Below are 71,816 nucleotides of genomic sequence, written 5' to 3' on the forward strand. Positions count from 1 at the left end.
GTTGAACTTTCACCGCCACCCGAGCCCTATGATCCCGAAGACGATCCAGCCATGAAGGTGGCGCTAGAAACCATAAGAATAGCCGAAGAAGCTGTTGATGAGGTTGTTAACAAACTTTTGAATGAAGCTGCGGAGAAAATTCTGAAGGAAGACTAGATTTTCATGTAGTTGAGAATTGCAACATTTGGGAAATGTAATATTCGTGCACAAGTTAAACACTGCATATCTGTATGTGTATTAATGTAATATATTTCTTTGCGATGCATGAAATTTGCGTACATACCATTTTTGAGCCTTCGGCGAAAAAACACCTTCCCTTCTTTTCATGCTTCATAAAGAAAAAACCCTTTTATAGTACAGTTGTATGATATTGTTGTCAACCAAAATTTTCCTGGTCGTGTAAGATTAATATTGCCGAAGATGTGGTTTGTGCTTCAGCACACTATTTCATTCATCATATATTTGGAAAGAAACAACTTTCCTTCTGCACAATCTTGCTGTTGATGCGACATGATGTATGATGTAATGCTATGCGGAATGATGCGATGTTATGATGCAGCATGATGTTTATGCCGAAGACATATACCCACACGAAAACATTCCCAGACTCTGCATCCCCTTAGGGACGTCTTTTGAGTCTCTTCACCTTATATTTTGGTGGCATTTAAGCTCTGCATCCCCTTAGGAATGACTTTGGAGCTTCTTCACCTTCTTTTCGGTGGCATTTAAGCTATGCATCCCCTTAGGAACGACTTTGGAGCTTCTTCACCTTATATTTCGGTGGTATTTTTGCTCTGCATTCCCTTAGGAATGACTTTTGAGCTTCGGGACTTACTCTACACTCTCTTAGGAACGACTTTTGTGGATTCGGCACTTACTCTGCGCTCTCTTAGGAACGACTTTTGTGGCTTCGGCACTTACTCTGCGCTCCCATAGGAAGGACTTTTGTAACTTCAGAATCGTGTTAAGGGGATGCATCCCACTCGATGATGTGACGACGATATTATTACATGAAATTGGAATTTAATCCTTCGTGAATTGTTTTTCTTACAAAAAAGAAAAAACGATGGAAAAAACAAAGATGCGCTAATGTAGGATATTCTTCAATAAATGTGCTTGGACTCGGGCACAGTGCTATTGACTGTGCGAGCTTCGGACTCCTCCCGAAAATCTTGCTGCTGCTAAGCGCGTTGATGCCCTTCTAGCCGCTGGCTCCGGCCCAGAGTAGGTGCTAGCGGTGGTGGTGGTGGGAGTTGTGCCTAGGAAGCTTGAGAATGGCTTGCCGAAGCAACGGAGGTCGTAGGCTGCTGATTGCCTACGTACTCTGGGACGTAGGGAGAATAGCATGAAGCAGTGTGCAGAACCTGCTTCAGTTGATTCTGTCGTGCTTCAGCTTCGGCAATCTCTTTCTACTTCTGAATCGTGACTTGGCACGTTCTTGTGGTGTGGCCTTTATCTTCACCGCAGAACAAGCAAAACAGTCTCCTGGGCTGATCTCCATATCTTCCTCCGAAGCTTCTGCCTCTTGGAGCTGATGGCATGAAGGAACTTTGTTGCGCCCCGGATGATTGGGAGGTATGTTGTTGCCTTTGTGTTTGGCTTCCCCTGTCATCACTTAGGTTGGTATTATGGATTGACCTGACATGCCTAGGGTGAAATCTTCCTCCGAAGCCCCTAGCCATTTCATAGTATATGTAAGCCTCTTCCCTTCTTTGCCGAAAATCATTGTCAGCTCTGATATATTCATCCATTTCCTGGAGAAGCTTCTCCAAGGTTTGCGGTGGCTTTCTTGCAAAATGTTGCGTCGTTGGTCCTGGTCTGAGCCCCTTGATCATGGTCTTAATGACAATCTCTTAGGCACTGTAGGTTCCTGGGCTCTCAATCGCAGGAACCTTCGGACATATGCCTGGAGGTACTCTTCCTGGTCCTGTGTGCACTGGAACAAAGCTTGGGCAGTGACTGGCTTCGTTTGGAAACCCTAGAAGCTAGTGACCAACATGACTTTTAGCTTCTGCCATGACGTAATTGTCCCTGGCCGAAGAGAAGAGTACCAAGTTTGAGCTACACTTTTGACTGCCATGACGAAAGATTTTGCCATGACTGCAGTATTGCCCCCATATGAAGATATGGTTGCTTCGTAGCTCATCAGGAATTGCTTCGGGTCTGAATGCCCATCATACATAGGAAGCTGAGGTGGCTTGTATGACGGTGGCCACGGGGTAGCCTGCAATTCTGCTGCCAAGGGAGAAGCATCATCAAAAGCAAAATTGCTATGATGAAAGTCACCATATCATTCATCATTATTGTATGGATTTTCCTAGCGAAGCTCCCTGTGCTGAGGCCTTCGGTCTTGGTCATCCTGAGTGAGGTGACACATTTCTTCGGTGGCTTCATCGATCTTCCTATGGAAATCGGCGAGCGGAAGCATCTTTTCTCTCTTCTTTTGCACTTGTTGATGGATAGCTTCCAGGTCCCTAATCTCTTGATCGAGTTCCTCCTCTTGAGGTGTTGGGCTGGTAGCCTTCCTCTTCTGGCTCCTAGCTTCGCGTAGCATTTCCTGATTAGTATCCAGTGGCTGCAGTGCAGCCCCGGCGCTGCTGTCTTCTTCGACGGCATGACGAAGGTTGATGCTTGCGGAAAGTGGTCAAATGAGTTCACCGGAGGTGGACGCCAATGTTGGTCCTTGTTCTCAGATGCTATACACCAAGAACAAAGCTACACAATGGTTAATGATTAGGGACCTACATCCTTAGGAACATTATATCCTTTCGAATATAATGGCCCTCGGACGAAGGTTATGAAGGACATACATTCATTACCTTAATAAACAAGTATAAATGAGGACGCATGAAACACAAAAGAATGTAAACAGTGAAGTTATATAAATAATGGCGATATAGAAATAGATTATTTACATTCTCATCTCATTTTATAAACATGAATAAATGCTCATCATATTTATATTTCATTGATACCTTCGGCTTGGCAGAAGGCAAAAGTGTGAGAGACGCGGGAACAATTACAACGCAACGCAAACAGTACGGTGTTACTGTTCATTTATTTATAGGCACGGGACGCAGCCCAGGCAAAATTACATTCGTGTCCCTGACGTTTTCTATTAACTATAAGGCAAGCTGTCGAGGACTAAGCAGTCTTTTCTTCTTTAGGTCGGTTCCATTTTTCACCATCGTCATCGTGCTAAGCCGAAGCTCCTTCAGCCGCAGCTTCGGAACTCGTTTGTCCTTCCTTCAGACCGCACCTTTATATCACACATTCATTCATCTCAAAGCCGAAGCTTCCTGTAACAGTCTGTGTTATAAAAAAAACATGTTAGTTAAGTTTTTGAGGACCTTCGGAAGAGTAAGACCCCCAACAGCATCAGTAAATTAACATCTTGATACAACCAAACAAAAATTGAACTTGCATGTTCACCGAGAAGTAAACATCTACTCTTCCAGACTGAAGACACCTTGTTCGCGACCAAAACCGAAAGCACAATATTGTAACTCATACTCGAACAGTGCAAATAATTCCCTGGTGAGTGAAAACAAAGAGTATCTAATTTTGCATTGAACCTCCTTGAAGATTGAGAAACATTAATTAATCAATAAATTTATCATGACATTCGATGGCAGAGAGAAGAACCAAAAAATAAAAGCAAGCGAGCGAGCAATCATCACCTTCATCTACGGTTTGCCTGGGTGCCTAGAGGGCATGCTTGAGAATTTGCATGTTCATCCCCTTGCTATAGCTCCCTGCGTGTGGTACCTCTATGATGCTATTCGTGATGGAGAATCTGCTTATGGAAGGCTCCTATCGCCACCTGAGATGGCCCCTACACATCATTTTAGATTATTACTAAGATGCACACCGTTTTAAATTATTACTAAAGTGTGATGGAAATGAAATAAACAACCAAAATTGCAGTTAAAGGCACCACTGAGAAGAGACAAAATCCATTAAGTATACTAATATAGCTATCAATATAGACTATAATTTGGCAAAATATGTCGCCAAATCACACGATTGCAGATGCTGCCAACATATTTCGCCACCAAATCACACGATTGCAGATGCTGCCAACATAAAGGAGTAAATATCGACGAATATAAGATTATATATTGATTTTAAAAACTTGATTCAATAGGCTAAAAGAGGAACTAAAATTCCTACATGCCATCGGCTTCGCACAACAGGAAAGGGGAGGAGGTGTGCATAGTCGTTGGTTGTTCTTCGGCTACAGACCCGACGAAGACCTAAGTACTTCGCGTTGAGCAGCGGGGCGACGACGAACAGCTTAAGCTAGGGTTTGATCCTCGGCTTCGCACAACAAGAAGGGAAGAGGAGGGCTACGCACACCTGTTGGCTGTCTTTCAGCGAAAGGTCCGATGAAGACCTGAGCACCTAGCATGGAGTAGAAGCGGTGAGGCGACCGCCCAGCCGGACCTAAGTAGCTGGCGTGGAGCAGCAACGGCGAGACGTCTGGCACATCATCGCCCCCGCTCCACATCCAGCCTCCAGACTCGCCTGGCATTCGCATGTTAGCACATCAGCGGCCTCGTGGCGTCGCCCGACTCTCTCATTCGTCCGCGCCCGGCCAGTCGCCACCCAGCAACGGCGCAGACACACAAAGGTCGTCCCATAGACCGCAGTTCGCCGCAGCGCTTCCACGCACGTCGGCGTCGAACTGCGAAGAGAGGGATCAGGGGGGCGTCTAGCCAGAGCTCCTGGAGGGCAGCGTTGAAGAGGGGGTTGGGGGCCTCCTTGACCGAGGATGGTGCCCGCGATGTTTGACGGAGACGACAAGAAGCTCCTAGACAGGCTTCGCTGGCGCGGTAGAAAGCTTGGATTTGTCGTGGCCCTTGAGGCGCGATCCGACGACTGAAATAAAAAGAATGACGTGACACTCTGTACGCGCGACTTTCCGTTCGGCTTTAATAATAAGGAAAGGAATGCACGAGTTTCCCGTCAAACACTTGAGCGCGAGTTGCAAAATGTTGCGGCCCAACTTTCGATTCGTGTGATGGCATCGGGCCCCGTCGTTTTCTTCCCTTTAATCTACTAGTAACTTACTCGCGCCTTGCGCGAGTCGTTGACGAATAAATTTACACATTTAAAAGGGTATTGTTTTAGAAATATAAAAGTTGCAATATATACATAGAAGTGATATATAATTGTTTGCAGTAGTAGAAAAATTCAGTTTGTAAACGTAGCATTGTGAGCAGTTTAGATGTGATATTACAATGGTAATGCGTTCTGAGAGATGGGTGGACCGAGCTTATTTTGGTATCTCCAATTCTATATTAGTAAACCTAAGGAACTGAGTAATCTTACAGCTGGAGTGCATCTATCATCTAAGGATGCCATGTTTTTTCAAACTTAAAAAACATACAGATTAACACATATATAAAGTTGCAATCGATGAGTTTGGAGTCCAATTTAAAAGGATTCACGTCTTAAAAAGAACATGCACCTCATAATTTAAGTCTAAACAACACCGCAATGGCAGACATAGGTAGTGGTGTACTCAATCAGGAGCGCATGGAATTGAAACAACAAATGGGAGACGTGTACATAGTAATCTGATTGGTCATGTAACATCAAGTCCATTGAATTTCTTAAACCTAAGGAACTAAGTGATCCTGCTGCTGAAGTGTATCTAACATCTAAGGAAGCCATGTTTTTTAAATCATATAAAACAAACATGCAAACTAACATCTCAGATTATCAATTGAGTTACAAAATATCTCATGATAAAATAAAATGAAAAATTGCTTGCAGCATTATGATGTTAAAGCTATTATAATGTTCTGTATAAATGTATTAACGATCTAAGGTATGGTATGAGAAGGTAGTACCTTACAACTTTAATATTCAGTAGCACATGGTGTGGAAACCGGAACTATGAACTATAAAAGAACATAATTATTTCCATGGTAACTACTAGGTTTGGTGTGAAAACTGGGTTTGGTCTTTGGTGCAGACTGCTCGTAGTATCACTGTTAGCATGCCACATCTTTATTTCCATGGAAACTACTTATTTCTATATATGGGTTCCAACATTTTTTTCCAATGCTTGTGAATGCCAAACTACCAACGATTGGTTATGAGCACTGGTGCAATGATGCCATATTTATGGTCTGTAAAAAAAGAAGTGGGATGAACACTAATACAGACATGCTACTATTGTTTAAACTTGGTTATGTCCGTCAGAAGTGGATCTTATGTTTGCTATTTCAAATAACAAAAGTGCGTCAGTACTAAATGTCCATGTCATAATCGTAATTAGGCTAAACTTTTCGCTGGGTAAAGATCGACTATAGCTAGCTCCACTGGTAGCAGCAACATGGCCACCACTGCCGCAAACTCGCAACACTTACCAGAGAGCCGCAGCCACCGGTATCACCAACCACACAACCTCTCATTCCTTCGAGACCTGAGAAGCCGGTAGTTGCAGGTCAATCCATCGATGGGTTGATGAAAATCAGAAGTGTGGGCGATCTGTGAGTGAGAGAGAAAAAAAAGGAGTGGGAGCAAATTGGCAAGCAGTCATCATACCTTGATCTTTGCGGGAGGTGACGAGAACGGTGCCGATGCTGTCTCCGATGAGGCGCGACGCGGGTGCATTTGAGGTGCGTGGACGACTTGTCAAGGACGGCCTGGGCAGAGATGACATAAGCGACGAGGGTGTGAAGCGTCCCGATCCTTTGGGACTCAAATGTGATACAATTACTAGTCCCAGGAGGCTAGTAAACACATTCCTTACTTCAAATAGTGCAGAGTTTAGATAAATTTATTACAATACCGGGGTACAAGCTCGAGAGAGCCAAAATAGAGAAGCGTAGAAGGAAAATACACTAGCCCAGGCCACAGGCAGAACTGGGTGCAGACACAGCCCCCTTTAATCAAGCATAGCAGAAAAGAAGTCCTCGGCTGCTGAAAAACAATAATAAATCTGGGTGAATACACTAGGTATTCCGCAAGCCCACCCCGCTCCCGTATAGAGAAAGAGACCTATGATGTACATGCTCAATTTGGTGGAGTTGTAGTCACTCATCATTTTCTTAGAGAGAGGCAGTTGCTTGAAGGTTTTTCCCATGATATTATAAGTAACCAAAAACTCAACCATCACTGAGCTTCCCGCTCCAGTGACTTTGTTTCTTCCTCAAAACCCATTTAAACACACCATTTTACCTTGTTAAGAAATTTAGAGAGAAAGTTCTAATTGCCATACCATACCAGACCCATCCATACCAGTGGACACGGACTATTCGAATAGGTTTAAACTCTGCGCAGAGGGGTACACTTTACCCACTAGCCCGGTTTCTGCGATCTCACCGTCGCGAGACCCGAATGCCGGATCTCTTTCCTTACTCGTGCATCCTAACCTTAACGGTTATCCGGAAGGAGTCAGACCACCACCATGCCCAAACCGGACAAAACTTTCCCCCTCCTTATCCTCCCGGTGCTCCCCAGCCTTCTTAACCCTGGGGTCGGACCACACGAGTTCGGATTGAGTGACTGCCCACACAGTCTCGAGTGGTTGTACGACAAAGGAGTGCAGGTAGTGAAAATGACAAACCGGTCCTTATATGAGGGGACAATCCTTCTGCTCACACCTAAACCAGCTGAGCCAACACCTTAGGCCCTCCCCTAAACCAGGGAGTCCCTGATCATCCCACTCCAGGGTGATGAGGGTGAGTACCCTTCATCGCAAAACTTTTCAAGAGGAGACTTTATTTGAAGAAAACACATTTCCTTTCTACCCGAACCACATTTCGTATCCAGAAGGTATATGTTAATGCGGGCTATCTCTTACTCACAATGCAATATTCCCCCATGATTCCCGGCCTAGGCAGTGGTAGAGAGAATAGGTAATTTATGCATCAAGGGAAGGATGGACTTGCCTTCGTCGAAGCTTTCCTGGCACAGAAGACCTACTTCCGGAAGTTCGGGTTCTGGTCCCTCTTCCGGGGCTACGGGTTCTGGATCAACGATCCCCGCTTCTTCTAGGAAAACAGGCAATAAACAACACATCAACAGGGAATTACCAATTATAGTGTGTCATTTTCTAGCATCATTGCTATATGAGTTCTTTAGAAATTATTTGGATAATTTTTGGTGCATAAAATATTGAAGAATACTAATTAAAGGAGGAAAATGCTGAAAAAGAAGAAAAAGAAAAAGGGTTTCAGCTCTGGTGGGCCGGGGGAAGGGAATCTGGCCCAGCCAGGCGCGAGTGCGCGCGGGCGCGAAGGCGCCGGCCCAGTTGCGGCCCAGGGCAAGGGAGGGCGCGGGCGCGCGAGGGTGACGGCGTCGCCGCGGGCCCTACGTGCCAGAGAGAGCGGGAAGGGGGAAGGGAACGGCGTCAGGGTGACGGGGGGGGGGGGGAATGAACCGGCCGTCCGCGGCGAGGACCCGGTCGCCGGTGGGCTCGGCGGTGATTCACCGCCGGTGGCCCGGTTCTTGGGCAACGGGTGGGTGCCTTAGCTTGGGGAGGGGCTGGCGAACCTAGGGGTGGGCTCAATTTGGCCAGCGGGGCAGGGAGGGGGGGCTGTCCGCGGGGAGGTGGCGGAGCTTCACGGCGGGGTCGCCGTCGGTGAGCTCTGGGCGAGGAATTGGGGTGGAGGAGTGGTGTCCCGAGTTCGTGGTGGTGTGGCGAAGCTGAGAGGCTTGAGCAATTTCTTGATGGTCCAACGGAGGGGAAGGGAGAAGGGAGGGAAGGGCTCACCGGGGAGGAAGACGACGACGGCTCCTCTGCGAAATTGGACTCTGGCGAGGGAGGAGGATGGTGGCTGAGGCCGGTGCGAGGGAGAAAGGAGCTCGGGCGAGCTTTTTATAGGCGCTCGGGGGCGAAGGGAGCGGTGGAACTCCCTGACTCCGGCGAGCTTCCCGGTGTCGCCATAAATGGCGCACAGCTCCGCCGAGGGGACGCTACGGCGGGGGCGGTACCGGCGAGGATGATGGTCAAGGGGAGGAGGACGGAGCGGTGCCTAACTTTCCTGTGTGGCAGGATGGCAGAGGGGAGGACGGAGGCGACGGCCGGAGGTGACCGCGGCGAAGAGACGGCGGAAGGACGACGAAGCAGCTGACAAGCGGGGCTACTCTGCCAGAGGAAACGAGCGTGCGCGAGAGAGAGAGCAGCTGCCGGGTGGGGTCGCTTTGCCAGAGAGAGAGAGGCGGGGTGCGAAGCGGGCTGGCGCGCGCGCGGAGGCAGGCCGGAGATGGGCCGCGGGAGGAGGAGCGCGGGCGCGAGAGAGAGGGGAGGCCGCGGGTTTGGGCCGGGAGTCGGCCCAGCCGAGAGAGGGGAGAGGGATTTCCTTTTTCTTTCCTACTTTTGTGTCATTTTGTTTCTTTTTCTCTTAACAAAAATTCTCTAAATGAACTTGGTGATAAATGTGGTCTATGTGAGGTGCTTCAAATCAGTTTAAGTATATGCAAATGATTGGGTGACCTAGGGGTAGGGTTAGGGAGAAGAATAAAACCAAAGGGGGGGGGAATTAGGGGGGGGTTAGGGTTTCAAACCTGGGTTGGGATTTTGGGATGTTACAAACCTACCCCACTTAAAGGAATCTCGCCCTCGAGATTCAGACGGGGTTTGAGAAAAGGTAAGGGTATTCCTTCCTCAGAGAGTCCTCACTTTCCCAGGTGGCTTCCTCTTCCCCATCTCTGCTCCACTGAACCTTACAGAGCTTCACTTCTGAATTGCGGGTCCTTCTGACTGCTGAGTCGAGAATCTTCACTGGCTTTTCCCGGTACTGGAGATCTTTTTGAATCTGAATTGCTTCTGCCTCGATACGGGTTTCTGGTACTTTTAGACATTTGCGGAGTTGAGACACATGGAACACATTGTGAATATCTGACATGGATTCTGGTAGCTCAAGACGGTATGCCACAGGTCCTATTCGGGAAATGACAGGGTAAGGACCGACGAAACGGGGTGCTAGCTTTTCTTTCATTTGGAACCTTTTGACACCACGCATCGGGGAAACCTTGAGATAAACAAAATCTCCTACCTCAAATCTGAGCTCCCTTCGCCTATTGTCTGCGTAACTCTTCTGTCGACTCTGAGCTTCAAGTAACCTTCTGCGGATCAAGGCAACTTTTTCTTCGGCTTCCTTAACAAAGTCGGGTCCTTCTAGTGTTCTTTCCCCTACATTGGACCACATTAGGGGAGTCTGGCATTTTCTTCCATACAGTGCTTCGAAGGGTGACATTTTGATGCTGGCCTGATGGCTGTTGTTGTATGAGAACTCGGCGTATGGTAAACTAGACTCCCAATCTCTGTTGAAGGCTAAAACGCAGGCTCTGAGTAAATCTTCAAGGACCTTGTTGACTCTTTCCGTTTGACCATCTGACTGGGGGTGATAAGCAGTGCTGAAATCCAGCTTGGTGCCCAATGCTTGCTGAAGGCCCTTCCAAAATTTTGAAGTGAACTGCGTTCCTCTATCTGATACTATCTTCCGTGGAATGCCATGCAGCCTGACTATCTCCTTAAGGTATAACCGGGCGAGGGCTGCTCCTCCAAAAGTGGTCTTTACTGGAATGAAATGGGCCACCTTGGTGAGACGGTCGATGATTACCCATATGGAGTCATTTCCTCTTTGTGATCTGGGCAGTCCGGTGACGAAATCCATGCCTATTTCTTCCCACTTCCATTCGGGTATTGGGAGGGGTTGAAGCAGGCCTGCAGGCTTCTGATGTTCGGTCTTTGTTCGCTGGCAGGTGTCACATCGGGCCACATACTGTGCTATCTCCCTTTTCATCCCTTTCCACCAGTACCTGGTCTTAAGGTCTAAGTACATCTTGGTGGTCCCTGGGTGGATAGAGTAAGCTGAGTTGTGGGCTTCATCGAGCAGGGTTTCTCGTGTTTCTCCCACTGGTACGCACAGGCGATCCTTGAACCAGAGGGTTCCTTGATTATCTGTCCTGAGGTCCGGGAGTTGCTCCTTTCGTGCTCTTTCCATAAGCTTGGTTGTTTCTGCGTCCAGGCGTTGGGCCTTGCATATGAGGTCTTCTAGATTTGGCTTGACTTCCAGGCTACCGTTGTCTCCCAGACATGCATTTAGCTGAGCTGATTCTTTCTTCCAATCTTCCAAAAAGTTTGCTCCTTTAACCCCGAAAGGTTTTCTGCTGAGGGCGTCTGCTACCACGTTGGCCTTTCCGGGGTGATAGTGGATTTCGAGGTCATAGTCTTTGATCAATTCGAGCCACCTTCTTTGACGGAGGTTGAGGTCCGGCTGCGTGAAGATGTACTTTAGACTCTTGTGATCAGTGAAGATGTGGCATTTGTTCCCAATCAGATAATGCCTCCAAATTTTTAGGGCGTGCACTATGGCTGCCAATTCCAGGTCGTGGGTAGGATAGTTCTGTTCGTGCGGCTTGAGCAAACGGGATGCATAAGCAATGACTTTCTCATTTTGCATTAAGACACACCCTAAGCCTTGCTTGGAAGCATCACAAAAGATGACGAAATCCTGGTGTATGTCTGGTAGGGTCAGGACTGGTGCAGTTGTAAGTTTCTCCTTGATGATTTGGAAACTTTCTTCACATTTGGGAGTCCATACAAACTTATTGTCCTTTTTGAGAAGTTCCGTCATGGGCTTTGCTATGCTGGAGAATCCCTTGATGAAGCGGCGATAATACCCTGCCATTCCCAGAAAGCTTCGAACTTCACTGACATTGGATGGTTGCTTCCAGTTTGAAACAGCTTCTACCTTAGACGGGTCCACTTCTATCCCTTCAGCAGTCAAGATATGCCCTAGGAAGGCTATCTTTTCTAACCAGAACTCACATTTGTTGAGCTTAGCATAAAGTTGATGTGCTCTGAGTCTTCCGAGGACGGTTCGAAGGTGCTGCTCATGGTCCTTGCGACTCTTGGAATAGATGAGGATGTCGTCGATAAAAACCACGACAAACTTATCCAATTCTTCCATAAATACCTTATTCATGAGGTTCATGAAAAAGGCGGGTGCGTTGGTAAGCCCAAAAGGCATTACTGTGAATTCATATTGCCCGTATCTGGTGACAAATGCAGTTTTCTGAATGTCTGCTTCCTTTATCCTGAGTTGGTGATATCCTGACCTGAGATCTATCTTGGAAAAGTACTTGGCTCCTTGCAGTTGGTCGAATAGGTCATCGATCCGGGGAAGAGGGTACTTATTCTTGATTGTAACCTCGTTCAAGGATCGATAATCAATACACATCCTCATACTCCCATCCTTTTTGGTAACGAAAAGAACGGGTGCTCCCTAGGGAGATGAACTGGGACGGATGTACCCTTTTTGTTGTAGTTCTGAAATCTGAAGCTTCAATTCTGCCAACTCAGTGGGGGCCATGCGGTATGGTCTCTTTGCGATGGGTGCGGTGCCGGGAATGAGATCTATATAGAACTCTACTTCTCTTTCTGGTGGCATCCCGGGTAACTCTTCTGGGAATACATCTTCAAACTCCTTGATTACAGACATGCTTTCTACTGCCAGATTAAATATCATTAGATCATTTGCGGGCGGTTGGGCTTGACAGGAAACTGCCTTTCCTTGGTGATCTATGAGAAGAATAGTCTTGCTTGCGCAGCTGATAACACCCTTGTGCCTAGCTAGCCAATCCATTCCTAGGATTACATCAATTCCTTGGGATGGCAAGATGGTTAAGTCTGCCAGGAACACTACCCCACTTAAAAGAATTCTGACTTGGGAACACCTGAGTTTGCACAGGAGGTCTGATCCCGGGGTTCGGGTGACCAAAGGGATAGCTAGAGGTGTAGAGGGTATGCCATGCTCTTCCACAAACTTAGCGGCTATAAATGAATGGGATGCTCCCGAATCAAAAAGCACAGAAGCGGGAGTAAATTCAACGAGGAACTCACCGAGCACTACTCCCGGGGCTTGCTGGGCTTCCTGAGCGTCGACGTGGTTGACCCGGGCCCTGCCCTGGTACTGAGCCCTGCTCTGCTGGCTGCTGGAAGGAAACGCCTTGGGGGTGGGTGCTGATGGAACCTTGGGGCCATTCACCGAGTTGGAGTAAGTTGGTCCTGGTGCCTTCAACTGGGGGCAGTTGTTCTTGAAGTGAGTAGGGTCCCCGCAGTGCCAACAGGCATTTGCAGGCGGCTGGTTGCTTGCAACGGAGGGTGCCTGATGGGAGCTCTGACTCTGCTGACTGAAGCGTGATGGAGAGGGTCCAGATTGTTTATGAAAACTCGGGCCCCTGGGTGGGAGCCCAAAGGGTCGAGTTCTCTGGTGACGTTCTTGCTGTTGTGCTCGGAGGACCTGGAACTTTCTTTTGATGTGCCCTTTTTCTTCCTCTTTTGCTCTCTCCACTTGAATAGCTTTGTTGGAAAGGTGAGAGAAGCTGTGGAAGTCCTGGCTGGCGAGGATGGTCTTAAGCTCGGGTCTTAACCCTCTCAGAAAACGAGCCATCTTTCTGGCCTCGGTGCTGACATCCTCGGGCGCGTAGCGGGCCAACTCTGTGAACTTGTGCACATATTCACTGACTGTTCTTCCGCCTTGGGTTAGCTCCCGGAATTCATCCTCCTTGAGTTGAACTATCCCCTGGGGTACGTGGTGCTCACGGAAGGCTGCTTCAAATTCTGCCCACGTAGCGTCTCTGATGGCCTCACTGAAAGTGTCCCACCATGCTAAAGCCATTCCTGAAAGTTGATGAGCTGCCAACTGAATACGTTGATTCTCAGGACAAGCGATGGCGTCCAACTTCCTCTTGATTGTGCGAAGCCAGTCATCTGCATCGAGGGGATTGCTGGACCCCGCGAACGTGGGCGGCTTCAGTCTCAGGAATTCTCCCATCCTGATAGGGCCTGAAGTCTTTTCCTCCAGGTGGGGGTATTCTTGTTGCTGGGTGGAAAGTAGCGAAGGGGGGTTTCAATGATTACTTTGTTGTAGTTCTGGCACAGCTGTCGGAGGGCTTTTCGGGCGACATTTTGGCAAGCATCTAGGAAATGGACTCCGGTAAAAGTGACTTGGAAGGAATGTTGGTTTGGATAGCTTTGGCTTTCCCCCAGGTAGACTGCCATAGAGCATCTTATCATTCCGCCCTCGAAATGTTCCGTCCAGACGTATTCCGGCTTCTTGCGGATTCCCATGCGGAGCGCACAGCTTCGCAAGAGGCGGGGGAACCCTTCCACTTCTGAGCAGTAGGATGACTTAATGGCCAGAGAGCCTTCCATCTGGAATAGGAAAAGAAGGGTCTTGTTAAAACCGGGGAAGGGAAGGAAAAACTTTTCCTGAGGTAAGGGGTATTTTCTTTCTAAGGTAAGTTTTAGGGTCAGGGCTGCGACCTACGGCCAGTCCTATGGGCTCTGATACCACCTGAAGCGTCCCGATCCTTTGGGACTCAAATGTGATACAATTACTAGTCCCAGGAGGCTAGTAAACACATTCCTTACTTCAAATAGTGCAGAGTTTAGATAAATTTATTACAATACCGGGGTACAAGCTCGAGAGAGCCAAAATAGAGAAGCGTAGAAGGAAAATACACTAGCCCAGGCCACAGGCAGAACTGGGTGCAGACACAGCCCCCTTTAATCAAGCATAGCAGAAAAGAAGTCCTCGGCTGCTGAAAAACAATAATAAATCTGGGTGAATACACTAGGTATTCCGCAAGCCCACCCCGCTCCCGTATAGAGAAAGAGACCTATGATGTACATGCTCAATTTGGTGGAGTTGTAGTCACTCATCATTTTCTTAGAGAGAGGCAGTTGCTTGAAGGTTTTTCCCATGATATTATAAGTAACCAAAAACTCAACCATCACTGAGCTTCCCGCTCCAGTGACTTTGTTTCTTCCTCAAAACCCATTTAAACACACCATTTTACCTTGTTAAGAAATTTAGAGAGAAAGTTCTAATTGCCATACCATACCAGACCCATCCATACCAGTGGACACGGACTATTCGAATAGGTTTAAACTCTGCGCAGAGGGGTACACTTTACCCACTAGCCCGGTTTCTGCGATCTCACCGTCGCGAGACCCGAATGCCGGATCTCTTTCCTTACTCGTGCATCCTAACCTTAACGGTTATCCGGAAGGAGTCAGGCCACCACCATGCCCAAACCGGACAAAACTTTCCCCCTCCTTATCCTCCCGGTGCTCCCCAGCCTTCTTAACCCTGGGGTCGGACCACACGAGTTCGGATTGAGTGACTGCCCACACAGTCTCGAGTGGTTGTACGACAAAGGAGTGCAGGTAGTGAAAATGACAAACCGGTCCTTATATGAGGGGACAATCCTTCTGCTCACACCTAAACCAGCTGAGCCAACACCTTAGGCCCTCCCCTAAACCAGGGAGTCCCTGATCATCCCACTCCAGGGTGATGAGGGTGAGTACCCTTCATCGCAAAACTTTTCAAGAGGAGACTTTATTTGAAGAAAACACATTTCCTTTCTACCCGAACCACATTTCGTATCCAGAAGGTATATGTTAATGCGGGCTATCTCTTACTCACAATGCAATATTCCCCCATGATTCCCGGCCTAGGCAGTGGTAGAGAGAATAGGTAATTTATGCATCAAGGGAAGGATGGACTTGCCTTCGTCGAAGCTTTCCTGGCACAGAAGACCTACTTCCGGAAGTTCGGGTTCTGGTCCCTCTTCCGGGGCTACGGGTTCTGGATCAACGATCCCCGCTTCTTCTAGGAAAACAGGCAATAAACAACACATCAACAGGGAATTACCAATTATAGTGTGTCATTTTCTAGCATCATTGCTATATGAGTTCTTTAGAAATTATTTGGATAATTTTTGGTGCATAAAATATTGAAGAATACTAATTAAAGGAGGAAAATGCTGAAAAAGAAGAAAAAGAAAAAGGGTTTCAGCTCTGGTGGGCCGGGGGAAGGGAATCTGGCCCAGCCAGGCGCGAGTGCGCGCGGGCGCGAAGGCGCCGGCCCAGTTGCGGCCCAGGGCAAGGGAGGGCGCGGGCGCGCGAGGGTGACGGCGTCGCCGCGGGCCCTACGTGCCAGAGAGAGCGGGAAGGGGGAAGGGAACGGCGTCAGGGTGACGGGGGGGGGGGGGGGGGAATGAACCGGCCGTCCGCGGCGAGGACCCGGTCGCCGGTGGGCTCGGCGGTGATTCACCGCCGGTGGCCCGGTTCTTGGGCAACGGGTGGGTGCCTTAGCTTGGGGAGGGGCTGGCGAACCTAGGGGTGGGCTCAATTTGGCCAGCGGGGCAGGGAGGGGGGGCTGTCCGCGGGGAGGTGGCGGAGCTTCACGGCGGGGTCGCCGTCGGTGAGCTCTGGGCGAGGAATTGGGGTGGAGGAGTGGTGTCCCGAGTTCGTGGTGGTGTGGCGAAGCTGAGAGGCTTGAGCAATTTCTTGATGGTCCAACGGAGGGGAAGGGAGAAGGGAGGGAAGGGCTCACCGGGGAGGAAGACGACGACGGCTCCTCTGCGAAATTGGACTCTGGCGAGGGAGGAGGATGGTGGCTGAGGCCGGTGCGAGGGAGAAAGGAGCTCGGGCGAGCTTTTTATAGGCGCTCGGGGGCGAAGGGAGCGGTGGAACTCCCTGACTCCGGCGAGCTTCCCGGTGTCGCCATAAATGGCGCACAGCTCCGCCGAGGGGACGCTACGGCGGGGGCGGTACCAGCGAGGACGATGGTCAAGGGGAGGAGGACGGAGCGGTGCCTAACTTTCCTGTGTGGCAGGATGGCAGAGGGGAGGACGGAGGCGACGGCCGGAGGTGACCGCGGCGAAGAGACGGCGGAAGGACGACGAAGCAGCTGACAAGCGGGGCTACTCTGCCAGAGGAAACGAGCGTGCGCGAGAGAGAGAGCAGCTGCCGGGTGGGGTCGCTTTGCCAGAGAGAGAGAGGCGGGGTGCGAAGCGGGCTGGCGCGCGCGCGGAGGCAGGCCGGAGATGGGCCGCGGGAGGAGGAGCGCGGGCGCGAGAGAGAGGGGAGGCCGCGGGTTTGGGCCGGGAGTCGGCCCAGCCGAGAGAGGGGAGAGGGATTTCCTTTTTCTTTCCTACTTTTGTGTCATTTTGTTTCTTTTTCTCTTAACAAAAATTCTCTAAATGAACTTGGTGATAAATGTGGTCTATGTGAGGTGCTTCAAATCAGTTTAAGTATATGCAAATGATTGGGTGACCTAGGGGTAGGGTTAGGGAGAAGAATAAAACCAAAGGGGGGGAACTAGGGGGGGGTTAGGGTTTCAAACCTGGGTTGGGATTTTGGGATGTTACAGGGTGTGGCCGTGCGTTTGAGTTCCTCCTCCATCGGGCTGATACTGGCTTCCTCCTCCAAGGTCTCGTCGAGTGAATTCTGGAAGCTACATGTGTAGGGCTGTGTTTTTGACAGTTGGAATCTGGAAGCTACCGGTGTGGGGTTGTGTATTGGATGGTCACCTATATGGGAGTTGTCCGTAGCCGTCCAAACAGGATCTAACGACCGATTTTTTGGCAGTTGACGTGGGCGCATGGGTAGGGAGCTTTGCGCCGCGCTTTAATAGATAGAAGAACTAGAATTTTTGAGCGGCAACACACTGTTTTATTTCTATTGTATTTTTCTCTTGGTGTAATTTCTATTTGTGATTATCACTTTTGTAAATTTTGAATGATTTCAAAATTACAGACTTATATATTTATGAAAGTGATAATATATTATATTTTCATCACACGTAGAAGGTATAATAGTGTTTACGTAGCTCACTTCTAGGATTTACTTTTATACATTATTCATGGCACCTCCGCATCGGCACTGGAGGAGAGATTTGATTATTTGGCGTATTGAAGTCGAGAGAAAGCTGGAAGGTGGAAGAAAAAAAAAATCTACAGCATATAGAGGGAGGATAGAGATCTGGAATTTCTAGGTAACAGCGAGAAGCATCTGCAAAATCTTAGAAGCTAGAAAATCTCCATTAATAGAGGCGATCTTTGATCTCTTCATAAGTTGGAAGGCTACACCTTTTGAGCCCCCGGAGATGGGAAATTTTAGATCTCGCCACTGCTCTGCTTGCTCATGTACTCGGAGGAGAAACTTGTGATTCTGTGATATGTGATTTGGATTTTGGATGCTTCGTCTAGTAGTAGGTGCAGTCTGCAGACCATGGCGCGACAACAAATAAATTAATGGAAAAATGCAAGGGTTCCAAATCACATACCTTCTTTTGCGCTGATGTTCGAGTTTTTGTTTCACTTTCTGTTCATTTGTTTTAGATCATACGTGGATTAAAATCCTTTGTATCCGAAGGACTTTTATTCTTCCGTACAGAAGTGAAAGAAAGGTGAAACAGATCGGCCGTCCGGTCATAGCCGGACAACTCTAGAGCATGGTGAAAAGATGTCATATTTAGGGGCGGTTGTCTACTGCTTTCCAAAGGGAGGTGGAAGGACCACTAAACAAAAAAACATTTTCCAAGGGTCTAGATATAAAGTATACACAGATGTAGATCAGACGTCTCATGTTTCTTTTTGGCTCAATCTAACGGTGGAGATCTGCTGACTGACGTGGCTTGTCTGTTTCGTAAAGAAGCCCACACGTTTTAGAATATTAATTAATAATATACCTACTTCTAAACGGAGCGTTCAGAAACCCTTTCTTTTGCGTTGTACTAAACCCTAGCCGACCGCGTCACGCCGCCCCCCGCCGCCGCCGACCGCGTCACGCCGCCCCCCGCCGCCGACCGCGTCACGCCGTCCCCCGCAGCCGCCGTCGCCGACCGCGTCACGCCGTCCCCCGCCGCCGACCGCGTCACGCCGTGCCCCGCCGCCGCCGACCGCATCACGCCGTCCCCCGCCGATGAGTAATCGACCGCGTCACGCTGCCCCCCGCCGGTTAGCCTCGTCGTCTACCATTCGCCGTCTCATACAGGACGGTGACCTGGCCGTCCCCGGCTCCTCTGCGGAGGACGTCGCCCACGCTCTCCGCAACCACCGTCCTGAGCTCCGCCGCAAGAGGCTCAAGCCCTTGACGGAAGCCGTCCGCCGTGTACTATCCTCTGACTTTGATGACGACGATGATGACGACTCCGCCTCCCGCGGTCACCAAGGTGCCCACGCCACCCTCTCCTCCACCACCTCTCTCTCGGACGAATCCGCCCACCCGCCGCCTCCACCCTATTTCGATGCCACCAAGACCATGCTTCGCTCCCAGTATGCCTCGCAGACGTCCAAACAGAACCCAGGCACTAACCAGCAGCTGGAAATCGAGATGACCGCTGAGAAGGCTCGCCGCCTCATCACATCTGATTGTGGAGGCGGAGGTGGCGATGCCAAGCCAGAGGCTCCGGTCTCCGAAGGAGTGGTCAATGGGGACAAGTGGCCGCGTTTTGCTGATCTCGGCGGGATGGATCAGGTGTTAGATCAGCTTGTGGTAGAAGTGGTGGTGCCCCTGTGCCATCCGGAGCTGCCGGATTACCTTGGGGTTAGGCCTGTTGCTGGGCTACTGCTGTACGGACCGCCAGGTTGCGGGAAGACCACCCTTGCACATGCCATTGCCAATGAGACTGGTGTGCCGTTCTACAAGATCTCAGCCCCAGATATCGTGTCTGGAGTATCTGGTATGTTTTCTGACACTTGCATCACAGTTGAAAAATTCTGACGCTCTGTATTTGGACAAATAAGTCCCATATCATTTGCATTGTGAATTTGTGATCATGAAATCATTATCTTTCTGAATAGCTGCTGAAGGATATGCAGTTTTTGTCCCTCAACTTGTGTCCATGGTCTGATGCTCCTGATAGATAAAGTTGTGTGTCAGGATTCATGCAGAAGACATCACACAATGCTTGTGTACTTGCAGGAGGTTCTGAAGAAAACATCAGGGGCTTATTTCAGAAGGCATATAGGACTGCTCCCTCAATTGTATTCATAGATGAGATAGATGCAATTGCATCCAAGAGGGAGAATCTGCAACGAGAGATGGAGCGACGAATAGTTACTCAGCTGATGACATGCATGGATGAATTCCACCAGAATATTGGTGGTGATGGTTCTGATGCCGATTCATCTGAAAAGAAACCAGGTTATGTTATTGTCATTGGAGCTACAAATAGGCCTGATGCTGTGGATCAAGCTCTTCGAAGGCCAGGAAGATTTGATCGAGAGATATATCTTGGGGTTCCAGATGTGAATTCAAGGAAACAGATACTGATGATGCTTGCTCGGAAGCTTCGACTTGAAGGGCAATTTGACTTTTTAAAGATAGCAAGGGCCACACCAGGTTTTGTTGGTGCTGACTTGAAAGCATTAGTCAATAATGCAGGGTATCTGGCAATGAAGAGAATAATTAATAAAAGAAGAGCTCAGTATTGTTCTGAGGTAAAGGTAAAATGGTGGAAGCAGCTGTCTTGGGATGCAGGCGAGATGGAGAGTGTACATGTCACCATGAACGACTTTGAGGTATACCTTTTTCATATAGAGCTCATGACAAGAATCCTATTTTAATTTACCCATTGAAAGCTGGATTTAGATTGTAGCTTGATCTGTTTCCATAAAAATCTCGGTAATTTTCCCCGCTATTAACTTTCTGTTGTTTAAGATGCTAAATTTTGCAATATTGCAACAGATTGATACATTTTCCTTCCCAGCTGCGTTCATGTATTGTAGGCACCTGTTTCTCACCTACATGCTTATGCTACTGGAATTTTTATAGATTACTGTGGACTATACAATTTAAATATGCATTTTCAGTTCTCATGCTTTTCTTTTCTCTCTCTGACTTGATTCACTTTATTTGCTGAAGGAAGCAACAAAATTGGTCCAACCCTCTTTGAGGAGGGAAGGATTTTCTTCCATTCCTGATGTCACATGGGATGATGTTGGAGGTCTTGATTCGTTGAGGAAAGAGTTTCACCGCTACATAAGATGTATTAAGAGCCCTGAAGATTGTGATGTGAGTTATGTTGCACTAACAATCCCATCGGACTGTGTTTTACTCTTGTTACATTACGATTTGGCATGGTGCCTTTAGTGTCTGGCACATTAGAAGCTCTTGCACTTCAGAAACTGAACTACAGACATCCATAGTGTTTATTTGCGATACTTTGTAATATCTATAAATCTTTCATAAAGTAATACGTAGTTTTGTTCCATGTCTAAGTTATTTGGAGTGAGAATGCAAGATGGCTTCCTGCTGTTTGGACCTCCGGGTTGTGGCAAAACACTCATAGCAAAAGCAGTGGCACATGAGGCAGGGGCTAATTTTATTCATATTAAGGTAACTGATGTTTGCCTTTCAATTTTTTCACCTTATCAAGTAAACACATAATCCTAACAAGACTCTTCTTTTGAAACTAGGGGCCTGATATATTGAACAAGTATGTTGGCGAGAGTGAATCAGAAATTAGGAAAATATTCAACCGAGCACGTATTAATGCCCCATGCATTGTATTTTTTGATGAGGTAAGGGATTTTGTGTAGCTGTCTTACTATATATTATGTTCAGGTAAAATTTGTGTCAAATGCTTTTTACAAGTAGGGATGCTTCATGTGCTGGGTGTGAAACTATTTTTATACGTATAATATTTCAAGTGTTTATCCCATTTCATTTGACAGGTAGATTCATTGACAACAAAAAGAGGTAAAGAGGGGGGGTGGGTTGTTGAACGTCTCCTAAACCAGGTTTGAATGCTTTGGAACATTCTCAAAACTTTATGTTTTCCTTGCCATTGCTTTTCTGATGTATGTTATGTGGCTCTTCTACCTGCAGTTACTTATCGAACTTGATGGTGCTGGTCAGCGTAAAGGTGTCTACGTGATAGGAGCTACAAACAGGTAACTATCAGCTTCTAATGCACCTTTTTTTTGTACACAAACCCTGAATGGAAGGCCAATAACTGTAGCCCCTTTCTGATGCAGAATTGATATGATAGATGATGCTATGCTACGGCCTGGTAGATTCGGGAAGAAACATTATGTACCTATACCTGGTGCTCGCGAAAGGGTTTCAATATTAAAGGCACTAGCCAGACGCATACCCGTTTCATCAACCGTTGATTTGGATGTGTTGGCACTTCGAGAAGAGTGCAGCAATTTCACTGGCGCCGACCTAGCATCACTGGTAATTTGTTTGATATCGTGTCAAATAGACCTCTGTTTGAATTTGCCCACAGGGTGCATTAGTGAAGTTTATAAAATGCAGATTCTTTTTGGCTCTGATGAGGAATGCATTCTGGCTTACTGTAATAACTGCAGCACTCTTTTGTGTGATGGCAATTGATGATTTTAAAACATGCAAGAAATGGAACTAACATGATTTTTTCATCAGGTGGATGAGGCAGCCATGTTAGCTATGGCAGAGAGATGGATGTACCTCGATAGCAGGACATCAACGAGTCCATCTTCTCTGATTGAGCCATCACACTTTGAAGAAGCCTTATCAAAGGTGAAGCCATCAATATCCAAAAAGGTATGTGCAGGATGACATGCTACTTCTTGCTAATCTCTGTTGACCATTGTGACATGTCAGCTGATTTCATCCATGGCTCTTTCCTTTTGGTTACAGCAAAAGAGACTTTACGAAAAAATGCGCAAGAAACACTTGTCAACAACCTGATCAGATCACCATACATCCATCTTGTGTGTGTGGCACAAACTATGCCATCGCTACCTATGAAAATGGTTCTGCCGGCACTGCAGAATGCTACTATAAATTTGTGCATTACAATCATGCTTGAAATATAATGATAAACCGTATACTCCCTCTGTTTTTTTACTTGACATTTTTTAGTTCAAAAACACACTATCCGGCGTCAAATATATAAGATTGGAGGTAGTACCAGACATGCCGTGGCTTATTTGTACTGTCTTCACCTGCTGGAATTTTTGCACGTGAGCTACCAATGCATGGCTTGTTAGTTGTGCCGTGCTTGTTCATGATGTAGGAAAAAACTCGAATTTAATTCCCCACCTATTGTAGCAGTCCGCTTTGTCCGTGCATGTGCTTGTTACCATAGTTGTGGCGTGCCTGTTCGTCCAGTAGGGGGAAGAAGAGTCAGACGACGCCGCTGAATCAAGCCTGCGCTTGGAAGAAGTCCAAGCTGAAGCATGATGAGGTCCAGGCGTTGGTTGATGCTGGATTCCTGGTATCATCCACATCTCCATTTATGTTCACTTTTGTGAGGTGTTCTTGGGGATTCGTCAGTATTGGGGACAATTCCGGAAGATTTTCCGGCTGAAGCCACAACCAAATGCCATAAGCCTCCCAAGTAGTCGGTGGCGCGGGAGTCCAGATTGACTCCAACCAGGCCAAATGGTTCTACATTGACAACCAGCGTCCTCAGCTGCCGAAGCCTAGCATGTACGCTCCAGTACATGGCGATGACTGGAACGCTGAAGCGTGTTGCAGAGCTGAAGAAGGCCAGCTGATAGTGGAGAGGGTGGCCTTCAGTTTCATGAAGCGCCACATCCAACCTCTGATGAAGACGCCTACGGGTATGAGTACACCGGAAGTGATGACGATTCGAGGTTCACCAAGGAGGAGATCAGCGCAGATGCTGTGATGGAGCGGTTGGGCAAGATCTTCAGAAATATGCCAGCCGGCCGGAGTTCCTGCCGCCGCTATCCCGGAGTACTCCGCAGAGAGGCCTCCGAAGCAAGTAAGTGCCCGTAGTCGTAGCCCTGAGTACCAATTGCGTAGCTTGTCGAGTGGCTAGTATCTCGTGTTATGCACGAGGATGTGGACCGCCTCCATGCCACCATTGCCCGAGTATGGTGAAGGCTGGATGAATTTGGAGCGAAGAGCACCGGTACCACGCCAAGCACCTGACGTCGAGACTTGGAGAGGGTCTGATTGACCTCGACGTGTCTGTTGTCAGGTCCACACTGTAAGTATATGTGAACATTCGGCCACCTGGTCCGGCCCGGCTCGAGCCTGAAAAGACCTAGCCCATTTAAAGTTCGGCCTAGCCCGTTTGAATTTCGGGTCGTACTAGGTCAGCCCTCGGTCCATGGTCTGACACGTAATTGTTTAAACGTGCCGGACTTATTTCGGGCGGTTCGAATTTATAAAAAACCCAAAATTCAAGTTTTGGCCCGAAATTCACACCAGGGCCCGAAATTCACCTCAGAGCCCAAAATTCAAAACATGTTTAATAAAACAAATAAAAGAGTATAACTAGAATCATCTCTAGCTTTGTATTCTTTACCAAGTATAATCATTTTGTTAGAAGAAAAAAGTGTATAATCAGCTATATATAGAGTTCGTAAGTTCAGTTCACTATCTAATGTTCATAATAAAAGTAAAATTATATTGCATACTATAATTCAAAGCTACAAAAAACATCTAACTAGCATCATCTTTGCTTTGTGTTTTTTTATCAAGTACATGAAAGTGTGGAATGAAGTGTGGTTTTAATGAATACTAGTCAAGTGTTTGTGCGTTACAACGGCATACAAAATATCAGTGCACAATGATTACATAAAAACAAATAATACATAATATTATCGATCTCAATCTTATAAACTATCTGGCAACAACGAATGAAGAATTAAACTAATACAAAAATCAATTTACAATACAATGTGAAAACCACACAAACAAAGTCTAAAAAGTGAGTACAATGTTTGTGCATCGTGAGGATTGTAATGGTAACAAATTGAACATACATTAAAATTCATACCAAAAGGACGAGAATAATAAGTGAGAGCCAAAATTCTAAACTTTTGTTTCTTATCCTAAACTCGAGTATTTGCAAATAACATCACATATGTTGTATTCCCGTACTTCATATTATTTGCAACTAAACACTGATGTGCTTAATAATCTTTTGTATTTCTTCTGTAATATTGTCATTACATTCATTCTCCTTGTGTTCATCAACTCTACCAAGAATTTGGTCCTAAGTACACTTGAAGTATGTACATTTGGTATAAGACAACATTAAATTCAATAAAGACAATTAATTATAGAAAAATGATATTGACCAAGTATTAGAACTACACAGTTATTCACAGTGGAAATGCTTCAGTGCACCAAATTGATAGGCTTCATTTCGTGTAACTATTCGTATATAACTTACATAGGCATCCTTTTTCGGCGGTCTGCAACATTTCTTTCACGGTTCAATACAGTCGGTTCTATCAAAACTTTTTTATGGAAAATATGTTAGATAAACTTGTATTTTCAGTTCAGTTTAGTAAAAGAGGCGTTCAAGTTCAGTTTAGTACTCATTTCATGTCAAGAAAAGGAAGTTATATCATGATGATCCAAAAATCACCATTTACCTTGACTTGTCATAAACTGAATTTGTTTCTATGAAATTTTGTTGTGGAGTTTCAAATTTTGTTTCTATGAAATTGTGTTGGTTGCGACTTGAAAATGAGAGTTGCGATTTGTCCTTGTTTGGAAAATGAGGTTCAATAAATAGCTTTCTCATGATTGGTAGATCCAGAATAGAAGAATGAAGAGAAGTGGGTGAGAGAGGATTCTGGATGGATGCAGGTACTCCGTACAGAAAAACAGTCTTCCATCTACCATTTTATCTAAAAAAAGCATCGACCTCTGTATACCGGCCACATGCATATAAACTTTATACCCCAATCAATACCCCACCACACATCAGTTTGACATTATTATATTCCTTAAGCTTTTGCATATATAAATTTTAATTCTAATTCAATATAATTCATGTGCTTACTTATCAACCATTTAATCATAAACCCTAAACATCCACTAACCGAAGCATATGTCAAATTGTGATGTAATATTAATTCATGACATAACAAGGCATGCTAAATCTTTACTAGCAGAATAGTCTAGTCAAATCTATTTAATTATGACAGATTAATAAACCACAAGCAATAATAATATATAACAATAGAGGATGACTGACCTCACTGATCGGAACACAAAATGTTGTTCTAGAACATTGGCCGACATTGTTTGGGTACTCTAGTATTCACTCTAATCCATATGTATTGAAGTTGATTAAGGTGTAAATTAAACTAATTTACACTTTAATCCATCTTAATACATATGGATTGAAGTAAATAATAGAGTATTTAAACAAAACGACAAGAGACGAAACCTAGGGCCTACGGGTGCAGTGAGGGCTGTGAGGCACGTTGCAATTTCTGAGGTGATCCATGCTTTGAAGCTGGGCTCTGCCAGACAAGAGGACGGCAGCGGCCCACATCAGATAGCACGCACATAATCAAGCCCTCCTGCCATTTCTGTCCAACCCACCAGGGCCCGAAGCACGGGACCGGACGGGGCGAGGAGAGTGAAACGGCGCGCAATCGCCGCCACCGCCGCGTCGGCACGTCCGCCCCACCTCTTCGCTTAGGCACGCGCCAAAACCAGTCACCGGCCGCAATCTGCCAATCTCCCGAGCCGCAGTCCTACGCTCCGGCTCCTCCACCTCCTAACCGCATTTGTTGATGACGGCGGAGCAGGAGTGGAGTGAGGTCCAGGTCCGGGCCCTCGACGGGCGATCCACGGTCGTCAAGCTGCCCCTTGGCGCCTCCGTCCGGGACCTCAAGGCCGCGCTCCGGACGTCCTTCTTGCCCGCGCAAGTCTCCCCCAGCTTCCACCTCTTCCTGAAGGTGCCGCGCAACAGCCTACCGGCCTCTAGCTTTCCGGCGTGTGCCAAGACTGTGTCGCTTCATCATGGCATATTGGCATTGATTCCTCATTGGGTTATTAGATTAGCGGTTGCAGCTTCACTATCGACACTAGTTAAATACAGTAGCACCTTTCTCGTGCTGAAATTTTTCCTCATGTGCTGAAGGGTGCTAAATTGCGTTTAGACGCTGAGATTGGCAGCCTTGCTATCGGCGATGGGGACTTCATTGTTCTCGTACCCTTCACAAGGACGCCACAGCAGCATTTTTCAGTTAGCACAGCAAGTCAAGATCAGGGCCACTGTCCACCAAAACAACCAGAAGTGTCTTCTGCGGCTAATTCAGCTTGGCAAGACATTATGGATGACCTCTCAGCAATGCCAGCCAGCCCACAGTCTGATGCTGCTTCCAAAGATTTTTACTCCTCATGTGACCCGTGCTCTGGGAGATTTACGGAGGATATGAAAGCGGGTCAAATTTCGACAAGTGGGTCATCAAGGAAAAGGAGGAAAACATGCAAGGAAAACGGAAATGGTTCCCCACAAATGGTGTCCTCGTCTGAAGCAAATGGTACAGCTGAGAAACACAACATAAGCAAGAAAAGTGGGGTGGCCAAATCTGCTGCTATGTTATGTCATGTATGTATCACCTCTTTTTTTTTTCTATCAGCCATTGTCAATTTCATCTTAATTTTCATCACCTGGAGAAGAAACCCAAATGACAGATTAGTGTTTATTGCCCAAGAAAAATGCAATACGCATATGGCATACATATTGACTTGCCATACATATTTTTCCCTTAGAAGCTGGATAGCCTTTTGATATTATGTGGTTGCAATGCAGGATATGCAACCTTTGAAACCTGCTGAAATGGTTGAACATCTGAAACAAGGACTTGGAAAGGAGGGGCAGGTTTTCACTTATATAACTTTCTGAAATTTATACTGCAAACAAAGCAATAGCATTTTAATATTGCAATTTGTATGTGCAGATCGTACATATCCAAGAGATATCATCTAGAGAGGCATCATTTACAGAACTTCCTTGTAATCTTTCAGAAGCTATGAGAGAAGCGCTGAAGAGTATTGGAATATCTAGACTGTATAGCCACCAGGTATGCCATGCTGTGTCATATTTTGTGCATATTTAATTAGGTCATTGTCTTATGTTGTTTATTTATTTGAGTGCAGTCTCAAGCCATAACATCCTCTATTTCTGGAAGGCACATTGTCGTTGCAACTTCTACATCAAGTGGAAAGTCTCTATGTTACAATATTCCTGTTCTTGAATGTCTTTCCCAAGACTTGATGGCGTGTGCTCTGTACATATTTCCGATGAAGGTCTGGGAAATAATCTATTACATTTTAGTAATGGTCAATTGGTCATCAATAATATTGATACAAATTCATGCTCCTTTTGTTTTCCAGGCTTTAGCTCAAGATCAGTTGAGGACTTTAATAAAGTTGAAGAATGCATCTCATATTGATGTTGATGTTAAAATATATGATGGTGATACTCCTAGAGAAGATCGTTTGTGGATCAGGGATAATGCTCGACTGGTAACTATGTCTAGGGCTATAGATTTTTGTTTTTTATTTGATTTCTTTATTTTAACGTTTCTACATAACGTTTGCTCTCAGTTAATTACCAACCCGGATATGTTGCATGTGTCAATCTTGCCGTATCATGGTCAATTCCAGAGAATTTTATCAAATCTCAGGTAAAAGTAATTGTTTCCTTCGTTTTCTTAATGATCTTATTAATTAGTCTTTTTTGTCAATGATGTGTTTTTTTTCATCTGGGATCTGCTTTAAGTTTCCGAATGAATAGGTTATAGGTGTGCATTTTGCTTCTATGTATGCAATTTCTTGTGTTTTCCACAATGACACATCATTTCTATCGTAATTCACTCAGGTATATTGTCATTGATGAAGCACATTCATACAAGGGGGCATTTGGCTGCCATACTGCGCTCATAATTCGGAGATTGAAGCGTATTTGTTCAAATGGTATGTATAACTTTTTTATTTGATAGTTGACCTATTCATCTATCTTTTGTATTAGGACTAGGTTCTCTAGTTACATGAATTTATTACTTGACTCCCAGAATCCTAATCAGAGCCCAAAAATTACAGTAAGTTCCTTACAAGTTGTAACTTCTGATGTGTGACTTTTCAGACTTGTAAAAATGTAGGAGCTACTTATGCAGTTACACATATAATATAATCTATAAAGCTCTTGGTTTTCTGTATTTGCAGTTTATGGTAGTTGTCCTACATTCATATTTTGTACAGCAACCTCAGCAAATCCATGTGAGCATGTCATGGTAGGTTATTCCCTCTCTTTAGCATAGTTTTGAGAAGACATGGTTGTACCTAGCAAAAAGAAACCTGCTGTTCTTAATATTTTTTAGAGTAAAATGCAGGGTGGTCCCTAAACTTGCTACAAGGTGGTATCAAGGTCTCCAAATTCTGAAAATGCATTTCACGTCCTTGAACTTGTCTTGTTGTGCCATTGAAGTCCAAAGCTCTCAAAATGTTACTTTCACGTCCTTGAATTTTTCATATCGTGTCATGCAGGTCCAAAGGGGTCTTAGTCAACCCTGTGCCTTGATGTGGTAGGCTGCTGTGCATCCTCAGTGGCTTAGGTCTTGACCAGTGAGTCATGCTCCATCTCCGTGCTCTGCCTTTCTCATCCTCTCTCTCTATTTGTGTTGCCAAGCAGACCTAGCAACTATCGCAATCCCTTACACACCTTCATTCTCCATCCCCTCCTTAAAGTCAACGATGTCCCTGGTAGTGATTAGTGAAGGCCATAAGAGCGAAGCTGGTGTTCCACGAAGTGTAGTGCTAGAGGTTGAAATGCGGGCCCCACCATCACGTGGCACTCACTGATCAAGAATTGAGCCAAGGGTATATACTGTGGGTTGTGGCATGCAACGTCAAGGCATGGAGCAGGTCAGGTCCTGTTTGGACCAGGACCTATATGACACTGAGGATGGACAAGTTTGGGGATCTTGAGAGTTTAGGACCTGGATGACATCATATGACAAGGTTTGGGAGTTGAAAATACATTTTGAGAGTTCGGGACTTGAGTGTCGGCCAAGGACAAGTTTGTTAGATTGTGTGTGTGGGCCGACACCGCTGTTGGGCTGCCGGCCCATTAGGGTTAGAGTTCTGTGTCTATATATGTAACCCTATCAGTGTGCTCTTCCCCACGTCGCGTTTTCTGTTCCGGCGCACCGACTGCTAGCGGCCCTCGCTTGAGCCGTCTTTGCAGCGCCTCTCTCCCCTTCGCGCTTCTCCCGTCGCCGGCGTCAACCTCCCTGCTAAGCCCAGCGCAGACCCATGCCCGGTTAGAACCGCCCCGTCGCCCTCCGCTTCATCGCCTTCGTTGGAACCCTCGCTGCCGCAGCCTTCCCGGCCGTATTCACCGCTGCTGCGACCTTCCCGGCTAGATCCGTCTCCCCTTTGGCCGGATCACCATTTTCATGGCTGGATCCGTCGCTGTCGTGGCTTTCCCGACCGGATCCGTTGACACCCCTTCTATTCTACCTCGGACGCGACCACCCTGACCGGCGCAGACGCGTGTGCTGCCGTCGGCCTCCATGGAGGGGCTCCTCGACGATCGGACGCGGAAAGAAGCTAGAAGGCCCTCGAGGCTATTGTTGTCCTGTTTGCGTCGCCCCGCCGACTGTTGACGCTCGAACGTCGACCCCTCCCGAAGAACAGGCTACTACTGCGTGTCTCCCGACCACGACCATCTCAACTTCGTCTACCTCAGCATCTATGGGCTATCATCTTTTTGGAGTGCACATCGGTCTCTATTCCAGCTGCAACATTCACACCCTCACGACGCTGCGACTGTGGGGGGGTTTCAACCCGTCGGCTCCTACCTTTGGCTTCTACTCCATTCTCATCGTGTGTGGTGCCCCCGTTGCGACTGCAGGGGGATGTTACACTGTGTGAGTGTGCCGACACCACTGTGGGCTGCCGACCCATTAGGGTTAGGGTTTTGTGTCTATATATGTAACCACCACCTCTATGCAATACAATCAAGTCATTCCAATAAAGTTCAAGGACTGCTCATGTCTTTTACTCATTTTGCTAAAACATAGTGGCCTCATGTTATAATCTTTTAAACTATGTTTGTCCAATGTTTCAAGAATATTGCATGTGTGGAACTGGATGTATTTTCTCTCCACAATAAATATGTTTGTCCTAGGAATTGGCCAATTTGGATGAAGTCGAGTTGATTCAGAATGATGGAAGTCCTTGTGGTTCCAAGTACTTTCTCTTGTGGAATCCCTCACTACCTATGACAGAAGGAAGGTCAAAAGCTAGTTCAGTACATAGGCGCTCAAGGTATAGTGATATATGCTCCTTTTTGTAGTATATTTGATAGTTTGTGTCTTTGTGATTCTAATTCGATATTGTCACATGTACTCGGGTGGCAACTTGCCCCCAATGTATCCCCACGTTATACCCAATGTACTATGCTTTCATGACATCACAAGTTCAGGTTTTGTTCTGGAACGCTTCTGCTGCCGTGGCCCTTAGGAGATCGATATCCACTAGCGCCCTCATATTTAGATTGGGCTGATCCAGTTGATCTGTATCATTTCAAGTAGCTTCCCGCGCGCGCGCGCGGGGGGGGGGGGGGGGGCTCCAAATGAGCCGTTAGGTTGATCTACCACAGGCATTACTGGACCACATAATTGTCTCATGCCATCGCTGCACCATAGGGTGTAATACCTCATAGGTTGCTGCTGCAGGCTAGGGCGTGCTATACTTGCCGCCACCACCAGCATGCCTACTGCTACCACCTCTTGGACATCATCGGCGATGTCGTTGCCAGATGACGCGTGAGTGCTTACTGATACGTCCAACCATCCCAGTTTACCTTCACCATTTGGTTGGCTTATCATCGTGCTGCTGTCGCCGGCAAGAAGTTGCTGATTATGCGTACTTGTGCCTCTGTTGATGCTTTGGACCCATGCCTCCCTCCACAACTTCCACCAGTCCAACGTTGGTTACTTTGGTGACAAAAAGGGCTGTTATCCGCATGAGCTACTCGTAGGTTTCACTCTAGTTGTAGCATTTGTAATGCGACATTGCTAGAACTGTCGGGGGATGTTAGTCTTCGACGATTTCTAGTCTGACCTGCTATGACTGTGTGGGATGTTTGAGTCTATTCGGTAGTTTAGGATTGTAGTCCAATATTGTCATATGTTTCTGGTAGGCAACTTGTCCCTAGGCCTTTGCACTCTATATATACCTCCTGAAAGACTCAATGCAATCTATCTCACACATTATACCTAATTTACTACGCTTTCATCTCTTTCTAGCTATATATGTGCTGTTACCTTTTTCAGTCACTACTTTTGTTCAAATTTAGTAAATCCCCTTTCGTTATTGAGTTATTTTGTTGTTATATGCATTATAGAGTGGTAGTTACTTGGGTTGTGATCTTTGTATTATTGTTTGATCATTGATGCCAAATTGCAAGTTCCCTAGTTTCATTTTGCCTGGTTAAAAGCATAATTTCTATTAGAAGTCATGCTAAGTGATAGCTCGGTTGATTGCGCCTCCTGTTGATTAGGCTGCCCACCTGGACTCAGTCCCAGGTGCCGGCGAAGTGGTACATCCCTGAGAAGAATGGCTAGTATGTCTCCTATCTAGCCAGGGTCTGGTGCCTCCCTATATTAAGGGCAATGTCAATGGGTCGTCTATCTATCGCCATGTAGTACCTTGTTTATACTACTGGCTAATCTTTTGACAGCATTTCATGCATCATAAAATGTTCTACTTTAATGTTCCATGTTACTTGAAATTCTCAGAAATTCAAGAACATGGTACTTGAGTGTTTTTCCTTTTTCAGAAGAATATTGCTTGTCTGCAACACTGTCATTCTTGACTACTATGTTATGGTATGTAAGGAACACATTATGTGTTTAAAGTATTTTGTTTACTGCTGCTTACCAGTGAATAAGTGTTTGCACCTATATTAAGAAGTATCTTTTCAAGAAATACTATTTCATGAAATGCACTAATAACATTATTTTCTTTGCTAGCTCAATAGTAGAGGTTTCATATCTATTTTCCGAGATGGTTCAACATGGCCTCCGCTGCATTGCATTCTGTAAAAGTAGGAAGCTATGTGAGCTTGTTCTAGCTTACACGTAAGGACACTTTTTTTTATGTATCACTTTTCTGTTTTTTTTGAACTGTTGTGTACACGCACTTTTACTACAGATGACACATAAACATTTTATTGTTGTAGGCGTGAAATTCTTCAGGAGACTGCAAAAGAATTGGTAGATTCTATCTGTGTATATCGTGCTGGCTACATAGCTGAGGTTAGTATGTCCTATCACTAACGTGTTCTGCCATTCTGCCTGTAATTTGTGGTATGCTCTAATGATTTTTGGGCTGACAAAATATGCTCTTATATTCAATAAAAGAAAGATATTTTCTTGTCCATGATCTCACATTTGGTTTGCTACATGTTGGATTTTTTTTTTTAAAAAAAACATAATGCGGTACATACTTGCGGCAGAGCCCAGCACTTCAATTTTTTTTAACTTCTAATATACTGCCAGACGGGTCTGTAATTTTCCTGCATATGGTGCTCATCCATTTTTCTACCCTGTATGTTTAATTTTCCTGCTTATGGTGATTACTATTTCCTCCACTTTGCCTCCACTTTCATCCATTGAAGATAGCCCTGTTCATATGATTTGGTCTCAACCTGACAAAACCTTCTTCTCAATGCGATACATAACTCTCTAGTGTAAGAAAAAAGAGCAAACTCAATGCCGGAGGCTCTTACATGGGTGGGGTCTAGGGAAGGGATAAACTGAGGCAAGTCTTCTATCTGCAAACGCGGAGAGGCTGCTTTGAACCCGTGACCTAGTGACTCAGTGAGACAACTCTCACCACTACACCAAGCCTGCCCTTTGTGCTCTCTTGTGTATTCAAGAAAAAATAAAGACCAGTCAAAACCATGTATGGAGGCCACATATGGGTTGTGCTGGACCTGGTTCAAAATCGATTAACCCAAGGTCAGCAAGATCTGATGACGAGCAGCTGCTACCGCCAATGCAGTAGGCCGCCTTTGACTGTTGGGCCTGCAGGAGGTTCACAGATGTGTCAGGCAAATGCATGCCATAGTGGAGGCATGGAGACGATGACGCTGACAGCGGCTGTACCAGCGACACCATTGATGGCAGGGGAGTTGTCAGAAAGGACAGTGAAGATATGGGAGCCCTGGAGGATTGAATGGTTTACATAATTACATCCATCTTCTTTTGCATCCATTTACAAAATCTACAAGTAACAACAATGCTTCAGCAATTATGGTTTTCAGTTATTTTTCCCTTACTAAAAACATGTGTTGTAAAATGTTTTTAGGAAGTTTTTTGCAGCGAAATATTAGGCATCAAAATGCTTTTAAAAAAAGATTGGCAGGAGAGAAAATATTTGACACATTCAACAAATAATGGAATAACTAATAGCTAAGTGGAATTACGCAGAGCTCAAGCCCAAAGGCTTGCTCGGCTGCTGCTACTCTGGAAAGTGGAAACACGCAGAGCTCATTATATTAAGATTGTGTGCTGCAAGTTCTTTTCTGGATCACACCGACTAGTGCGTGCCTACTTAACAAGTTTAGAGACCTAGAAATGAGTTCTCAAAGTTTGTGGACCTAAGTGGCACCTCTTGACAACTTCAGGAGCCGTGCAGGCATTTTAACTCTTATGTTATTGTGCAATGTAGTGTTGTCTTAGAATTTTTTTTCCCTAAACATGCAGGAGAGCTGCGTGTCACTTCATTAATTGGTAGAAAACAATCTGATTACATGCTGACTTTGGCCAGTAAGAAATAAATTATTTTCAGGACAGAAGAAAAATCGAGGCTGATCTTTTTGGGGGGAAACTTCATGGAGTCGCTGCTACTAATGCTCTTGAGCTAGGAATTGATGTTGGACATATTGATGCAACATTGCATCTTGGATTTCCTGGTAGTATTGCCAGGTCGGTGAAGAATGACATATTCAATGAAGCTCAATGTTTATCTTGTCACCCTGCTAAGATACAAAATTTTAACTGCAGCTTGTGGCAGCAAGCCGGTAGGTCTGGAAGAAGAGCTAAACAATCACTAGCCATTTATGTTGCCTTTGAGGGTCCTTTAGATCAGTATTTCATGAAGTTCCCACATAAACTATTTGGCAGGTCGATTGAGCATTGCCAAGTTGATTCACATAATCTAAAGGTTTATAGATATGTGTTTATTTTATTAACTAATTGGCAAGTATAAATACCTTGAGAACCTAACCCTTCTCTTTTATCTCAAAAATTGAAATTTATTACAGGTTTTAGAACAGCACCTTCCTTGTGCTGCTTATGAACATCCCTTGTGCGTGCAATACGATGAGTGCTACTTTGGCTCTAGTCTCGATAGTGTAATGACAACCCTTAAAGACAAAGGTTATATCATCAATAATCGAGCTGGACCTTTTTCTTCAAGCATGTGGAACTATATTGGACCCGAGGTTTGTTCATTCTTTATTTGTATCCTGTAACGTGTCTTATTTTGTTTTTGTAAGAGAAGTATTGTCTTTCTGCAGAAAAGCCCTTCACAGGCTGTAAGCATACGGGCAATTGAGCAGGACAGGTATAAAGTGATTGACAAGTTAAATAGTCGATTACTTGAGGAAATTGAAGAAAGTAAAGCCTTTTTTCAGGTATATGTTCTTTCACTACATATCATCTCTGTAGGCCTCTTACAATACTTTTCCACTGCTAGCACAACTGACAGATTAGTTGATGGATTTTTGAATTAGCATTAAAAAATCATGTATGTAAGTATGGACTCATATGTATGTACTGTTGATCTGCTACTATGTCTTGTGTCATCAGTACCTTACTGTATCAACTATCAAGTGTCATTTTCTTCAATTTCAGGTTTATGAAGGTGCTGTTTACATGCATCAGGGTGCCAATTACTTGGTTGAGGAACTTGACTTGGCATCAAGGACAGCCTTCTGTAGGAAAGCTGATTTGAAATATTACACGAAAACACGAGACTACACTGACATCAATGTTCTCGGAGGAGAATTTGTATGTTCTCAAGGCTATTACTACTCTAGCTTCCTTTACATTTTCTTCATTATTGACTCATCCCCTGGAGTGGTTTTCAGCACTTTATTTTGTTTACTACTTTTCTGTCTTGTTTATTTGACTCTAGTCTAGTTCATCAAATATTATGAACTCCTGCACTTTGACTCTTCCAATATATGTTGAAGGCTTATCTTCCTACAAGTATATGTAGAACTAATCGGGTGAAGACAACTGCTCAAGCAAATGACTGCACGGTGACTACTAAATGGTTTGGTTTTTATCGCATATCAAAATCTAGCAATACAATATCCGACAGCTTCGAGCTTAACCTGCCCCCATACTCCTTTACTTCCCAGGTGTGTGGCTTGAATATTATTACTGCATAAAATTATGACACATTCCCACATGATGCTTACATTTCTTTACGTTGCCCAATCAGGCTGTTTGGGTGCGAATTCCCCACTCAGTAAAGATGACCGTGGAGGAAAGCAAACTAGAATTTAGAGGCGGCTCACATGCTGCTTCGCATGCACTCCTGAATATAGTGCCTCTGTAAGTTATACATTGACCCCCAGAAAAGTTGATGCCTGGTAGATAATTTTCTAAAAAAATTGTTTTCTTAAACCAGAATATGAGTGGTTGGTAATACAGTAGTGAGTATTTCTTCCTGGAGCTACTCCAGAGTAGCCCCTGTTCGTTTCTTCCAGATTCCACCCGTGAATCATTCTAGCTGATCAAATCTTATATAAATTACACAAACAATCTGGCTAGGAATAGTTCCAGGCCACGGTTCCAAAGGAACCGAACGGGCCCTTATAGTGCAACTGTTCAGATCAGTTTTCTTTTATTCGTTCTTTTGATTGTCTGTAACTTTGTGTTGGTTGTTGGTTGTACATAAATTTTCGCAGGCATATGATGTGCAGTGCTTCTGACCTAGGAACAGAGTGCGCTAATCCTCATGAAAGCCGTGGCATCCCAGACAGAATCCTTTTATATGATAGACATCCAGGTGGTATCGGCATAGCATCACAGGTAAAGTTTCACCTGGTTGAGATTGTATAGGCGTATTTACAGAGATTGTAAAGCCGTTAGTGTTGTCACTCCCCCTGAGAGATGCTTAATCATTAGAGTGATGGACTACTCATGGATCTACTGCAGCCGTATAGATCAACAGTTTTTGCTAGCACCATTGATTTTAACTGATTAAGTGAAAGACTAAAATATTCCTTTTGCGTTCTTGTTAAAAAAAAATGTAGGCCCAAATGCTCTTCGAGGAACTCCTCCTGGCTGCTTTAGAAGTCGTTTCCACGTGCAACTGCACAAGTGCCGTTGGCTGTCCAAACTGCATCCAAGTAAGCCTGAACGCAAGCTGCGCAGGGCTGTAACTTTAGATATTTAGAGAAAAGACGGGGTCTTCGATCCGACATGTTTCCTATTTTTTTTTCAGTCACTGACGTGCAGCGAATATAACGAAGTTTTGGACAAGGAGGCAGCGATTTTGATTCTGAAGGTAAGTGATTTGTGCACTTGTTATATTCTACGTTTGCAGTAGACATGTAATTAACATTGGCTTTGGTACAGGGAGTAATCGACTACGAGAGATCGTATTTTGAAGCGGAAGACGCTTCTCAGCGAAGCTGCTGACGTCGAGGCTACAGTAGGCAGCGAGGAGTGACGTGTTCATTACTGTTTGTTCGTTTGGTGTTTCTCTCGTGTATGTAGATGGGAGAGGTTCGGTCTGTATCTGCACTCACATTTGTAGCCTCGTCATATCAAAGTTGATATCATATCCTACGACAATCAGGTCCATACATCTGTACAACAGTACAACCCAAACATGTGAGAGCTACTGGCGAGCCCACTCATGTCCGGACGTGTGCATCACCTCCAGCCCAGGTGACAGGTGCACTCCGACCTGCCGGCGGCCTCTGACCTGCTTGCCGCCCACGCCCACGCTCCGTGGACACGAAGCGCGATTCCTGTCTCGACGTCGTCGACGACGAGGGGCGTCGACGTTGACCTCTTTTTATCCCGGGGTGGTGGTGCGTCCTGTCCATCCTCGTCCCACCTCTCACCATCGGTACTCCTGTTGCTCCCGGTGCTGCGTGCACTCGGTTCTCCGGCCACTCTGGTGCCCGGCCGGACGCACGACGCCAAGGCACGACTTTTGTTCCTCCCCGAGCTTTCTGGGACTGCGACCTGGCAGCTGGCCGGATTTCCTGTCCCCCCCTTGCCCCTGGATTGGACGCCAGCGCACGGTTTGCTTTTGTGCATGGTGATTGGAGAATGAGTCGCCGTTGACCCCGGGGACGACATGACCCCGTCCGGCCACCGCCGCCACGAGCCCAAGCTCGGTTGGTGCCTTGGTGGTGCGAGTTGACAGGCGCGCCCCCCATGCATTGTCGTCCTCCGGACGTGACGCGTCGTGCGATCGGCCGCGACACGGCAGTAAGTGCAGTGCAGGCACTAGCGATCTCTCTCGATCTGTGCACGAGCGTAGCGTTGACCTCGTACTATCCACTGACAGTTGAGGTGTTGTCTCCTGGAGGGATGTGTCACGAGGTGAAACCTGCATGGTTCATTTTTTTTTCTGTGTTTCCATATATAGTTGTGTCCACGAGAGAAAACTGAGGCTTATAAAAGGACTAGGTGAGTGCCCGTGCGTTGCGACGGATGTAACAATGGAACTGAAAACGGATGGAGTGCAAACATCACTATAATATACAAAATCCGGACAAGTACATAGCTTCTGTTCATAGCAACATATAAAGCTGATGAACAAGATTAGCTCAAAGAAATATGATATCAGCAGGAACAAGATTGCTAGGAAACTCGATTATATTTACTTCAACAAAGGTTCCTCAGAATACTCTGCTATTGCAGCTGGTTCTGTCATAAAGGTCATTTTACATCTTAGAGGTTCACTATAAATCAATCACTGAAACATGACACATCAGATGAAATAGCACCAAGATCTACAAAAAACTTGAGTTATGATCTAAAACTCATACAACACAATTGGTTTCTCTTGCCGTTGATCTGAACATTCATGAAATAAACATCAAAATGTCCATTCAAGGTCAATACAATTGGTTCAAGCGCAACTGAAACCATGTATACATAAAATTTACAGCTACAGCTAATCGATGATTAGTCAAGGCAGACATCCTTGGTCTGTGGCATCACCCACTGATCATATAGCTTGGAGAGCAGTTTAGGATTGACCTTGCACTCACTATCAGTGGCATTCTGCTCGAAGATCCTTACCTTATTCTCTACTCTCTTCTTGACCTGCTCTTCCACAACCTTGAATATCATCATATCCATCAGAGAAAAGGGATCTGCATTGGATGTTTGAAGAATCAAGCATGGAAGCTTCGGTCATAGGCTAAGAACCATGAGAAAGACAAGGTAGAAACATAGTCTTGTTTCAGATATAGAGGATGACTAAATGTAAACAACTTCTCTTTACTTCTCTGTAAATCTGCCCAAAAGACAGGCCAACAGTTTAGCAGGCATATCAATTTTTAGAAAGACACAAACTCTGCAGCCGGACATACACACAAAGTAACTAACAACCACAACCCGAAATTAAGGCACACCCAACTGATCCGAACAGCCAATGTTCAGAATTCAGAACACTTGACCTTCTTAAGTACACTCTGCAGCCGGACATACTCAATGTTTAGAATTCAGCTTCCGCCATCAGGTGACCTAAGCCCCCAACCGCCACACAGGATACCCTATTCCCTATGTTCTTCCACTCAATCCACCTTGATATCCCACCCTTCGTGGTGCACTCCTCCCCGTCCTGCGCATCGCAGTCGGGTTCACAACACTGTGCCACCCATACACAACGGCACGGTAGCCTATGTATGAATAACCGCGACCGGGACAGGGCCTTAAACCTATGCTTTGGCGTGGGATAGACGAGGAGATTTTTTAACCACGGCCTAAAAATCGCTCCCACGGGGAGTCGAACCCAAGACCAGAGGAGTGCTACTCAGACCATCTAACCAACTCAGCTAGAGCTCATTTCGCTTCTTGCAGAATTTACAGTCACCTACTAAACAATATGTGCTAATAAGGTGATGAACCTCATTTTACTTTTTAGGATCAAATATTTAAATACAATTTCTCAACAACATTGCACAAAAGCATAATTAACTGTGAAAATAGAGTTAACAGTCACTAATTAAATGATATGTAGGCTACATATGCTGATAAGGCGATGAACCTCTTTTCAGGATAGATTTTCAATGTGATTTCCCAACAACATTGAACAGAAACATAACTATCTGTGAAACTAATAAGTTGTTATCTGGTGATGCTTCCCCAAATGCCTACAATAATGCAGATCCATTTTGCAACCCCTGAATAGAAGAATGTTCAGCAGACCATTGTAGAGATGCTAGGATACATACTGGTGAATCGACATCCCAGGTTGATGTGGCTTCTCCAAGTCGGAAAACACCGCTATAGCCTTTAACCATTCCTTGGTAGCTTCAGAAGCATGAGATCATTCAGAATAGAATGTACAACAATGCTAGAGATGGAGGGATGATAATTAGCGATAGTATGCAAAACAATTATTTCAGTCCATCATATTTTCCCCCACATAGCCTACTATATTTTGGTTGCTTTTCCTACACAAACAATCAACAATCCAGTTGCCATTGGGTCCAGAGTTCCAGCATGTCCAACCTGAGACCACACAAATATTGCAAAACATGTACTTAATGCTAAGGGCTAATGCTACATTCAGATACAGTGAAAAGGCCCTGATATCACCTTTTGTACTTTCACCAAGCGTCGTAACTTTCCACAGACAGTAAACGAAGTCCATCCTGACATCAGAAGAAAGATGAGTTCAAATGAATATTTAGGATGGAAGGCAGTAGAGCAAATTTAATAAAACACAGTTCGAACCTAATCCTGTCGGCACATTAGCTAATTATTTATCTGCCCTGATAGGAAAAACAGTATAGAACCCTGTCTTCAGGCAAAGCTGCAGTAGTGCCACACTACCTGGCTGACATCTAACTGTTGTGATAATCGCTCACATTTCATAAAATGAACTTTCCAGTGGTACATCAGATAAAAGTAGCTAAGAAATATTAGTGTTGTCTTAAGCTCACAGACGACAATGTGCCAGAGGGGAGGGGGAAGGCATCACCTTTGGTATTGTGGACGTCTACACTACTGTCTTATGAAGTAGTAAAGATTGAAGCTTGCATAGTACATCTACAGATAACAAGTTTACAAATAACAATAGCACAAGGAATTGAAGGTTACAAAATTAAATATTAGAATATTACCTTGAAGCTTAGGAGTGGGGACTGCGTGCCTGTGTCAGGTGGGAGCGCTAAAGAATGGGGAGACGCGCTTGCTGGGCAGTCACTCGCCAGCTCATTGCTGAATCGCTGACGCAGTGACACCGAGCCGCTAAGGACCCGTCATTCAGACCCATGAAGCAGGCTGCAGCTGGCCAGCTTCTCGTTACAGATTAGTTTAGATGTGAAGCCAAGACAGACAAATAAGACCAGAAGAAACACACACGAAGAAACTTAGGCATCATCACAGATTAGTTCAGATATGAAGCAAAGACAAAGACAAATAAGAACAGAAGCAACACACACACAAATAAACTAAGGCATCATCAGAGAAGAATTTTTGTTTTTAGTAGAAAAAATATGATGCTAAATACTATAAGGGAAAGGACAAACAATGTTGTTGCAATACCTACATAACATTGTCAATCATAGTATTTGAAGTATAAGTGCTTGACTTCAGCCTAATTCTCTTTGGTTCAATATCCACATATATCGTCACCCAGAATGCAAATATAGTTGCATCCAAAACCTAAATAAGCAGCGCAAATAAACATTAATATAAAAACTATAGTGAATATGTTCTACAAAGATACAATTATCGTGTTCATAAGAACAAATTGCCCAACCCTCCTCCATCTTGTCGGTGAATCGAGCAGAAAAATTCTTAGGGTTCTGCTTGTACTCGGATCAAGCATCCAAATTCCATCTAGACCAATCTGCAACACAAACATCAAGACATTTTAGGTACCAAAATGACAATTGTTTTTATTTTTGTTATAATAATTTATAAACAACAAATACTAATGTGGATTCAACGAATTACAGGAATTCCCATTGAAAATTAGTGAACCCTAGGATAATATAATCAAGACCTCCCAATCTTCAAACAAATTTTGCCTATGATGCATAATTTCATCAATCTTATCGCTACTGTATCTGAAAAAGCACATAAGTAGGTTCCCCGAATCTTCTAGCAGCAGCTTAACGCGAAACTTCTGTGCACCAACACTCCCATCCTCACGTGTTTCTTACTTTGGAAGAACCTTTGCAATCACCCCATAGATACCAATCACTCATCCACTGCCCCACGTCTGCTCCTCCCATCCAGATGGTGCAATTGGGCACTGATCGACCGCTCATAGTCATCAAATAGGCAGATCCTGACCCCGTAGGCTTCACTTGCAGGTGAGGACATAGAACTCAATTAGATCTCCATCGAGGGCAATGGTAGGGGCAGGTGTAGCCCGATAGGTGAGGACAGCGGGGAAGACGACCAACTGCTGGAGCGATGGAGGTCGCGCCGCACTCACAAGGAACGTAAAGCAGCAAAGGGGCAGAGGGACTCACACGAGACCGGAGGTGGAGGTGATGCAGCAGGCCCCCTTGATAGGTTGGTGGCCAGGGAGCGGCATGCGGTCGAGGTTAATGCCGCCGGGTACCGCCTGCATGGCGCTACCCTGCGAGCCCCAACAGCGGACGGCGGCGGACGCGTTGGCCTGGACGGCGCAGGAGAAGCCGTCCCCGGAGACGAGGGAGCGGAACGCACCGTCGCCCGCGCGGGGAACCGGCCCCCGCCGCGCCACCATAGGACCACCTTCCCGGAGGCGTCGTAGGTCGTGACGTGGTCGGCGCCGACGGCGAGGTCCGCGAGCGGGGCGGGCCCGTTGTAGATCCGCCGGAGCTGCCCCCACTGCGACGCCGGCGTGGACGACCAGAAGAAGAGCGCGGCGCCCCCGCCTGCAGGCCGCACACGAAGCCTCCGGACGGGGGAGAGATGGGGCGGGAGTAGGGCAGCGGCGACGGCTGTGGGTGGCTTACCTTATCTCTCCTGGCGGCGGGCTTAGGCGGACCGAGGGCTAGCCAGCCTGCTCCTTCGCCATGGTCGCGATGTGGCGGGGGCACGGTGAAGTCGTCGAGGTGCGGTCGACAGAAGGGGCCGGATTGGATGAGTTTGGCTTCGCGGTTGTGTCCTTGGCCTCCTCTCCCCCTCTCCTGCTTGCCCAAGATCCTCGGCACCTTCTGCTGATGGCGGAAGGAGACTCCGTTGATGGCGCGGTGTTGCCTGAAGGAGACTGGATCTGCGCGCGCCATCGACGGCGTGGGGAGGAGGGCGTTGATGGTGGCCTCGGATCCCCATCATCGCGGAGCAGAGGGGGAGGAGGGTGGGCGCGGCGTTGATGGCGGATCCTCGGATCTGCGCGTTTGGGAAACGTGGTGTGGTGGCGGAGCGGCAACAATGGAAGGGGATGGAGGAGGGCGTTGATGGTGGAGCAGAGGGATAGGAGATCGCACCTTCCATCGACGACGGCGTGGGGAGGAGGGTGGGGCGGATCCTCGGCCACCTTCCGTTGATGGAGGAGGGCGTTGATAGCGGGGTAGGAGATCCTCAGCGCGCGGATGACGGGCGGTGGTGTCCCCTGCACGCTTGGGAAATGTGGTGAGGTGCGGCCTCGAGTTCGCCTTATGACGGGTGGGCCCTGCGTCCCCTCGACTCCTGGCAGAACCGTGCACCATATGTACTGTGGACGTCTACACTACTGTCTTATAGAGTAGTAAAGATTAAGTTAATGTTTGGTTCCGGAGTATGGTGGAGACGGAGCCGCTTCACTCTCGATTTGTTGTTATTTGGATTGATTCTATATATGATAGAGTGACTCTATAAAATGAAAATTATATTCAAATGTTGAACCTAAATTATTTTAGTCAAAATCATTTTATTAAAATAAAAAATCACTTTACTATGGTAAAGTTTATGAAAAATACATCAATATCTAGAAAATATTTAATTGTTAAATTCTATATAAACACTTGTTAGTATTTGTGGGGGTACCTGAAACAGGGTACCCAAAGAAGCCAGAGGCCTCCAAAAGATGGCCCACTAACTGACCGACCCACCTGCCAAGCGACTCGACATGAAGGTCCAAAGGGCCTCCCGGTGACAGCCCGCCAAAGCCGATCAGCCTGCCCACCGATCAAATACCGTCGAGCAACCCAGAGACGCGGGGCTGTTGACCAAACCACCCACCGAGCAACTCAGCGAGGTGGGACTGCCGACCAAACTACCGGCCAAGCAACCAGACCACGGAAGCGGTAGCGAAGGATCTTTGTCAAGCATGATGTGAATATGTATCCCCGCTGACCAGTGGGACCTGGCAACCACGGACGCAGGGACCTCAGCACCAGGGTCTCTATAGTAACCCATACGCTGGAGGGGACGGGACAATATGTCGTACCAGGCATACGCCTACGTATGATAAAAGATGACGCTAAGGGGATGACGGAAATGAAGTTGTACTGAAGACATTCCTAAGCCACGCCTTGAGTTGACTCAACAGAACCCACCAAGCACCATAACGTCTAAATCGGAGTAGCTTCAAGAAGGCGGATGGGACGCGACACCAGAGGTACGACGGCGCACAACCCGACAGACGACTTCATAGGGGCTACGAGGCTCAGAAGCGCGGCCCAGCAGACGAGACCAAAGGAGCTACGAGGCCCATGTGGGGGATAGATATCCCCCGGGTCCAATAAAAGAGTAAAAGACCTCACGAAAGGCCCAAGGGCCCAATAAATCGTAAGGTCATTCTTTCGTGGGCCTGGGGAGAGACAACCAGCAAAGCAGATCGACATGAGGCCGGATTGGTGCAAACCCGGACGACCCACAACGTCGAGCGAGTGACCACAACAGAGATCCGACTTTCCCGCGTTGGAGCCCCCATGCAACGGAGCCATGCGAGGATAAGTCGGCAGGGCTACAGGGAGATAAACTCAAGCGGTTCACTATATTTTAGCTACACATTGTTATCATATCCACGTGTATAGCCCCACGGTCGAGTATATAAGGCCTAGGGGGCACCCCTTCAGAACGATCGACCCTATTACTTAGCCACCCACATCAACTCTCTGCATTCTCAATTCAGAGAGCTCTCTTGTAACCTTGTCCACCAAGCATACTCACCAGGACGTAGGGTGTTATGCGTCTCTAAGCGGCCCGAACCTGCAAACATTGTCCACTGTCCCTCGTGCATCTGGCACGAACCATTTTGCTACAGTCGTCGACACCGTCCTACTCCTAAAAACACCTTGAGGGGCATCCCCAGGTGTGCGGTCGGACCCAAAACACCGACAGCTGACGCGCCAGGTAGGGGGTGTGTCGACGATCCAAGCTAGTTCAATGGCCGTCACCTTCTACAGCAAGATCACCCTTCGTCCCGGATCCGTATTCTGCTTCGAAACAATCTCATCCATAGCAGACGAAAAGGGAACTCTACACCGCATTGCGGATCCACTGGAAAAGAAGTCTCCTCCAACAAACTCCGAAAATGCCGGAGAAGCGCAACCTCCAGCTCTCCGGAAAGAGGTCGTCTCCGGAAAGTCGGAGGCCGAGGGCCCGCTGACCCGGAGAACTCCACTGTCTACTTCCCCGACAAGAGAATGGACACAGATCACGAGGAAAAAGGAGACCAAGGAGAAGCAAGTTGTTCTTTCCGTTCCTCCGCCCTCAAAGGAGAACGGAAAGAAGGTCGCCAAGACAGCAGCACCGTTCTATCCTGACGTCCTCTTCATCGGGAGAGCGGAATCGCCCACCGTCTCCGACGACGAGCCGACCGCACCCGGAGAAGAACCGCCTCAACGAGAATCCCGCCGACGGAGGAACCAGCGCAGGAACGTTCGACGACATCACGCGGCCGGAGAACGGGATCCGGAGCAACCTGTCTCGCGAGACGAGGTCTCGAAGATAGGAGAAACTCCGGAAGAACGCGTCTTCAGAGAACGAAGGAACTCCCGACGACGTGATCGCCGACGGGCTTAGGAACAAGCCGAGCAAGATGCAAGGCAACGCCGGGAGAATCCATTCTTCGGGCGCAACCTGAACCCCGACTTCGCCCGAGCCATGAACACGCCGAGCGAAGTCGGAGGAGTACCAGCTCGGATAGCTGATGGACTCCCTCGGACCCCCGACGCCGAGGGCTACCGACGATTGTTCACCCAGGCGGCCAACCATCTTCTACCACTTGCTCACCCGCCGAACGATCTACGACACGCCATCAACAGTCGCCGAGACGCGCAAAGCTCCATCAATGCTTCACGCGAACGGCGGCATGAGAACGAGATCCGGCGTCGGGAGGAGTACGACAGGGATCATGGCATCCCAGCTCAGAGCCAGGCCACCAGAACTGAGTCGGCAACGACCTCAACTGGTGGTACCACCCGGGGACGGTCGAGGAACCACAACCACTACTCCCCTCCCCGGGACAGACATCATCCCCGACGACAGGAGGACACGTGCGGAGTGTCTGCTCTTACTCCGCGCCTTAGGGCCATCCAATGGCCTCCCAACTTCAAGGTATCCAATGTCGACAAATATGAACCTAAGCAGGATCCAGGGGGTTGGCTAGCCGTCTACACCACCGCTGCTCGAGCTGCCGGGGCGTCCGAAGATGTGATGACCACGTACTTACCCATTGTCCTTGGGCAAGACGCGCTGCAATGGCTGCGACATCTACCCCGACACTGCATCGACGACTGGGGCGACTTCAGTCGACGCTTCATCGCCAACTTCCAGTCCCTCTCCGACAAACCGGCGCAACCATGGGACCTCAAATCCATCAAGTGCCGGGGGGACGAGACTCTCCGGTCGTACCTCAAAAGGTTCCAGACCATGAGAAATCGTATCCCCGAGGTCACGGAGGCGGCCGTGATCGAGGACTTCTACAGAGGATTCAATGACTCGGCTTTCGTCCGAGCCATACTACAGAAGGCGCCGACTACCTCCGAGGAGCTGTTCCGGGAAGCCGACCTCTACATCACCGCCGACGAGCGGGCCCAGGACCTCATCGGAGGAGCAAAGCCCGCACCAGCAGCACCACGACGCGACGCGAACCAGCAACCCGACAAACGATGGGAGAAGAGGCCTCACGAAGAAGTACACGCCGCCGGACCACCTGCCTCTCGCGCCCGAGGAGGACCTCATGGAGGCGAACGCACGCTGGACGACATCCTCGACGCCCAGTGCCCGTACCACAAGGACATGCGCCACACTCTTCGTAACTGCCGGGACTTCAAGCACTCCGTCGGACACGGCCGACCCTTCCAACCTCTACCTCCTCCTCCGCCGAGGGGAGGACCAGATGAACCACGACAACCCCATCAGCAGGAGGAGGGAGGAGGAGGAGCCTTCCCGCGCGTTGACAGGGAGGTCAATGTCATTTTCGGCGGACATGGGTCGCAGGAAAACAAAAGACAACAAAAGCTCAACGACCGCCAGATACTGGTGGCGACCACCGGTCCTCCCGCCCCATATCGGTGGTCGGAGCACCCGATTACTTTCACTCGGGAGGATCAATGGCTCAACTTCGACCATCCAGGCAAATACCCGCTCCTCGTCGATCCGGTGATCCGAGAGAGCCGGGTGAAGAAGGTGCTAGTGGACGGGGGGAGCAGCATCAACGTCACCTTCCCCCGGACACTCCAAGGCTTGGGAGTTCACCTCAAAGAGCTCCACGAGTCGGACACTCCTTTCTTCGGCATCATGCCGACGGAAGGAGAATACCCGCTGGGCCACATCTACATGCCTGTCACCTTCGGAACTCTGGAGAACTACAGAACCGAGTTCCTGAGGTTTGAAGTGGCGAACTTCGACTGCGGGTACAACGCCATCATCGGGAGGCCGGGACTGGCCAAATTCATGGCCATCCCCCATTACACGTATATGATACTGAAGATGCCAGGACCGCAAGGAATCATAACTGTGCGCGCCGACTTCCAAGGCGCCGCAGAGTGTTTCCGAGTGGCCATCCAAGCAGCCCTCACCACCAAGCTGTCGGCGGTTTCTTCAACACTGGCGAACTCTAAGCCTGAGGAGGACCTTGCAGTACCGGCAAACGAAGCTCAGGTCGTGAACTCTATGCGGCCGACTGAAGAAACCAAGAGGATCAACCTGGGGTTCGCTGATGAACGCAAGACTGCCATCATCAGCTCCAGCTTGGACGACAAATAGGAAAGCGCGCTCGTCCAGTTTCTGCAAGATAACCGAGATGTATTCGCATGGCAACCCGCGGATATGCCGGGAGTCCCAAGAGAACTGGCCGAGCACAAACTAAAGGTCTATCCCCAGGCAAGGCCGATTCGGCAAAAGCTACGTCGTTTCACGCCCGACAAGAGAGGCCATTCGCGCCGAGTTAGCTCGCTTGGTCGCGGCTGGATTTATTAGAGAAGTGTTACACCCCGAGTGGTTAGCCAGTCCTGTTCTTGTACTCAAAAAGAATAAAGTGAATTGGCGCATGTGCGTCGACTATACCGATCTCAACAAACACTGTCCGAAGGATCCCTTCGGGCTCCCAAGGATAGATCAGGTGGTGGACTCCACCGCTGGATGTTCTGTGCTGTCTTTCTTGGATTGTTATTCCGGATACCATCAGATTAGTTTGGCGAAGGAAGACGAAGAAAAAACAACGTTCATCACTCTGTTTGGTGTTTTCTGTTACACCTCCATGCCGTTCGGCCTCAAAAACGCTGGGGCGACTTATCAGAGAGCCATTCAAACGTGCTTAGCCGATCACTGGGGCAAGCGTGTGGAGGCCTACGAAGATGATGTGGTAATCAAAACGGAGAATTCGGAAAACTTCATCGAAGACTTACAGCTGGTTTTCAACAGTCTGAGACGGTATAGATGGAAGCTTAATCCCGAAAAATGTGTTTTCGGGGTACCAACAGGAAAGTTACTCGGGTTTATCGTCAGCCACCGAGGAATTGAGGCTAATCCGGATAAGATTGAAGCTATCATGAAGATGGAAGCGCCTCGATCACAAAAGAAGGTTCAACGACTTACTGGATGTATGGCAGCTCTGAGCAGATTTATATCCAGGCTGGGGGAAAAAGGTTTGCCGTTTTACAAGCTACTCAAGAAGGTGGATAAGTTTCAGTGGACTTCAGAAGCACAGGAAGCTCTAGATGCGCTGAAGAAATTCTTGACAACACCACCAGTACTGAAGCCACCCCGACGAGCTACGTCAACTCAACCAGCTGAAGATCTGCTACTGTATATCTCTTGCACGACTCACATGGTAAGCACCGTGTTGGTAGTCGAGCGAGTAGAAGAAGGACATGCCTACCCAGTGCAACATCCTGTTTACTTCATCAGTGAAGTTCTAGGCCCCTCAAAGAAAAAGTATCCTCAAGTTCAGAAGCTATTATACGCAGTACTTCTAACTGCCCGCAAGCTACGTCACTACTTTGATGACCACAAAGTCATAGTAGTCACTGGTTTTCCAATAGGGGATATTCTTCACAACAAGGAAGCCATTGGCCGGATAGCCAAATGGGCTTGTGAGTTGGGATATCATGACATCAAGTTCCGACCTCGCACTGCCATCAAAACTCAAGCACTGGTTGATTTCATATCAGAGTGGACTAAGCAGCAAGTACCAGATAACCCAGAGACTGTAGAAGTATGGCGAATGTATTTTGATGGCTCGCTGAGGCTGCAAGGAGCAGGAGCAGGGATTCTCTTCACCGCACCTGGAGGCGAGCACCTCAAATACGCCCTCCAGTTGCTATTTCCGGCCTCCAACAATGCAGCTGAGTATGAAGCTCTAATCCATGGATTGAACATCGCCATATCATTGGGCATCAAGAGATTGATGGTATACGGAGACTCTCTAGTAGTCATTAGCCAGATAAACAAGGAGTGGGATTGTTCAAGCGATTCAATGGGAAAATACTGCGCTACCGTCCGAAAGCTGGAAGATAAATTTGAGGGTCTGGAATTTCATCATGTAGAAAGAGATCGGAACACAGCAGCCGATGTACTGTCCAAGCTAGGATCCAGTCGAACTCAGGTCCCACCCGGAGTCTTTGTGCAAGAAATACTACAACCGAGTATCTCAATGGATCAAACAGAAGAGTGCAACATTATAGATCAACCCGAGTCAGACTCTGATGACTGGAGAAGGCCAATCATCAAGTATATAAAGAATGAAGAAGAACCAGATGACAAGAACTCGGCCGAGCGCATTGCCAGACAGTCGGCTCACTACACACTCATTGGGGAGACATTGTACATAAGGGGTGCATCAGGCGTCCTCATGAAGTGCATTCTCCCGTCTATTGGGGAGCAACTTCTAGAGGAGGTCCATGCCGGGCAATGTGGAATACATGCAACCTCCAGAACACTAGTCGGGAAGGTCTTCAGGTCAGGATTCTATTGGCCAACAGCAAAGAGTGATGCAGCCGAGTTAGTTCAGAGGTGTGAAGCTTGCCAATACTTGTCAAAGCAACAACATCTGCCAGCACAGCAACTGCAGACCATACCAGTAACTTGGCCTTTCGCATGCTGGGGACTGGATATGATTGGACCTTTCAAGAAAGCTCAAGGGGGATACACTCATGTATTGGTAGCAATCGACAAATTCACTAAATGGATAGAGTTCAAGCCCATTGCTTCTTTAACCTCTGCTAAGGCCGTGGAATTCATACAATACATAATATTCAGATTCGGGATACCAAACAGCATCATAACTGACTTAGGATCCAACTTCACAAGTTCAGAGTTCTTCGACTTCTGCGAGCAAAAGAGCATTCAGATCAAGTATGCATCTGTAGCACATCCAAGAGCCAACGGGCAGGTTGAGCGAGCCAACGGGATGATACTGGAGGCACTCAGGAAAAAGGTCTTCGACAAGAATGAAAAGTTCGCAGAAAAGTGGATAAGGGAATTGCCCTATGTTGTTTGGAGCCTAAGAACCCAACCCAGCCGAGCTTTGCATGGAAACACTCCTTTCTTCATGGTCTATGGGTCAGAGGCAGTGCTACCCGCCGATCTCAAGTTCGGGGCGCCAAGGTTGATCTTCAAAAACATAGCAGAAGCCGAGGCCACCAGGCTGGAGGACATTGATGTACTTGAAGAAGAACGGCTGAATGCGGTAATCCAATCATCACGGTACCAGCAGACTCTAAGGCGCTATCACGACAAGGCTGTGCGACAGCGATCCTTCTCAATAGGAGATCTCGTCCTCCGCCGAATTCTAATGGGGGAGGGACGACACAAGTTATCGCCCTTATGGGAAGGACCCTTCATAGTAGCAGAAGTCACTCGGCCCGGATCATATCGCCTCACTCAGATGGATGGCACAGAAGTCGGGAACTCCTGGAACATAGAACACCTCAGGAAGTTTTATCCCTAGTTGTATCTCAAAAAGCTATCGGGACGACGATGTACTCTGTAAAGTGGAAATATGTCATCAATAAAAAAGGGGTTTCAAAGACACTCAATTTGTTCACGATTGACTTGCATTCTTACTTAACTCGGGGTGACCACTATGCCCCGCTATCGGAGCAATCGACTTAAGTCGGCAACGACTTAAGGCGGTGCGACATGCTCACGCTCACTTAACTCGGGGTGACCACTATGCCCTGCTAACGGAGCAATCGACTTAAGTCGGCAACGACTTAAGATGGTGCGACATGCTCACGCTTACTTAACTCGGGGTGACCACTATGCCCTGCTAACGGAGCAATCGACTTAAGTCGGCAACGACTTAAGGAGGTGCGACGTGCTCACGCTTACTTAATTCAGGGTGACCACTACGCCCTATTAACAAAAGCAAGCGACTTAAGTCAGCAGCGACTTAAGGCGATCTGGCGAGATTACAATTACTCATATAAAGATGACTTCTATATCCCGCAAACAAATTCCACAACCATCGCGCATTGTTTTACTACTGCAAATTTACAGACTGATGAACTCTGAAACAATACGAGAATAACAATGTCGTTTAAGTACTAAGATGGCGTCCTCTAACAAATGTCTGACCATGCTAACCGCGCGCTCAGAACACGCAAAACGTTTCTCTACTTGGTGATATCTTTCTCAGGAGCGATCGACGAGGAAGGACGACTCGAGGAATCAGGGGCAGCATTCACATCAGCCCTTATATCTTCAGGAACAACCACGCCGGGTCTCCTCATCAAGATTCGCCCCGCCCGAATAGCCTTGTCCATGGCTCTGTCGCGCTGGGCTCTGAGAGTAACAGAAGTTTCTTCGGCAACCTTAGCAGCCAGTCGAGCAGTTTCTAACTCCTAGACAATGGATTTCTTGGAAGCTCGGACCCCGCCTCCCTCCCACACCCGCGCATGGACCACCTCCCTCGCCATAGGAATGCCGCCAGCTCGAGCCCCCGCCTTGCCTCTCTAACCTAACCACCTCACTCGCCACAGGAGCGCCGCCAGCCCGAGCCCGCCTCCCGACGCGCTCCGCCATACGCGCGCTACCCGCTCAATCCTCGCCTGTCCCTCCGACAGTGGGTGCTCGCGGCTCGTCCACCTCCACGTCCTCCCCTCCATGTGTCGCTAGTACACGTGCCCCGTCGGAGCCGACCACGAACAGCTGGGAGCCGTCGAAGCACGAGCCCGGGGCGCCGACGATACTCATGTCCCAGTGGGGCGTCCCATGCTCCACCCACTCCCACCTGTCCTTCGGGCTGAAGTGGTACTCCACTAGGTCCCCCGTTCTCGGACACCATGAACAGGGAGCCGGCCAGGGAAAGCGGCGATCCCTGGGAGCACGATAGGTGAGGCGATGGCCGCACGGCCTTCCGTGGGACAGGGAGGTGATTGTTAGGGCCTATGCCAGAGCTCTGTGATCCTGTTGTACTGGTAGAGGCGACCGTTGCGGCCTACCACGAAGATGATGTTTCTTCTGTCCACTGTGAAAACAATATTGGTGTCAGGAGGAATGTTGCAGTCCTTCCACTTGAATTTCCGTAGCGCAACCTGCACACGATTGCAAGGATATCATTATATTTAGTGTTGGGGCCTGCTATACACAAGGTCAGTTTATATGCCTGCATTGCTAAATGCTGGAATGTTGGACATGAGGTTACTTCACTTTCTTTCTTTATTTGAGGGTAAAGGAGACAATGGTGATGGAAGGGATAAGACACAAACACATTTATATATATCATTAACCTATTCTTTGTCCATCCAGTGATTTATGCCTGCATGATTGTTCGTTTCACGGTTTTAGTAATTCAGTAGCAATTTACTACCGGTGGATATATTATTTGTGCTTTGAAATTTGTTAATGCAAACATTTTTATAAGACAAACATTTTATTTCTCTACTTCCTCTCATTGCACCTACGAGCAATCTAATATACTTTGCGAACCTGAATATGGTTTTGTGAACCTCTATTTGTGAACCTGACAAATGATGAAGATAGCAAATAATGAACCCGAGCCTGAAATTTGTGGATATAAGCCTGTGAATCTGAAATCTGGATTGAGCCTGAACCTATGAGTTTGAAATATGAAATCTGAACCTCGCAAAACGCTAAAGATGACAAATGATGAACATGTGAGTCTAAAATTAGTGAATGTGAACATGTGATTCAGTCTGAAAACTGAGAATGGCAGACCTTTGAAAATGATGAAGCTGTTAATCTGAACCTGTTGTTAGACAACAATTGTCGAGCACCACAACTGCTAGCTTAGTGTTACGGTGATGTTTTTGCCTCATGGATTTTGTATATTATATTGATATCTATTTGTCGGGGACCATAATTAGGGGTACCCTCAAGACGCCTAATTCTCAGCTGGTAACCCCCATCAGCATAAAGCTGCAAAGGCCTGATGGGTACGATTAAGTCAGGGATCAGTCCACACGAGTGACTCGATCATGCTTCACCCGAGCCTAGCCTCGGCCAAGGGCAGCCGACCTCGAGAGACTTCCGTCTCGCCCGAGGCCCCCTTTTTATGGCGGACACATCACCGGCTCGCCCGAGGCCTTGGCTTCGCTCAGAAGCAACCTTGACTAAATCGCCACACCGACTGACCAAATTGCAGGGGCATTTAACGCAAAGGTGGCCTGACACCTTTATCCTGACACGCGCCCCCGGCAGAGCCGAAGTGACCGCCGTCACTCCACTGCTCCACTAACCAGTCTGACAGAGGGACAGCGCCGCCTGCGCCACTCCGACTGCAGCACCACTCGACAGAGTGAGTCTGACCGGCAGTCAGGTCTTGACAAAGGCGCCACGGCGAACTCCACTCCGCCCGACCCCAGGGCTCGGACTCGGGCTAAGACCCGGAAGACGGCGAACTCCGCTCCGCCCGACCCCAGGGCTCGGACTCGGGCTAAGACCCGGAAGACGACGAAACTCCGCCTCGCCCGACCCCAGGGCTCGGACTTCGCCTCGGCCGAACGACTTCCGCCTCGCCCGACCCCATGGCTCGGGCTCGGCCACGGCAACAGAAGACGGACTCGACCTCGGCTTCGGAGGAACCCCCACGTCGCCCTGCCTAGGGCACAGACTGCCACGTCAACAGGAAGCGCCATCATCATCCTACCCCGAATCGACTCGGGTCACGGAGAACAAGACCGGCGTCCCATCCGGCCAGCTCCGCCAGAGGGGCAATGATGGCGCTCCACAAGCTCTATGACGACGACGGCCCCCAGCTCTCTTACGGAAGCAGAACGACGACGGCCCCTAGACAATGGATTTCTTGGAAGCTCGGAGTTCTTTGATGGTAGCATCCTTCGCTGATATCAACTGCTTGAGGCGGGTCACTTCATCCGCGGATTCCTGCAGTTTACAGCGTTGATTGTCCAATTCTTCCATTGTAAAGCGGTGACTCCTCTCCAAGATGGTCAGCGAGTTGCTAGAATCACGATACAATCTGTCAAGACTGTCACGAGAAGCAGCAAGGATACGCTTTTCTTCCTGCGAGCAAAAGTCAACTCCCTCAAAAACCAAGCAAGTAATAGGAACACAGCAAGGCAAAGCACAGTTTTGTAAATCACCTTTTCAGAATTGAGCTGAGCATGAAGAGAAGAACTTAGTGCATTGGCGTCATCCAAGGCAGCGGAGACCTGACCCAGTTCAGTTTGGCTCTGAGAGTACTTCTCCTCAAAGTCAGCGCACTGCTGGACCAATTCAGCCTGATCTCGGGAATGTTTTTCCTCAAGATTTGAAATCTGCCGAGTCATTCCTAGCAGGAGATAATCAAACAAAAAGGGGTCAGAATGTAAAGCAGTCCATAGTGAAGGCAAAGAGAAGCAAAAAAGCATTAACCAGCGTTGGTTGCCTCCAATTCAGAGACGCGATGTTGAAGTGAGACTGGATTCCAACATGCAAGAGACGAAGCTACTTCTGGGACGGAAGCACCCTATAACCTCAGCTGGCTAGCCATCCCATCCACCAAAGCCTGATGAGGAGAACAGATGAGTGTAATGACAGCAGTTCATGCAATGTAAAAATCAAGCTAAAATATATCACAGTACCTGGAGGTTGGAAAAGAACGAAGGGATCCCCAAATCAGGAGAGATCAGTTGATAATCAGGCGTAAGGCCACCACCCGAAGCAGCTTGCAACGAACCAGTAGGAATCAGCTCGGTGCCTTCAACAGAGCCAAACACTCGGTCAGCGGGGACGCTGCCCTCTAAAGCGACTCCCTGGTCCAAGGCTTGGGCTACCACCATACAGCCAGAGTGTGGAGGAGATCCCGCATGAACGTCCATGGAAGTACAGGAGGGAGACCCCGCTCGGGCACCCTCGGGGGCTGGGTCATAGTTTGCACTGTCCACTTGAGCCGGATCATCCCCGGCAGCACCCTCGGGGGCTGGACAGTGGCTTACACTCCCCACCCGAGCCAAGTCATCCCCGGCGACATCCTCGGGGGCTGGGCATGTGTCAGCACCATCCTTGGGGTCCAAGTTCTCTGCAGTAGCCACCTCTAAGGTTGACGGGCCCTCAGCTACTTCCATAGGACCAGGACGATCCAAGTCAGTCTCCCGACCCTCGAGATCGCGCTCTAAGGTCGACGAGGCACGAGATGACCTCAACCCAGCATCAGGCACGTCAGCGCAAACCTCCATTGCACCATCATCCACTGGCTCCGATAACAAGTCCTCTGGGACCATATCCTCAAGAGTCTGATCAAAGTTGGCCAGGGACAGTTCTTGCAGACCAATGAGGGCAGACAAAGCAGGAGAGGGAACTCCACTACTTTCACCGCTGGCGATGAACTGCCGACTGTTTTTCCGAGTCAAAGGAATTTCATTTTCTTCCTCCTCGTCATCCACATTGGCAACACAAGCAGCACCCCCATTGGGATCAGCAACAGATGGAGCACCCACATTGGGATCAGCAGCGGATTGGGTACACCCATTGGGGTCAGCATCAGTAAATCCAGTCGCAGGCACTTCTTCAGTAGCAGGAACCGAGGTACCAGCGTCCCGATCCAAACTGGATACTCGCCGGAGGCGTCTTCTTTTCTTCTTCTGCTCATCAGCAAAAGGATCAGGCTGATTGGCTCGGCAAGGGTGCCTCGGGCGAGTACTGACAGGCTTCTGAGTATCCAAAGTCGTATCAGCCTCTGGGAGGGGCGCCACTACCAATGCCCCAGCAGGAGCAGCGTCGGAAGAATCCTCAGCCAGCAAATCAAGCATAGCGCTTATCTCTGCATCACTAGGGTTCAGGGGCACCTCAAAATGGACCTGCCGTTCATCATCAGGAATCTCACCAAGCGAGGCAACCAAGGCACTAACTTCTTCAGCAGAGGGTCGCACTCTAAGGCCCAAACTGCCATCAGTGACAGGTGGATTCGACACAAAAAGGGTGAAGGCTTTGGGAGGAGGCAGGTTCCAGGCCGAGTATGCCACTAGGGCACCAACATTTGACACTTTGCCCCTAAGGATCATCTCTAGTCGGCTCACCAAGTCTGCAGAGGGAATTCTTCTGTTGGTAACCCGAGTTGAGTCGGCTAGCCCTCGATACAGATAAGCTGGGTATGCCCTGTCTTTCAATGGCTGAATATTCTTGAAAACAAAATCAGTAACCACGGCTTCAGCAGTCAGACCCCTCTCTTTCAGCAGTCCAACTTCAGCTAGCAACACACCTGCCTCAGCTACCTCCTGATCTATGGGAGACTCGGTCCAGCTTGGGGTGCGAACGTCCGGCTGTCTTCCCGACCGGGAGGGGAGAGAATTCCCATAATTCTCAACTATGAACCACTCCAAGCGCCATCCCTTGATACTGTCCTTGAGAGGGATCTCGAGATATTCAGTCTTCCTCCCGCGGCGCATCTCCAAGCTGGCACCCCCAACCAACTGATGTTGTCCCCCGGCCATCCCAGGGCGACAATGATACAAGTATTTCCACAACCCGAAATGTGGTAGCACGCCGAGAAAGGCTTCGCATAAATGAACGAAAATGGAGATTTGCAGGATAGAATTGGGGTTCAAATGAGTCAAATTAAGATGGTAGAAATCAAGGAGGCCGCGGAAAAAGGGAGAAATGGGAAGGCCAAGGCCGCGGAGAAGGAAAGGGGCATAAACAACGGACTCATGGGTATCCTCGGTCGGAACAGTAAACCCATGGCAAATCCGCCAAGAACAGAGTTCCCGTGGAGGAAGAACCCCGATAGATACGAGGTGGAGAAGTTCAGGCTCAGAAATGACGGACATGTGGTTACCTGCGAAAGGCAACTGGCTGTTGGGGTCGATTGGAGGAATCACCACAGCAGACGAACTCGAGGTCTTCCTCTTGGGCGCCATCTCGATTCTACCAGCGAGCGGAGTGGGAGGCGAATAGCAGAGAGGATTCAGAAGCGAGAAAGTAAGAACTAGGGCACGAAAAGCAAAGGCGGCTAAAAGCGCAGCACTTATGGGATATTCTCGAGCCAGATACCGTTTCAAAAAGTGCCCAGTCAGCACCCGGCGGTTATTTCCAAAACCCCGACATGCCACGTGGTCACCCGGCAGTTATTTCCAGAACACCGGTGCGCCACCTCATCACTCGGCTATCATCCTCAAAGTGGCCCGCGCGGCCTGCTGTCACTCGGCGTTACCTCTAAAACGCTGACGTCGCCCCCCAGTCACTCGGTGTTACCTCTAAAACGTTGATATCGTATTCAGTCGCTCGGTGTTACCTCTAAAACGCTGACGTCGCCCTCCAGTCACTCGGTGTTACCTCTAAAACGCTGATATCGTATTCAGTCGCTCGGTGTTACCTCTAAAACGCTGACGTCGCCCTCCAGTCACTCGGCGTTGCCTCTAAAACGCTGATATCGTATTCAGTCGCTCGGTGTTACCTCTAAAACGTTGACGTCGCCCTCTGACATCATCTCAAGTCGCTCGGCAGTTATCTCTAAAACTCCGACATTGTGTTCAGTCACTCGGCAGTTACTCTAAAGCGCCGACACCATCTACAAAGTTACTCGGCAACTATTTCTGAAAGCATCAGTTTGATGCCCGAGTTATTCACTTACTGTCTCAAAGGAATTAGCTTCACAAATGAGCAGGACAATCATCAAGGAGAAGCCAACATCATTCTTTCATTAGAGAGGAAGATACCATACTTACAAATCAACTCTTTATAAGTTGATACTTCCCTACTACTACTACATTACATTACTACTACTACTACACTACGCTATACTACTCTACACTACTAAATATTACTACATTATTCTAAATATACTATACTAATATCTAAAAGACCAGTGGCATCTAGCCACTGGCCCTGCTGCTGCCGCCCCTGGTGCTGCCCCTGCTGCTGCCGCCCCGGTTGCTGCCCCTGCTGCCGCCGCCGTCACCGTCCTTGCTGCCGCCGCCGCCGCCCTTGCCGCTGCCGTCACCGTCACCATCGCCACCGCCGCCGTCGTCGTCGTCGTCGTCCTCGTCCTCGTCCTCGCCGCCGCCGTCCGAGTCCTCCTCATCCGAGGAGTACTCCGACTCATCCGAGCCCTCGAGCCCGGAGCGCTCGACGGCCCGGATGTACGTCCAGACCTCTGTCGCGAGCCCCTGGGAGTCACGCAGGGGGAGGGGAGCCAGAGACCCCTCAGACTCAGAGGAGAACTCCTCCTCTGAGTACTCCGAATCACCAAACTCCTCCGATGGAGGAGTTGGCTCACGCTTGCGTTTGTTGTTCTTGCCCATGGTGGAAGCAAAAGGGAGAGAAGAAAGGGAAGCAACAGAGAACAGCGAGAGATGTGAAAAAGCCAGAAAGACAATGGCGTTATTTATAGAAGGAGAAGGCAACCACTCACCTCCAACTGCGGTCACTGAACAGTCGCAAAAGCATTCAATAAGCACTCCAACCCGTTTGAAGACGCGTCAGGCGGCTGACGCCGTTTCACGCAACACAACACCCACTGGAACTCCAGTCAACAGCGCGGAGGATATGATTACACCCGCCGTCACATCACATTACTACTCAGAAGCAGCCGGCTAAAACACTCAGCGTACCAAGCCGTCCCTTGCCCACACCCATTGGGGGGGACGTCCAAGAATTACCGGTATATTTTTCAAAACGGTCACATCTGTGCAGGGCACACAGTGAATACCTCAAGACAAAAATGAGATACCAGTAAGGATCAGAGGAAAGCCAAATATAGCCAGTGAAGTACAAAATATGGTCGACAGAAGCGACGTGAAGACTAGACAGAGAACGTCCATCAAACGTCCAATCAGTCGCAGAGCAAATAAATTGCACTACCTAGCAAGATATGGATGGATTGCGAACTCGGCTACTAAAGACAAAATATATGCTGACCTCTGAAGCATAATATTGATGACATAATGCTGACCTCCAAAGCATAATGCGGATAGCTTCATGCCAATTTTTACAAACAGAAAGGATAATTTTCAGCAAAGAGGCACAAAAGGAAGACCTTCGAATGGATTATCCTCAAAAATCCATTTGAAGGTCGGGGGCTACACCCATTGGGTGCACCTCCGGTGCACCCCATGGATTATCATTCCAAGCCAAGATAGTGCCGACTTCTAAGGCGTGGGACAAGATTAAAAGGCCGGCCCTCAACCAAAACGCAGGAGCACAAATGGAAATAATTTCTGGGGAAGACCTTCGAGTAGATTATTTTCTAAAATCTACTCGAAGCTCGGGGGCTACACCCATTGGGTGCACCTCCGGTGCACCCAATGAAGTTCAGAATCCTACAAATTGAAATGCCGACCTCTAAGGCACAAGCACGAAACAAAGCTTCGGTCTACGAGTGATCAAAGCAGGAGGAGACAATAAGAAGTCTTTTTCTTCAAATCACCTGCAAGCTGGACCTGAGATCTTTGGGCTGATTACCTCTAAATTAACCCAAAGATCGGGGGCTTGTGGGGGATAGATATCCCCGGGTCCACTAAAAGAGTAAAAGACCTCACGAAAGGCCCAAGGGCCCAATAAATCGTAAGGTCATTCTTTCGTGGGCCTGTGGAGAGACAACCAGCAAAGCAGATCGACATGAGGCCGGATTGGTGCAAACCCGGACGACCCACAACGTCGAGCGAGTGACCACAACAGAGATCCGACTTTCCCGCGTTGGAGCCCCCATGCAACGGAGCCATGCGAGGATAAGTCGGCAGGGCTACAGGGAGATAAACTCAAGCGGTTCACTATATTTTAGCTACACATTGTTGTCATATCCACGTGTATAGCCCCACGGTCGAGTATATAAGGCCTAGGGGGCACCCCTTCAGAACGATCGACCCTATTCCTTAGCCACTCACATCAACTCTCTGCATTCTCAATTCAGAGAGCTCTCTTGTAACCTTGTCCACCAAGCATACTCACCAGGACGTAGGGTGTTACACGTCTCTAAGCGGCCCGAACCTGCAAACATTGTCCACTGTCCCTCGTGCATCTGGCACGAACCATTTTGCTACAGTCGTCGACACCGTCCTACTCCTAAAAACACCTTGAGGGGCATCCCCGGGTGTGCGGTCGGACCCAAAACACCGACAGCCCAGAAGTAGGAGGCCAAACTCCTCCCCAGTAGAATACAAGTTCTCATTATAACGTCTACCCTTAAGCTATAAAAGTGCAAGACAACCCCCATCCAAACATATCCCCACAACTTCATACAAACACCCAACTCTAACACGTTCTAAGCAATACTATTGTTAGCACTGCATTGAACTAGGGCTCCAGACTGAACCAATATAACCCGTTCGTCTCAGATCTACCTTCGAGCCCCCGTAGCTCACCATTCGAAGTGAGTCCGCGGTAACATCTCTGCCAAACACAAATCTTATTGTCCTCTGGTTCCAGAAACCACGACAATATTTTTCTAAAATCTTAGTCAAGTTATGAAAAATGATTTAGATAAAAAGCTAAAGTATAACTCAGGAACGGAGCTGAGTACATCCTTTGATTTCAACTTTGGAGAAAACTGGCTATTTAAATGTCCACTAGTCGGTTGCATGTGCGGTTTCTTAATTTAGAATATTTACAATATCTATGCTTTGTTTCTTAATTTAGAATATTTACAATATCTATGCTTTGTTGGACACAAATTGTTGTGAGCTCCGGTGATTAGAACCTAGGCATAGGAGGGTGAGGGCAACAGTTTGAACTCCAACACTGCGCTAATTTTTAGACTTTTATTTGCTTTTATTTCGCTCGCTACGTTTATTGGAGAAGACAACGAAAGAAGAGAGAAATTCACGCTTAAATATAGTAAAGATTTTTCTTCTAAAGGTACAACTACTCCCTCTAACTTAAGGTCTGTTTGGTTGAGCTATGGCTGTAAAAAAACTGTTGTGGACTGTGAGCTGTGGGAAAAGCTGTTGTGGCCTATAAGCTGTTAAAAAGCTAAAAATCGTTTGATCGAAACCACTAAAAATCGTTAAAAGTTATTCGATATATGTTTTTTTAGTTACATCTGAAAGTCACTAAAAGTAGGTCCAGAGGTGCTTTCATTTTTGCACTACGAGAAAGTCGGTTTTTAGAAAAAGTTGTTTACTAAATCCAACTCTTTGGTTTGGCTTTTGACTTTTAGAAGACAAAAGCCAAACCAAACACACCCTTACTTTCCCTCCTCCCAGTGTTCATAATTGCTTGCTAAAAGAGAAAGTTTCTGGAACCTTTTCTACTGTTGAGGAAGGAGGACATCAGCGTGAATCCCAGCTGCCTTTCTAAAATTCGGGTAAAAACTCCCCAAGTCTTTAAGAACCATGTGATAGGCTACAGTCCATACAAGAGGGACAGTGACCGGAACCTAATTAGAAACGTCAAACAAGACTCCATGCAGTTCGAGTCAGAAAGTGCAGGTAGGCAGGCCCTCCCCTTCTTGGCAACATTGAGGTGGTCTTGCATTTCCCTGCACAAACCTGATGCTCCATTTTTCCAGTGAGCTATCCTGCCTGCCTTGCTTGTATTTCGGCTGGCCCCTTTTGCTGCTGCCTGTGAGTGAAAGCTAAGCGCAACTAACGCTGCTCCATCCTGCTGTTGATCCACGCCGAATCGCAAATGCGTGCCATGGCATTGCACGACGGAGCATAACAAAAACATTAGTTTTTTTATTCATATAGAATAATAGTGAGATGGTGACTGCTCATAGATCAACGCTTTGCATGTCATTTCTTGCACATTAAGGATGTGATGTTGATGCGGTCCCCAGATATTTTTCTTTTTTATTTTTATGCCCATTGTTAAGTGCTGACACTGATGTCCATGTGTCAAGATTTCTGGTGCGCTGGCTAATAAAGAATATATACTGCAAAGAAAGCATATGCGGTGATGCGGAGTAATATATATGCTCCTGTGTTGTGATTCTGTTCTAGCGTTCTTTCATCAAAGTATATATTTTGCGCATTAGGGATGAAAACGGATCGGATCAGAGTAGACAGAGCCTCTTCCAAATCCTAATATGTTTTCTTTATCGGAATCAGAGCGGATGGATGCGGATGTGGATGTTTTCGGATGTCGAAACTGGAGTGGAATTAGATCAGATACACTTTTTTTAAATAGTCAAGTAATATGTGCATACATAGATAATTATATATGCTTATCAAAAATTGCTTACAATAATCTTAGATTTGTAGTCCAGATTGTGTCTTAGAATTTAAACTTAGCAAGATATCCATTCCCAAATGATGAGAGGACTATGATATCATGAATTAGCATATCATAGATATTATACAACAAGTAACAAGCCAAATAAATAATCTCAACGATTAAGACAAATAAACAATAGATAAATTGAGATTTTAGTGTTTAACTCATGATTAATTCAACAGCGCAAGATCAAACCACTAGTCTAGTAATAGCATGTGCATGTCACATATTTAAGGTATATTTGGTTTACTGCCTAACTTGCCACACTTTATCTAACTTTTCTGTCTAAGGTTAGTTATTCAATTCGAACGACTAAACAAAGTGTGGCATATTTTGCCACGAACTAAACATGCACTTAGTTCATTCAATTGGATATAGCTCTATGGCTTCCGCTCATGTGCGATTATTGGGCTGTGTTTTTTACCTCTTGTCAGGGATGGATGAATTTTAAGTGTCTAGTGGGTAGATATACCCATGGGTTTGCGGGTTCGAGTACCATAAAATTATGCCCACATCCATAAATCTATAGGCATAATTTTTTACCAAATACCATAAAACTATGTCCGCACCAATAAACTCAGTGGGTACAACTTCTTTACCAATTAACATACTCATATAGGTAACGATATTCATCCACGCCCATGTCCTAATTAGGGCTTGTTCGGTTATTCCCAAAACACATGGATTGGATGGGATTGGAAAAAAATGAGAAGAGGTTTGACTTGTATGGGATTCAAACCCATCCAATCCCACTCAATCCACATGGATTGAGAGCTAACCGAACAAGCCCTTAATAGGGTAAAAAAACCATTATGTTTCGGATTGCGGTTACCCATTGTCATGCATAGCTAGTTGTGCATTCTAGTGTATTCATCGGATTTTGTTGGTTCCGCATCATATCTGCATCCATACACAATCACAATCGGATTATCTGTATCCGCATGGACAGTAAAAACTCTTGTTTATAGCCTTAACATTCACATTCATGATGGACCAGATTAGAGAATTATTTGGTACTACTTTCACCCTTATTTTTGCATCATATTTCAGCTGGGGCATTGCTGTGCAAGCTAGTGTGCTGAGTTCATGATTCCGAGGATTTTCAGTTGCCATCATCTTCGTGTACCTCTAGCCAAAGTGTTTGCTGCCTGGGGGGAAATCCAGTACCAAATTAGCATGGATGAAGGCTATAGTACGGAAGGATCATGATAGGTGCTGTCTTGAATTTGATGTAACGCTCCCTGACGAGAAATTGTCATGTGCACATGCCTCCGCAAATAGTGCTTACTAAAGCGACGTGTCAAGAAAAACAAAACACACGATACACTATCCTGCAGCCAACTTGCAACACACGCTAAATCCGGGTCTAAATCAGTCTTAAGTTTCTTACCCGCAACTCTTCTCAAAAGGTTTCCTCCTGGCTCGCGACAAGTTAATTCTCAAAAGTTCGTGTCAGTATAATACAATATTAGACCATGTTTAGAATATGGGATTTTGTATTGTTTCTCTTTTTTTTCCTGTTCTCGAAGATTCGATGCTACTTGTCATATGCTTGTTTTTTATTCTAAATTATAAGTTATTCTGTCTTTTTAGATATATACCTGAGTATATAAAAAAAACTATATCTAAGAAGCACTTACGATTTAAGACAAGGTACCATTTTTCTCCTTTTTGAATGATTAAGCCCGTGCCGACACTTGTCATCACGTGGCATAACACCTTAAAATTTAAAATTATCTCAACAGCAATGGAAGGAAAGCACCAATTAAGTAGTTCCCAGTCAACTGTGAGGGTAATAAAATAGAAAAAAAATGTCACGGTCAGTAGTTACCAGAGTCGTAACATACTAGGTACCCTAATAAGCATGTCAAATGTTAATGGCAGCATTTGTATTGTGTCATAGCTCAGTTTAGCAGCAGCTTTAGAGTACAAATCACAGGATTAATTACCGAGATGTTATGGAGCTATCTTAACCATATCACTGTCTCCATTCAGCACAACATTACTTACCACGAAAAGAAAAGGGGGGAAAACCGAAGGTTAACTTAACCAGCGCAGGCCACCAGCGCTAATTACCGACACCAAGCAAGAAGCCGGCGGCGGGAGCCATGCCATGGCCATGGCCATGCAAGCATGGACGGCGACGGTCACAACCTGTCCTACCTGCCGAGCCCTGACGGCGACGACGACGAGCCTCCGCCGTAGCCATAGGCGCCACCTTTTCCGCCCATGGCCATCTGGTGGTGCGGGTACGACCCGGACGACGCGGCCGGCGGGGAGCCGCCGTACATGGGCTGTCCCATCATCATGATCATACCGCTTCCCCCGCCCGCGCCGCCGTACATGCCGTATCCCCCGACGGGCCCGCCCGCGCCATTGTGCGTTGACGACGACGGCGTCGTCTCCCTGTGCAGCGGCGGCTGCGGGCCGGAGGAGGCGCTCGTCGTGGCCGCCTTCTCGCCCTCGAGCTCGCGGAACTTGTGGAGGTAGAGCTTGAGCGGCTCGACGTAGTCCTCGAAGCCGAGCGTGGTCATGGCCCAGAGTAGGTCGTCGCCGTTGATGGTCTTGCGCTTCTCGCGCTGGCACTTGTCGGAGGCCTCGCCGGTGATGAAGGAGATGAACTCCGACACGCACTCCTGCACCGTCTCCTTGGCGTCCTTGGAGATCTTGGCGTTGGCCGGGAGCGCCTTCTTCATGATCCGGCTCACGTTCGCGATCGGCAGGAACCGGTCCTGCTCCCGCGGCGACGAGAACTCCGCGTTGCTCGGCCCGCCGGACTCGTTGTCGGAGTCCGGCATCGCGGCCGAGCCACCGAACAGCACTGTCCGGTCAAGTCAAACAGCTCTGAGGAGAAACGCAGAGGAGGAAGAGGGCAGAGCAGCGGAGGCGGAGCACGAGCTGGACGGGCGGGGGAGAGCGGGGAGCCGGGGAGTTTGAGAGAGCGGAGTGGAGAATGGGGCAGCGGTCGTCGGATGCATCGTGGGGATAAGAACGCATCCAGGGGGCGACGTGTCGCGGCCCCGGCCGTTTGTTTGTCGATAAGTCTGGGGGCCAGCCGGCATCCACCGATGCCGTCCGTTTCCGCCACGCTGGCGGGGCCGGGGCCGTCCGCCCACCGCGTGGGCCAGGGCACGCGGGATCAGGTGCGTGATCCACGGGGTGGGCCCCTGGGTGGCTTCCACGTAGGAGTGAGGACGTGGAGGGACTGAGCCTGACGTGTCCTGGGTCTTTTGACCGCTTGTGTGACGTGTCTATGGCGCTACAGGCTACAGCTACTGCAGCAACTGAGTTGCTAGCCGCGTATCTATTCGAACTTAACCACAAACAACTCATACTCCTACACCACGTATGCAAATACAAGCTAGGACAGACAAGCAAAACCCGATAGGGACCTGCGTCGAGCAGGCCTTGAATGCAGGGGCAGAGGCTCCTCCCGAGCGGGCTTGCCAACACGCCGACCACGCGTTCGTGGAAGGTAGTGAGAGGTGACTTGACACATAGTGAAAGTGAATTCATGACATTCATCAAAATGAATCCGACGAACCTGAACCTGTAGTGACTTACACCACAGAAAATTTAAATATTCTTATTATAGTTCAAAATGAATGAAGTAATATTTTACTGAGCAGAGGGCTTTTAGTGGAGCCTCTACTTTTGGATCAACAATTACTGCTAACTAATATATATAGCTCATGTTAATGCTATGATCCCAAGGAAAGAAGAGGATGAGTTGACAACGGCGACGAAACGAGTGAGGGGAGGGGACGTCGTGGTCGTGGGTGGAGGAGGAGGATGAATGATCTAAATAATATTATTCATTGGATTTAAGGTGATGTTGGGTTTGCGTTATTTACCCCCGCGATCGATTTACGGTGTGACCCGGTCCGGTTACATATCGTTTGGTTGACCGAGCCTGCAGCGGAACGCGGCGCTATCAGATACAGAGTAGTACAATCTTGTTACCGCGACCCACCCGAAGTTATTCGATCCCGTCCCATCTCTCATTGTAACCTTTGTTCCCAACCGACCACCAAACAAAGCGTGTTAGTTGTTAATATGCAATGCATAGCATCGACAACGGCTCCCATTGACATTACCGCTCCTCGCATGGAACCAAACAACACCTAAGTGTGTAAGGGAGAGAGGTTTATCTAGCGATATGAACCGTTGGTTGTGATTGTGTGTTAAGTCTAGGTGCAATTTGTTTGGTTGATTTAGCAAGGCTATGGGTAAAGTGATTTAGTTGGATGAGTTTTGTAAAATTTTAACTGATAGATTATATAGTGGTATAGATTAGCTAGCCAATATCTAAAAAGGTTACTAGCTATAAGCCAACAACTAAAAAAAGACATACTATAAAATAGAAACCCTAACAATCTACTAATATTAGAAATATCTAGTATAATAATTTGGTATACAATGCTCAACATTGATAAAAATATATATCGTTATATGATATATACATATTTATTTTCTTAGAACAAAGCTATAGTATCAATATGAAAGCATAGCATAAATGACCATAGCTACATATAAATTATGCACATCTGCCGACTGTCGTTAAGAAACATAACCTAAAATCCCCCCCCCCCAAATAGGTCACAGTACCATTATGATAGATAAGGTAAGAAACCCTAATAGCATTTTATGCTATTACTAAAAAAAGAAATTTAAAATGCACATCCTCTAAAATGTACATATAAATCTCCAATATCTTATATTATTTAAAGAATAAGTGTAAGTAACCATAAAGTGCACTAATATATGATTGTTAGACCTAAAGATTATATATCTTAAATCTAGCGGCTCAACATTGTTAGCTCATATTATATCTCATTTTAAGCTCCACCATTATTTTTTATCTCCACACAATAGATTTAAATGGCTTTTTATTCTACCTAGTAATTAAGAATGCAATTTAGATCCTGAAATTCTTGAATCTTACAAAATACATGGGAGATTTGAATAAACTATGTAATAAACACATAAAATTTGGACCGGATATGCATAAAAATTTTCTAGCAACTAAGAAGAACAAAATCTAGATGTTAAACACTATATTTGTGATATGGTGAGCCACCATAAAGATAAGGTTTGAAGTAAATGCACATGAAGACACCTACATAGATGTGCTACACAGAGGAGAAACGCTTGGTTGGATAAGGTATATAGAGTATTGATAATTTAGACTAGATACAAGTTATATGGTATCTATTTGGGTATATTGGGTTTAGAAAACAAAACAAAGAGAGATAACATGAAGATATAAATAATTTGAGTTGGTTGTAGGTACATGGTCATCTAAACTCTTTATGTCTTCTCAGATTCTAGCTTGTGTAAAAACATCGGTTGATGAATTAGCAATAAAAATGTGTATTAACATTGCAAAAAACAGAGAGAAGTTTCTTAGTGAAGTGAGAAATGAAGCTTGAATCTTCATATTAATCTATCAGTTGATCTCTAATTCATAGTGCATCGTTTGTGGCACTTTTATAACGTTATAAAGGGAGAAACTTGTTTAGATGCACTCATATACATCTTAATCCGCGTATATTAGAATGGATTAAGATAAAACTAAGCTTAATTTTCACCATGATATACTCCAATAAATATAAGCTACGATTTCTATATATCATATGGGTAGACTTTATTTTAATAAAATACAAAAATGTATGTATTCTGTTTTTTAAGTGTAGTGAATGTGGAGTCAACAACAAAGGTTTAAACTTCCACTTATACACAATTTTATTTTATTTTTGTCTCATAAAGCGTGAGTAGATAGATTAATCTGAATATGAATATATCTAAACAAGCTCTCAGTTGTGGTAAAATAACACTTCACGTGAAAGCTGAACTTGTGGCGAGCAGAAAAACAAATCTCATTAGCTGAAAGCTATTTCTTTGGAGGCAACAGGGCTCCTGTTTATATGAAAATATTGGCCAGATGGACACGTCCCAATCCAAAATGATGCCACATCACCCCCACGCCACTCAACAAGCATAGATCCAAAAATTAAAACCTTAGCCTTTGTCCACTGACGGCCAACCACTTCGAAAAGAGGCGAACTTTCTAAGATGCAAATGCAGTATGCAGCTGCCGAAGCTGCTACTCGACATATATCTAGGTCAAAGCGTCTACGACTCCTGCCAAGTGGCATCCATCGAGTGAAGTACTCAAGTTTTTGCACCGCCCCTTTTGCATATTTTCTAGGTTCCACTTGGATTTTGTACGTACTAGTGTCGGCAAATAATTGCTTTGAAAATACTCCAACTATGTGCAAGCGTCTGAGGAAAGTCATATCTCCGGATACTAGCAAAACATATTTTTTGAACTCCGTCAGCAGAAAATGGACCTATAGCGCTACGTCGCAGGGACCAAGTCTCGTGCCAGCCTAACACCATAGAATACGCAAACACCAGGGATGCTAAAACTAAGAAATATAAATTCGGAAGCATCTATGTTGTATTTGTAAACATCACAGAAGTAAAATAGACATAATCAATTATAATGTGTGATGTGTCGCACTAACATGCAACACAGGAGAGACCCAGTCCCCGCGCCGCCGGCGCGCCGGTTCCTTCGGCTCCCGGCCTTCACCGGCGGCAATCTCCACCAGCTGGGTGCTTCAGCAAGTCCTTGTGTCATTGATGGCTCCGTCGGGGTCGGCCGCGTGCTTGTTCCGCGGAGGATCCTGGCGAATGGTTCTTGTCTGTTAGCTGTGTCCTCTTCGTCTTTGGTCGTCTCTCGGGTTTGTATCGCCTCACGATTCTACTTCCCCCTTCCCTTCTTCTTGGTCTTCTTCGTCTTGCGGGATGGATTTGTCAAAGCTGGACTTTTGACCGGGTTTGTTATTCGAGGATGATATCAGGCGCCGATTAGCCTCTCCCGTGTGTCCTGGAAGTCCGGATTTTCCGTCGGCTTTTTGGCTGGTTGTCTCGTTTGGCCGCTGCATCTTCAAGCTTGACTCGGTTGCAGTTGGTCATCTTCTTCAAGCTGCCCTGGGTGGTTTTGCTAAGGGTTTCAACGTTTCTCAGCTTGCTGATCGGGTATTCCGCTTCGCAGTCTCCTCCAAGGTTGTTGGTTTTCACATCTATAATTCTAAATGCATTGATCGTCCGGAATTCAAAGATTTCTTCAACCTGTGGAACTTTGGTGGACCAAATTGGGCCTATGAATACAGGTTATTTCTTCAGGAGGAAAATGCCAATTGGTGGTTTGTTAAGGGCAAGAAAAAAATTTCGTTTGCTAATATTGTTAAGCTTCCGCCGTTGACTGGTGCGAACGCTATTCCAATTCATCGGCGTAAGTTGTTTCCTCGCTCTCCTGGAAATTTGGAGGCGCCAAGGCTTTCTGTCTTCAAAAGATTGGGAACCTCTTCAAGAGTTCGGGGCTCGCAGAATTCAGTCATTGCTAAGTCCTCGGGAATCCCGATGAACAATCCTCCTCACAGGTTCTCTTCATCGGTGAGTTTTCCTAGGCATAACGGAAGTTTGATTAGACGCGGTCGTCAGGGGCGCGATGGTCACCCTTTTTCAAATTCAAATGCTGGTCTCCCCAGGACCCGTAAGCTTCATTGGCGGCCTATTTTGAGTAATGGGCCTTTCATGTCTGGGCCTGGCCTTTCGGCCTCTTCCACCTCTGTGAAGGCTGGTTCGTCTGGTGCGGTTTCCTCAGCGTTTCTCTGCCACTATTGTAAAGTTAAGGGCATTTAGAATTGTTTTGCAATTTTAAGAAAACGGTATTCGGATTTCCCCTTTCTTCGTTCCCTTCCTTTGAAAGCAATTGCATTTTGGAAGGGACGTCACATTTCCTAGATTACGGCTCCTGGTTCCGCCCTACCCCGGGGTCTCTGACGGCTGGGGCCCCTCCCAAATTTGCCTGCTTCGGAGAGTTCGCCAGGGCGGTCTTATTAAAAATATACGAACAGACGCATGTAGCGTCCTTAGAGCTCTCGCTGGGTGTCACTTCACCAAAACCCCAAACCGCTCTCTTGCCTTCGGCTCGCCGGCGACCTTCGGAAAATCTTGCAATGGTGTACCGGCGCGTCGACCCGGAGCCTTTCCTCCCGCCAGGCTTCAGCGCTATGGCGGTTCAGCATCGCGAAATCATGGCCAGGTCAATCTCGCGGAGACTACTGTGGGGGATAGATATCCCCTGGGTCCACTAAAGAGATAAAAGACCTCACGAAAGGCCCAAGGGCCCAATAAATCGTAAGGTCGTTCTTTCGTGGGCCTGGGGAAAGACAATCAACGAAGCAGAGAAGACGTAAGACTGGATTGGAGCAAACCCGGACGGCCCACAACGTCGAACGAGTAAAATCGCAACAGAGACCCGACTTTCCCGCGCTGAAGACCCCATGCAACAGAGCCATGCAAGGATAAGCCGGCAAGGGTTACGTAGGGATAAACTCAAGAGGTTTACTATCTTTCAGCTACTTGTAGTTATCATATCCACGTGTACTGCCCCACGGTCGAGTATATAAGGCCTAGGGGGCACCCCTTCAGAACGATCGACCCTATTCCTACTTAGCCATCCACATAAACTCTCTGCACCTTCAATCCAGAGAGTCCTCTTGTAACTACACTCGTATACTCACCATGACGTAGGGTGTTACGCATCTCTAAGCGGCCCGAACCTGCAAATCTTGTCCACTGTCCCACGTGCGATCGGCACGAACCATTTTGCTACAGTCGTTGACACCGTCCTACTCCTAAAAACACCTTGAGGGGCAACCCCGGGTGTGCGGTCGGATCCAAAACACCGACAGCTGGCGCGCCAGGTAGGGGGTGTGTCGACGATCCAAGCTAGCTCAATGGCCGTCACCTTCCACAGCAAGATCACCGTGCGTCCCGGATCTGTATTCTGCTTCGGGACAATCTCATCTGTAGCGGATGAAGAGGGAATTCTACACCGCATCGCAGATCTGCCGGAAAAGAAGTTTCCTCCAACAAACTCCGAAAATGCTGGAAAGACGCTACCTCCGGCTCTTCGGAAAAAGATCGTCTCCGGAAAG

General features: G+C 47.3%; 3 protein-coding genes across 3 annotated transcripts; 2 read left to right on the forward strand and 1 right to left on the reverse strand.

Moving 5' to 3' along the window:
- The first annotated feature begins 18,531 nt into the window (after positions 1–18,531).
- On the forward strand, positions 18,532–22,848 carry LOC103633408 (cell division control protein 48 homolog C). Its single transcript, XM_020540912.2, has 10 exons — positions 18,532–19,502; positions 19,745–20,343; positions 20,687–20,836; positions 21,044–21,160; positions 21,241–21,345; positions 21,499–21,564; positions 21,653–21,717; positions 21,802–22,003; positions 22,211–22,351; positions 22,448–22,848. The coding sequence occupies exons 1-10, from the start codon at positions 18,743–18,745 to the stop codon at positions 22,496–22,498; spliced, it is 2,256 nt and encodes a 751-aa protein (XP_020396501.1). The 5' UTR covers positions 18,532–18,742; the 3' UTR covers positions 22,499–22,848.
- Positions 22,849–26,091: 3,243 nt separating this feature from the next.
- On the forward strand, positions 26,092–37,431 carry LOC103633409 (uncharacterized ATP-dependent helicase YprA). The gene is made up of 23 exons (XM_008655111.4): positions 26,092–26,487; positions 26,673–27,143; positions 27,348–27,416; positions 27,496–27,618; positions 27,695–27,844; positions 27,932–28,063; positions 28,145–28,224; positions 28,419–28,513; positions 28,763–28,830; positions 30,729–30,868; positions 32,578–32,685; positions 32,787–32,862; positions 34,400–34,536; positions 34,615–34,774; positions 34,875–35,054; positions 35,130–35,246; positions 35,467–35,622; positions 35,808–35,978; positions 36,062–36,174; positions 36,531–36,654; positions 36,879–36,974; positions 37,070–37,132; positions 37,204–37,431. The coding sequence occupies exons 1-23, from the start codon at positions 26,323–26,325 to the stop codon at positions 37,264–37,266; spliced, it is 3,057 nt and encodes a 1,018-aa protein (XP_008653333.1). The 5' UTR covers positions 26,092–26,322; the 3' UTR covers positions 37,267–37,431.
- A 27,245-nt stretch (positions 37,432–64,676) lies between these two features.
- On the reverse strand, positions 64,677–65,756 carry LOC100281337 (uncharacterized). Its single transcript, NM_001154255.3, has one exon. It carries the CDS (start codon positions 65,598–65,600, stop codon positions 64,962–64,964), a length of 639 nt encoding a protein of 212 aa, NP_001147727.2. The 5' UTR covers positions 65,601–65,756; the 3' UTR covers positions 64,677–64,961.
- Positions 65,757–71,816: the final 6,060 nt, after the last annotated feature.

The sequence above is a fragment of the Zea mays genome, chromosome 7, assembly GCF_902167145.1.
Source record: "Zea mays cultivar B73 chromosome 7, Zm-B73-REFERENCE-NAM-5.0, whole genome shotgun sequence".
NCBI classification, from domain to species: Eukaryota; Viridiplantae; Streptophyta; class Magnoliopsida; order Poales; family Poaceae; genus Zea; species Zea mays.

Coding starts and splice junctions, on each gene's coding strand:
- LOC103633408 (XM_020540912.2), top strand. CDS start 18,743: ATGAGTAATCGACCGCGTCACGCTGCCCCCCGCCGGTTAGCCTCGTCG. Junction 20,344..20,686: donor TCACCATGAACGACTTTGAG/GTATACCTTTTT, acceptor TATTTGCTGAAG/GAAGCAACAAAATTGGTCCA. Junction 22,004..22,210: donor GCGCCGACCTAGCATCACTG/GTAATTTGTTTG, acceptor TTTTTTCATCAG/GTGGATGAGGCAGCCATGTT.
- LOC103633409 (XM_008655111.4), top strand. CDS start 26,323: ATGACGGCGGAGCAGGAGTGGAGTGAGGTCCAGGTCCGGGCCCTCGAC. Junction 27,845..27,931: donor TGTACATATTTCCGATGAAG/GTCTGGGAAATA, acceptor TTTGTTTTCCAG/GCTTTAGCTCAAGATCAGTT. Junction 28,064..28,144: donor TCAGGGATAATGCTCGACTG/GTAACTATGTCT, acceptor GTTTGCTCTCAG/TTAATTACCAACCCGGATAT.
- LOC100281337 (NM_001154255.3), bottom strand. CDS start 65,600: ATGCCGGACTCCGACAACGAGTCCGGCGGGCCGAGCAACGCGGAGTTC.